Raw genomic sequence first — 72,089 nt, 5'->3', positions numbered from 1 at the left:
CCAGCTCTTGGCTTCATTGATCTTTTGTATTTTTTTTAGTCTTATGTCACTTATTTCCACTCTGATATTTACTGTTTCCTTCCTCCTACTTACTTGGGCTTTTAATTTTGTTCTCTTTCAAATCTTTAAGTTGTAGGGTTAGATAATTCATTAGAAGTTTTTCTTGTTTTTTGAGGTAGGCCTGTAGTGCTATGAATTTCCCTCTCAGGACTGCTTTCATTTTGTCCCATAGATTCTGGGTTGTTGTGCGTTCATTTTCATTTTTTTCCAAGAAGTTTTTTATTTCTTCCTTGATCTCTTTGGTAGCCCATTCATTGTTTAATAACATGTTATTTAGCCTCCATGTGTTTGAATGTTTTTTAGTGGTTTTATTGTAATTGATTTCTAATTGTATGCCATTGTGATCTGAGAAGATGCTTTATATGATTTCAACCTTCTTGAACTTGTAGAAACTGGCTTTGTGTCCTAACATGTGGTCTATCTTTGAGAATATCCTGTGTGCATTTGAGAATAATGTATATCCTGTATCTTTTGTGTGAAATGTTCTGTAAATGTCAATTAACTCCATCTGATTTAGTGTGTCATTTAGTATTGCTGTGTCCTTGTTGATTTTTTGTCTAGAAGATCTATCCAGTGATGTCAGTGGGGTGTTAAAGTCTCCTACTATAATTGTATTGCTGCCCATCTCTCTCTTAAAGTCCTCCAGAAGTTTTTTTATATATTTGGTGCTCCTATATTGGGTGCATATATGTTTATCAGAGTTATATCCTCTTGTTGGATCGATCCCTCTACTATTATGTAGTGACCATCATTGTCTCTTGTTATGGTCTTCATTTTGAAGTCTATTTTGTCAGATATGAGCATTGCTATCCCCACCCTTTTTCATTTCCATTTGTTTGGAAAATTTTTTTCCCATCTCTTCACTTTTAACCTGTGTCAGTCCTTTGTTCTGAGGTTGGTCCCTTGTAGACAGCACATATATGGGTCATGTTTTCTTATCCATTCAGCTACCCTATGTCTTCTGATTGGAGCATTTAAGCCTGTTACATTTATGGCTATTAGTGATAGATCCTTATTTATTGCCATTCTTTCTTTATGTCTGTATTCCTCTCTTCCTCTACATTTCTTCTTCTCTTTACAGCAGCCCCTTTAACATTTCTTGTAGTGCTGGTTTGATAGTACTGAACTCCTTTAACTGTTTTTTGTCTGTGAAGCTCTTTATTTCACCTTTAATTTTGAATGATAGTCTTACTGGATAGAGTAGTCTTGGGTTCAGTCCCTTATTTTTCATTACTTTGAATACTTCATGCCACTCCCTTCTGGCCTGAGGTGTTTCTATTAAGAAATCAGCTGTCAGTCTAATGGGTGCTCCTTTGTAGGTAACTTTCTGTCTCTTGCTGCTCTTACAATTTTTTATCTTTAATGTTTGACCTTTTTATTATGATATGTCTAGGTGTGGGTCTTTTGGGGTTCATTTTGATTGGGACTCTCTGTGTTTCCTGAACTTGACTTTTTCCTTCACCAGGTTAGGGAAGTTTTCTGTCATTAGTTATCCAAACACATTCTTTAATCCTCTCTTGAATTCTTCTCTTTCTGTATCCCTATGATGCGGATATTGTTACATTTCATGTTGTCCCAAAGGTCCCTTAAACTGTCTTCCTGTTTTTTAATTTTTTTCCTAATTGCGTCTCTGATTGGGTGTTTTTTCCTACCCTGTCTTCTAATTCACTGATTCAGTCCTCAGCTTCTTCTAATCTACTGTTGTTGATTCCTTCCAGTGTATTCTTGATTTCAGCTATGTCATTCATCATTTCCAATTGATTCTTAAATTGCTTGAGCATCCTTATAACCATTATTTTGAACTCTATATCTGATAACTTGCTTCCCTCTGTTTCATCTAGTTCTTTCTCTGGAGATTTCTCCTTTTCTTTCATTTGGGTGTTGTTTCTTTGTCTCCATATTTTATTGTGCTGGTTTTCCCAGGGTACCAGGTCAAGGCTGCAAGGCATGAACAGGGCCTCGTTTCCAGTAGCCCCAGGGCCCCAGGTCCATCATCCAGCTCCTGATGGAAGGCCTATGTGTTTGGGAGGTGTTGGGTCATGATGGCAAGGCTAGGTGCAATAGGTCAAGGCTGTAGGCCACCTAGGCAGGCAGGCTGGTCACTCTGTGTTGAGTCAGGAAGGCCAGCAGGCAGGCCTGGCCCATCTTGTTGAGGAGGACAGGCAGGCAGGGAGGCGGTGTGCAGGGCATCAAGGTGGCACAGCAGGTAGGCAGGCCAGCATACAAGCTGTGAGTGCCCCTTCAAGGGGGTGGACCCAGCTGGCAGGCAGGCAGGCCTCACACCACATCAAGGAGGCACAGCAGGGAGGAAGGCAGGCACGTCGGTGGGCTGTGCACCCTTGTCACAGAGGCAGGCAGATGGCCATGTGTTCCTGTTAAGGAGGTAGGCAGGCAGGTAGGCAGGCTGGCTGGCTGGCTGTAGGCACCCGGTCAGGGAGACTCAGCTGGCAGGGAAGCAGGCAGGCTAGCCATGGGACCCTGTCACTGAGGCAGGCACACAGGCAGGCAGGCAGGTCAGCAGTGAGACCCCCTCAAGCTGGCAGTCAAATCCTCTGTGGGCGCCATTGGCAGGGAAGCCACAGGCCAGCCCTGTGCCCTGTGCCCTGTCAGGCCGGCCCGCAGCACCACCCCTCAAGGCGGCAGGCAGGTCGGCGGGCTGCGGGCGCTGCGTCGGGAATGCGCCGCGGGCAGGGAGGCGGGCAGGCTGGCTGCGAGCGCGGGATCCCCGAGGCGGTGTGCCCCTCCCGGCCTCGGGGTGCTGGGTCAGGCTGCTCCCCGCAGCCTCCTCCCAAGGAGGACCCCGGGGATCCTCCAAAATGGCATGCTCTCCACTCTCAGAGAGAAGTGCCAGGCTGAGCGGCGCTGCAGCAGCGGCACCTCCTCTGCCACGAGCTCCCGCACCCCAGGGAGCTCGGGCGCTGACTGACAGATGCCCCGCACCCACACCCACACCCACACTCCCCCACACGCACTCACCCGCACCCACACCCACGCTCCCCCCACACCCACACCCACACCCACGCTCCCCCCACACCCACACCCACGCTCCCCCCACACCGGCACCCACACCCACGCTCCCCCCACACCCACACCCACGCTCCCCCCCACACCCACACCCACGCTCCCCCCCACCCACACCCACACCCACGCTCCCCCCCCACACCCACACCCACGCTCCCCCCCACCCACACCCACACCCACGCTCCCCCCCACACCCACACCCACGCTCCCCCCACACCCACACCCACATCCACACCCACACCCACGCTCCCCCCCACACCCACACCCACACCCACGCTCCCCCCCACACCCACACCCACATCCACACCCACACCCACGCCCCCCCCACACCCACACCCACACCCACGCTCCCCCCACACCCACACCCACGCTCCCCCCCACACCCACACCCACATCCACACCCACACCCACGCCCCCCCCACACCCACACCCACACCCACGCTCCCCCCACACCCACACCCACACCCACGCTCCCCCCCACACCCACACCCACACCCACGCTCCCCCCCACACCCACGCTCCCCCCCACACCCACACCCACACCCACGCTCCCCCCCACACCCACACCCACACCCACGCTCCCCCCACACCCACACCCACACCCACGCTCCCCCCCACACCCACACCCACATCCACACCCACACCCACGCTCCCCCCCACACCCACACCCACACCCACGCTCCCCCACACGCACTCACCCGCACCCACACCCACGCTCCCCCCACACCCACACCCACGCTCCCCCCACACCCACACCCACACCCACGCTCCCCCCACACCCACACCCACACCCACACCCACACCCACGCTCCCCCCACACCCACACCCACACCCACACCCACGCTCCCCCCCACCCACACCCACACCCACACCCACCCACTCTGTGTCCGTCGGGTCCTGTCGGCCGCCATCTTGAAAACGGATAAATATTTTTTTAATGAATGTTATTGGTGATTCTGCCTAGATGGGTATGTAATCATATTAACTCTTTTTTCTTTTTATAGTGAAATATCATCTATACAAAGTGCGTATAATGCATATATACAATTTACAGAATAAGTGGGTAACCACGTACTACCAGAAGGATGCCACCAATATCTTGTGAGGCGCTAAAGAGACTTTACGCCAAGTCCAAGTACTGGATCATTTTGCAGCATGAGCCAGGGCTCCCTTTGACGCGCAAAGCGGAAAAGCTAACTCAAACTGGCTTAAACAGTAAGAAAATGTATCATGTAAAGTCTCATAAAAAATATAATCCAGAGGCAGTGGGAGCTGTAGGCAATGGTTGATCCAGTGGTCAGAGCATGTCACCAAGGCCTTGTTTCGACCCTTCCCTCCATTCTGCCCTCCTTGGTACCAGCCTCATCCTGAGGCTGACCCCCCAGTGGCGGCGAGGTGACCGCTGCCCGGACCGGGCCGTGCGCTCTGTCTTCAGGTCCAGAGAAAGAGCATCATGAGCTGGAGATGCAGAGAGCACTCTGATTGGACCTGCTTGGATGCATTGCTCACCTCTGGGCCAATCACAGGCCTAGGCAGGGGAATGCAATGTTCTAATTGGCTCAGCTGAGCTCAAGTATTGCAATCTTGGAGTCCTAAGGAGAAACACATGGATCCTCAAATAGAAATCAGGGACCATTGGAAAGGCAGGGAAACAGGCTGGGATGGCATTCACAGCTGTCACCAGAGCTTCTGACACCTGTAGCTGATTTCATCTAGTTATAGACTCATTCTAACAAGCATGATGTCTACTCTCCCAGCAAGTGGCAGATAGATTGACAAAAACAGCCAATGACACCAAGTAGATAGGAGATTCCAAAAAACATTATTATTTAGCCTCAAGGCCAACATCACCAAGTTACTCCTCAGAATATCAAGAATGTTATGATGACTCTGAGTAGTAAGACATCTCAGTTGTACCCAGTGAACCATGTTTAAGAAGAAAAAGGAATGTCTGAAGGATTTTGAAGAGATTCTATTAAAACAGGAACAATTACAACAATTACACTCAGAGATAAGTTTCAGTTCTTCCAAATGATGTCAACTAAATGAGCGGCTGTTAGCTATAATTATCAAAATTATAGTGAAATGAGAAGCCATCTCTTCCATAGTTTCAGGGAATTTCTATCAATTCCAGACCTATTATCAAAAAGAAAATTATAAAAATCTAATGATCAAAATAAATTTTTTTCATAAAAAAAGGCCTCAAAAGTTAAAAGGGGGAACTTAGATCTCAGGTTACTATATTTCTCCCACTTCTACTAGAAAGTATGTTGGCGCCAGATATATATCCATTACTTATTGGGAACCTGAATATTTTTTTAAAATGTTTTTTATTGATTTGAGAGAGAGAGGAAGGGAGAGAGATAGAGAAACATCGATGAGAAAGAAACATAGATCGGCTGCCTCCTGTATGCCCCCTACTGAGGATCAAGCCCACAACCCAGGCATGTGCCCTGACCAGGAATCAGATTGGCAACCACTCGGTGCATGGGACAATGCTCAACCAACTGAGCCACACCGGCCAGGGCAGGGAACCTGAATATATTTTTAGCTTGAATATTCCTGACAGCATTTTGAGCAAGGGGGTAGTGGGTGCCATAACCCACAGCTCTGCACATGGAGAATTAAAGACACAAACTAGCGAAATAACTCACTTCTGAGGAGCACTGAATCCACTCAACAGAACTTCCAGTATTGGCCCATATCTAAATTATGTTGGGCTGTTGATTTTGTTCTAAGGTACTAATCAAGAAGCAAGACCTGTGTCTAAGAGACAGGGCTTTATCTGAGAACTCTATATTGGAGACTTTATTCCAATTTTAAACTCACTTTTACATCCCACAGTCCATAATTTTTAAAAATTGTTTCTTTCTTCAATTAGGACAGCCTTGAAAGTAAAAGTAGGAGGCAATTCCCAAAGTGATGCAATCTGTGGGCCACGTAAGAAAGGCCTTTATTCTAAATCCTTTCTCTACCACTATAATGAAATTCCACCAATAGAGATTCCTGGGGGAGGAACAAGATAATAAATTGTATATATTCCTGAGAGACATAAGACCCCGGGCAGGCAAGGACCTGGCCAATGAGAAACAAGTCAAGCAGCTGTGAAAATTGAAGGGAGGGTGGGATAGGGGAACTGAAATACAAAGAGGAGAGTTAGACCAGTTTATTAATTTTACCTAATCCAGCCTTACTTATAATTGTCCTTAATTCCCCTTTTAAAGACAGTCACGTTCTGAGGTACTGGGGTTAGGGCTTCAACATATGAATTTTGGGGGCACACAACTTAACCCACAATTGACAACTGACTTTAAAGAGTCCCCTCAAAGGCCCTTGACTCCTCTCCTCAGCACAGACCCTAAAGCTGTTTTGAATGAACCACAACAGGTTTTTATGAAGCAGGATTTTCTAGTCTGAAACTCTCCTGGAAAACAGTAGGCAGAACACAGTTCAGGACACAGTGCAAGCCCTCAGACAGCTAACCCATGGGTCTGTTTATTTTGTCAGAATTACAACTGGGTTGTGTGTGGGGTACCCTGAGTTGCCCGCAGGGAGGCTTAGTCTGGATTGGGCCTCTGGGGATGGGTACACACACTATGATTTATTTCCCAAGAAGCTGAAGACCCAGTCAAAGAGCTGCTCCAGCCACAGGTGCCAACCAGCGCAGCTGACTACAAATTAAAGCATTTCAGAGTTAAAGGAAAAAAACTGCATCGTTGTGGAAATAAGAACAAAAGTCCTTGTTTCCTCTGCTGCTTGACTCCTGGCAAAGCTGGCAGCACTCGTCAGGATCTCTGATTGAGGTAATCACTCAGGCTCCATTTCAGGTTTCATCACCAGGGTTGCACACATTTCCGAAAGAATGGCCTTTAGTCAGGATTTGCCTCCAGTTATTTAGGACTCTTCTCCCCTAGACTGTGGTTATTCATGGCCTACAGTCTGAGGCCCACTGTGAAGAGCAACTCCAGGTCTTTCAACCCTTCCTTTCTCACTATGTGCCAGGTGCTAAGGGGAATGAACAAGTGGCCCTGGGCCTAGAGATCAAAGATTTGATCCACTGGGGTGCTTAGTAAGACAGGCATAGAAAAACCCACGGCACCGGACAGAATGATCAAGGTGAAGACTTTGATTCTGGAAAAAAAGCCTTTCATCCCTCAACAACCCCCTCCCCGCATCCCACCCACCGTCCTTGCCACTGGGCTGGTTTCAGAGTCCAGAAAGCACAAGGAAAATCCTCTCTACATAATCATATCCACCCAGTGGCAACAGCAAATGGCAGTGTCCCCTCCACTATTTAAGGTCCGGAGAACTCAGGACTGGACAGTGCTACATGCCTTCCTTGGCCCAGGGCCTCACAAAACATTTTCCAGACAGCCTCAAGTAATTCACAGACACTGACTTAACCAACCCAAGAAAGAAAACCTGCCCTGCTCTTATCCTTCCCCAAGAAAGAAAGGAATAAAATCCCTCCTCTGGAAACCCTTAAAAATAGGTTAGAGACTCATATGTACTTGGACTGGAGAAATGTCTCCTGAGGCTGTGCTGTTTTCTTATCTGGAACCCTGCTGAGTGGTCTGAACATCACTGGTCATCTCAACAGGGATCCCTGGATGGACTGTGCTCACCCTGGACACTGTGGCCTTTCCCCTCCTCGGTACCCTCAAGGGTAGGATTTAGCTCTGACAAGAATATGGACCATGTGCTTAGCCTGCAGCCACCCATTTGTTACAGGGCATCCTCTGAGGATGTTCTGCTCTGAGATGCTAATACTCTGGTCCACTACCCAAGTTCCTATGGGCCCTTTTACGGGGTAACACACGTCAATGACTCAGAATCTCCTATAGTGTCCTTTGCTCTTGGTTCCATCCAACTTGCTGAAACACTGTCTGCGTTCAACCCTGCTGCCCTTTGAGCAATCAGTGTATTGCTCCCCTGCCTTTCCCCTCCAAGATTCTGTCTCTACTTCTTGGCCCCTTGGTCTCTTCCTTGCCCCTTCAGTTTGGTTTCTATTTACTCCAAATAAGCTTAATCGTTAAAATGGTAAGTGCCGGCCCGGCCGGGAGTGGCTAAGCAGTTGAGCGTCAACCTAGGATCCAGGAGATGGAGGTTCAGTTCTCGGTCAGGGCATGTACCTGGGTTGCAGGCTCGATCCCCAGTCAGGGGCATGCAGGAGGCAGCCGATCAATGACAACTCTCTCATCATTGATATTTCTATCTCTCTCTCTTCCTCTCCCTTCCTCTCTGAAATCAATAAAGATATATTTAAATAAATAAATAAATATAGATAAATAGATAGATAGATAGATAGATAGATAGATAGATAGATAGATAGATAGATAAATAAATAAAATGGTAAGTGCCTCCCATGTGCCAGGTGTTGAGGGGAATGAACAAGTGGCCCTGGGTCTAGAGATCAAAGATTTGATCCGCTGGGGTGCTTAGGAAGACAGGCATAGAAACACCCATGGCACCAGACAGTATGATCAAGCATGGGAGAGAGAGGTGGGGTGGGGGCGTGGGGAGAGAGAGGAGGATATAGGGATGTTTGGGCGACACTCAGGAAATATCCATGAAGGACGCAGCATTTAAGCTGAGCTTCAAAGACCAGCTAGATCTTTTAACAGGTCCACAGGGACAGCCGGGAAAGTATTTATTCCAGCCACAGAAGAAGCGAGTGAGGGATCCAAGTAAAGAGGGAATTTGGGGTTCAGTCAGAGGAATGCAGAGCTCGAGAGGCTGGGCCAAATTTTGGGAGCTGTTCACTGCCTAAGCTGGACTCTGCTGTGAGCAGTACTTATCAGGTGGCAGTAACATCTCACAAACCTGGGCTTCATTCCAATTTGTCTGCTTACTAGTAACAAGGGAATTCAGTCATTATTACAACTGCAATAGATCCCCAAGTTCTTTTATGCCAAGCCTCTTGGTCTTGTTCCCCTCATGGAAAAAAGAGGGAGAGAAAACTCAGCGGCCTCATAATGAGTAATTCACATTGGAATCTTAATATGAGCAGGATCAGAAGTTGTCATTCTGAGTCTCCCACAAAGAAAGTCTGAGCCTGTGCCCAGTAAACAAACTTTGTGAGGACCGTGGGTCTTCCCCATCTCTCTGAAATTCAGGGCTGCTCCAGCAGGACTTGAGGAGGGCTTGGACCCTCCTACCTCTGCCCCTCAGCATCTGTTCCCTCCCAGTTTGACTTTGAAGAGAACTGGGTCATCACTTCACAATCTTGAACCAGCTGCCAAGAAGGCTCTTTCCCCGAGGGCAGTATTGGCTGCTCCTGGAAGGCAAGCCCTGGTGAAATGGAAGGCCTCCGAGATAGCAAACAAGGCCGATGGGGGATAGCGATCAGAGCCCAGAAGGGTGGGCAGCCACAGGCTGGTGCTGAAATGTCACACTGCCTTGGCACACGTGGATCCTCCTGTTTCAGTTACTAGATACTTTTCACTTAAAGATATCCAGCCATTGCCACCGTATGGGTATCTCTTTGCTGGGCAAGTGCACGAAAGCTGTGTATTTAAAAAAAATATTTAAATATCCTCCCCCACCCCATATCCAATGTTTATGGCTTTTTTCAACTAATTGGCTGAAAACTATATTTTTCCCAAAATCATAGTGTGTTATTCTATTACTGTTTTGCTTTAATAATACACTGCTGAGGGGGCGGGGGGAGGGGGGTGGTGAATGAAATGATTGAAGGGGATCAAAGGTGTGAACTTCTAGTTATAAATAAGTCCTGAGGATGTAATGTACAGCATGGTGACTATAGTTAACAATATTGTATTGCATATTTGAAAGTTGCTAAGAGGGTAGATCTTCAAGGTTCTTATCACAGGAAAAAAATTGTAACTATGTGTGGTGATAGATGTTAACTAGGCTTATTATGGGGGTCATTTCACAATATATACAAATATCAAATCATTATGTTATATATCTGAAAATAAGATAACATTTTATGTTAATTATATCTCAATTTTTTAAAAAAAATAAACTACTTTTAGAGCAACTCTACCTATTAGGCAGTGTCCCTGAATTTTTGAAGGTCTTTTATTGAAGAAAGCCACACATTAGGGATCAGGAACCAGGTTCTTCCCCAGGTGCTTTTGGAGCCTCAGTTTCTCCTTCTGAAAATAAAATAGATAATGTCATCTAGTTAATGAATCAGTATCTGAAAAATATTTTAAGACCAAGACATGAAAAATACTATAAGTCTAGAGCTACAGATATAGCTCATTTTAAGCAATAGGATTATTCCTGTGTGTAACCTGGATATTCTTAATGCATCCAAGGAATTCACAATTTAAAGGTATCTTTTAGTGAATGCATTTATGAAGTAAAAAATTATTTAGCCCTCTTAGATTTGAAACATTTGGAATTTCTTAACACAATTTTTTAACACAATGAAAGTTATAATGGCTCTTTGTCATGTCGTCCATGTGTTAAATTAGAGGACTCCTTCTTGCTCATGTATCATATTTAGCTCTAGAGCTAGATCTTAATTGCTTAAACTATCCAACCAGGCCCGTTCCTCTTCAAAGCTCATAAACACTTCTTCCCAGGAGAGGAAGGGGAAGGGAAAGTCAATGAAAATTAAATGAGTTAATTTTGCTATTTTCAGTAAACTTTGGAAATGGGCTGATGAAAGACAAAGTTCAAAACTATTATGGAGCTGTTTGTGTATCAGTTATCCCTGCTCTCTTCACACAGTGGCTGGCACATGGACATATTTAAATACCGTGTTAAGAACAATTATTCTCCCACCATAAACACGGTTCACAAGGGTGGTCCATGTGTTCTGCCTAGGGGAGCCAGAGGAGAGCCGACTGTTCCTCAGTCTGCTCTGCCCCTTACCTACATCACCTCAACTCCTTTTGTGTCACCCCTGGCAGTCTAGCTAAGGGCTTCTAAGAAACTCAAAGGAAGATGTGAAAATGTGCAAAATAATGATGCTGTAGAGCGTGAATCCTGTAGTATTATGATCTCCTTGTAATTTCTGGGGTTTTGCTTGAATGTAGGGCTTTTGTCTGATTTGAAGATCATGCTTTATGTATGCTAGCTTTACTCATGGAATGATTTTGTTTTACACTTATTTGATATATGGAAGCACAGAATCTTTTCATAAGTATATAATAGCACTTTGTATTGGGCAGTTAGTAATTCTTTATGAAACACTTCAGGAAAATGTTTTAATGCTTTGCATCAAAATCTTAATGGATTTTAATGTTCTCAACCTTTAACTGGGAAATGAAGCTTCTATTTTTATTATCCCCATAACCCCTCCATCATATCTCCTCAGCTGACTCTGCTCAGATGAGTATTTAATAAAATGAGATTTCTACTTTTCTAATGAGATTTCCACCTATCTAATGTTTATTGCTTTTCCTTAAATGCTCACAAAGGTCGTATTTTTCCCCAGTAATAATTTAATAGCCTTGGAAATAGTCAACAGGAAGAGCACAAATCCCTTAATTGGCTTTATATGGAGGAAATGTTGTGCTTGATATACAGACTCATGAAAGGCAGCTCTGGTGAAAAACAGAAAGCAGCAGACTTTGTTATTACTCTGCCACTTACTACATGAGTTTTAGCAGGACACTGAACCCTTTCAGCCTCAGTTTCCTCATCTATACAATGGGAATGGTCCCTTCCTTCCAGGAATGTTGTGAGAATTAAATGTGTGTGAATGAGTTTTGTAAACTATGGAATGATATACAGATATAAGGCATTATTATTAATTATAACCCTGAAATGTGACAAAAAAGGTCTTAAGGTCTTTTAAAGAGCTTAAGAAAGAAGTTCAGAAGTCTGAGAGAAGATTAGGAACTTAAAAAGAAGACAAAGGGTGAGGGCCAAACACTTTGTGTGGTGAATATATGTAGCTGGTCCCATGAGTACCGTAACACATATGAAGAACAGGCACCTGATGCCACAGGTCGATGTCTTGTTTGTGAATATTACACAATTTAAGCATCTCCATGGCACCCTGAGGTCATTGTTTTATTTAATATCAAAATGGAATGACTTGGAACATTCTAAGATGGCAGCAGATTAAGAAGAAGCTACACTGCCCGGCCGGGCGTGGCTCAGCGGTTGAGCGTCACCCTAGGATTCAGGCGATCAGGGTTCAATTCCCGGTCAGGGCACATGCCCTGTTGTGGGCTCGATCCCCAGTCGGGGGCATGCAGGAGGCAGCCAATCAATGACTCTCTCATCATTGATGTTTCTATCTCTCTCTCTCCCTCTCCCTTCCTCTCTCTGAAATCAATAAAGATATTTTTAAAAGAAGAAGAAGAAGAAGAAGAAGAAGAAGAAGAAGAAGAAGAAGAAGAAGAAGAAGAAGCAGCTACACTGACGCTCTCCCAGGATGAAACTGGAATTACAACTAAAAATATAGAAAAACTGTCCTGAATAATCAACTGAAGATTAGCTGGAGAGAATTCTTATAACCAAGGACTTAAAAAGTGGAGACTGCATAGAGACTGATAGGAAGTGTGGAGGGATGAGAGGGCTGGCTGAGCTCCCACAGGCAGCAGCTGAAGGTCCAGAGGGATATCTCAGCTATGGGGAGTTCCCACTGAGAACTCTGTGTCTAAACGGCAAGTTAGGCTCCACAGTGCAGAGCACCAGAACTGAGAAAGGTGCTCACATAACATCTGGTGAAAAAAGCAGCAGGGATTTCTGTCTGCCAGGGAGAGATGACTGAAAATACAGGTACCCTCTTAAAGGAACAACACACAAAGTTTAGTGTGCAGCCGCTAAGCTTGGGTTCTGATGAAAGGAGGGCAGAGTGGACTACAGCTGTGTGAGAATAATCCAGAGATGCTGGATCTGGGGGTAGAGCTCAGAGAGCACCACTCTAAATTCCTGTGCTGAGTCATTCCCCCATACTGCAGAGGACATCTTTCTCAGGGAGACCTTTATCATCCAGGCAGCTTTTGCCTGGGGGTGGAAGCAGTAGCCCCACATGTTGAAAACCTCTCTCCCTACCCTGTGGAGTTTAGCTTTGCTGTGGTCTACAGCCTGAAGCTCATTAAGAGAATTTAAATAACAATCAGCCTCTGGGTGCTTTGAGTCTTTGCCTGATCTGCTTCTCGACCCAGGGCTTGGAAATGCAGACCTTAGTGTGCATTTCAGTCCTGTCCAAATGCACACAGCCTCAGAAGTGGGAGCCACAGGCTGTGGATTGCTGATAGCTCCAAACAGGGTATTTGGGACCAGTCACAAACAACACCTGACATTGGCCTGCACCAGCAATCATCCAAAAAGAGTCCTAGTAGGACTACCTGATACATAGAAACAAACCCAAACAGGCAGCCAAAATGGGGAGACAAAAAAACAAGCCCCAAACGAAAGAACAAGAGAATTCCCCAGAAGAAGAGATAAATGAAATGAAGAAAAGCAACCTATCAGATATAGAGTTCAGCATATTAATTGTAAAGATGCTCAACAGCATGAAGAAAGATATAGAAACTATGAAGGAAATTAAAAATGAAATAGAAATAAAAATACATTGGAAAGAATAAACAGCAAATTAGGGGAAGCTGAGGATCAGATCACTGAATTAGAAAACAGGGTAGAAAAAAATCACTCAATCAGGAAACCAAAAAGAAAAAAAACAATTAAAAAAACAGGAAGACAACTTAAGAAATATGTGGGACAGCCCGGCAGGGAAGGGCTCAGCTGTTGAGTGTCGACTTAGGATCCAAGCAATTGGGGTTCGATTCCTGGTCAAGGCATATGCCCAGGTTGTGGGCTAGGCAGCCAATCAATGAGTCTCTCATCATTGATATTTCTATCTCTCTCTCCCTCTCCTTTCCTCTCTCTGAAATCAATAAAGATATATTCAAATATATATATATATGTGTGTGTGTGTGTGTGTGTGTGTGTGTGTCTGGGACAACATAAAATGTAACAATATTCTCATCATAGGAGTATAATAAGGTGAAGAAAGCAAGCCAGGGTTAGAGAACCTGTTTAAAGAAATAATGGGAGAAAATTTCCCTAACCTGGTGAAGAAAAAAGTCACACAAGTCCAAGCAAGAACCCAAAGAGGCCCACAGCCAGACACATCATAATTAAAAAGCCAAAAATTAAACACAAAGGCAGAATCTTAAAGGCAGGAAGAGAAAAGCAATTTGTTACCTACAAAGGAGCTCCCATAAGGCTGTCAGCTGATTTCTCATCAGAAATTCTACGGGCCAGAAGGGAATGGTATGAAGTATTCAAGGAAATGAAAAGCAAGGATCTGAAACCAAGACTACTCTATCCAGCAAGGCTATCATCCAAAATAGCTGATGAAATAAAGAGCTTCCCAGACACACACACAGAAAAGGCTAAAGGAGCTTATCACCACCCAACCAGCATTGCAAGAAATGTCAAGGAACTGCTGAAATAAGTAGAAGTAGAAAGAGAGAGAAACATAGGCATAAAGAATTAAAATGGCAATAGAGGAGGAAACAACAAGATGGCAGAGTAGGTAACTTCGTTACCCCCCGCCTCCCACAACCACATCAAAATTACAACTAAAATACAGAACAACCACCACTCCAAACTCCTGAAATCTAGCTGAACAGAAGTCCTACAATGAGGGAACTGAAGCAGCAATGAGACCAGTAGGAGGGGCAAAGACCCAGGCAGATCTGGGCTGAATTACGGAGACAGGGCCACAGTCCTACACTCAAGTGCTGCGGTTTAAAACCAGGAGGCCTGGCCGGGCGTGGCTCAGCGGTTGAGCATCGACCTCGGATCCAGGAGATCGGGGTTCGATTCCCAGTTAGGGCACGTGCCTGGGTTGTGGGCTAGGCAGCCAATCAGTGACTCTGTCATCATTGATGTTTCTCTCTCTCTCCCCCTCCTTTCCTCGCTCTGAAATCAATAAAGATGTGTTTAAAAAAAAAAAAAAACACACAGGAGAAATATCTGGGTGGTGGAAGTTTCCCAGAGGAGTGAGGGGTCTCGGCCCCAAGACAGGCCCCCCATATCAGGGTTCAAGGGCTGGGAAGAGATGTTTCCACAACTTCGGGCTGTGAAAACCAGCAGGGATTGTGGCTGAGTGATTCCGAGGCTGAAGGAGTCCCAGGCAGATCCTCTTATGGGTCGGCATACAGACTTACTCAGGCTCATTCCCTCTAAGCTCCAGGACTGGGCAGCAGCTTGAAAGGAAACTGGGACATTCAGGGAGGAACTAACTTGCCTGAAATTGGGGCAAGAGCTGGAGGGGCAGCTTTCTCCCAGGCAGAAGAGCTGGCAGAGGCCATTGCTCCTTTGGTGAGCCTTCCCCCAACAGAGCTGGCAGGCAGGCGCCATATTTGAATCTCCAGCAACCTGACTCATACCTTTTGCTCTGGTGATTCTCAGAGACCCTGCCCCTCCCTATTTGCAAGCTCACCCAAGCCATTTCCAGTGGCTTTTCCATGCAAGTGGCCTCTCTAGCCTCATGCTTAGGACTCTCTTAAAATCTCTTAAACTAGCAGGAGTTGGCCTCAGCATGCCCCATATGTCTCAATAAGTGGCCCCAGGCCTAGCACTAGCAGCAGCCTGCATTGGTTCACAGCTTGGCCTCTCCTTCTCCTGGACACCTCCAAGACCAGCACAAGTAGCAGCCATCTACAGTTTGCTGTGTAGCTCGTGCTAGATGGCCCTGGGCAAGGCAAAGGCAGAGGCTGACTTCACACCTCCAGGAGGCCCCAGAGAGAGTGCACCCAGTGGATAGCCTCAACCACACTGGATTACACCCCTACCACATGCACGAGTGACACAGTCAAGGGGTGCACTTGGTGAACACCCAGGCTCCACTGAAGTAAATCCTGCTCCATAGGGGTGTCTCCAGCACAGCAGCTCTTCAGTTGTAGCTGCAGCTGGTCCTCACAGCCCATTGGCCTGGGGTCAATTCCTCCCAGTGACACCAACAGCAACCAAGGCTCAAATATACCAAGACAGTGGACACAGCCCACAGAGGGGAGCACCTAGAAGGCCCAGCTAAGGTGACTGGGGAGGTTGAGCCACTGGACCCTACAGGAGACCTACTACACAAAAGCCACTCTACCAATTCCAGGATACATAGCAGCTCTGCCTAATACATAGAAACAAACACCTGGAAGAAGCCAAAATGTGGAGGCAAAGAAACATGTCACAAAGGAAAGAACAGAAGAAATCTCCAGAAAAGGAACTAAGTGAAATAGAGTCAAGCAAGCTACTAGATACAGAGTTCAGAATAACGGTTATAAGGATGCTCAAGGATCTTAGTAAGACTCTTGAAACTAGTGAGATCATCAATACATAATAAAGTACCAACCAGAAATGAAGGCTACATGAACTGAAATGAAAAATAATTTACAGGGAATCAAAAGTAGAGTAGAGGACGCCGAGAATCAAATCAGCCATTTGGAATATGAGGAAGCAAAAAACACCCAACCAGAAGAGCAAAATGAAAAAAGAATCCAGAAATATGAAGATAGTATAAGGAGCCTCTAGGACAACTTCAAGCAACCCAACATTCATATAATGGTGATACCAGAAGGAGAAGAAAGAGAGCAAGAAAATGAAAACCTATTTGAAAAAATAATGACAGAAAAGTTCCCCTATCTGGTGAAAAAAATATACTTACAAGTTCAGGAAGCACAGAGAGTCCCAAAGAAGAGGAACTCAAGGAGGCCCACACCAAGACATATCATAATTAAAATGCCAAAGGTTAAAGACAAAGAGAGAATCTTAAAAGCAGCAAGAGAAAAGCACTTAGTTACCTACAAGGGGGCACCCATACAACGGTCAGCTGATTTCTCAACAGAAACTTTGCAGGCCAGAAGGGAGTGACAAGAAATATTCAAAGTGATGAAAAACAAGAACCTACAACCAAGATTATTCTACCCAGCAAAACTATCATTTAGAACTGAAGGTAAGATAAAGAGCTTCACAGATAAGAAAAAGCTAAAGGAGATCATCACCATCAAACCAGTACTACATGAAATGTTGAAGGGGCTTTTTTAAGAAGAAGCTAATGAACAAAAATATCTAACAAACTAAATAGATCCAGAGACACTGGAGCATTCATCAGAGGGTCACATTTCAGAGGGAAGAGGGAAGAGAGGTTGAGAGTGGAAGAGATTAACTAAAGAAGTTATATGCATATATGCATAACCCATGGGCACAGAAAATAATGAAGTGAAGGCCTGGGGAGGGGATGGGAGAGAAGTGGAGGGGGTTAATGGGGGGGAAAAATAGTACCCCTGTAGTACTTTCAACAATAAAAATAAGTTTTTAAAATTGGCAATAGATAAGTACCTATCAGTAATAACCTTAAATATAAATGGATTAAATGCTCCAATCAGAAGGCATAGGGTAGCTGAATGGGTAAGAAAACATGGTCCAAATATATGTAGTCTGTAAAAGACCCACCTCAGAACAAAAGACTCACATAGTCTGAGAGTAAAATTTTTTTTCATGAAAAGAATTTTTCATGCAAGTGGAAATGAGGAGAGAAAAAAAAAGCTGGGGTAGCATTACTCATATATGACAAAATGGACTTCAAAATGAAGTCCATAACCAGAGACAAGAAGGGTGACTACCTAATACTCAAGGGATCCATCCAATAAGAGGATACAACCCTGGTAAACCTATATGTGCCCATATAGGAGCATCAAATATAGGAGCATCAAATATATAAAAATCTTCTGGAGGACTTTAAGGGAGAGATCGACAGCAATACAGTCATAGTAGGCGATTTTAACACCCCACTGACTTCACTGGACAGATCTTCCAGACAAAAAAATCAACAAGGAAACAGTGACTCTAAATGACACGCTAGATCCGATGGATTTAACTGACATTTACAGAACATTTCACCCCAAATCTAACATTCTTCTCAAGTATGCATGGGTATTCTCAAAGATAGACCACATGTTAGGACACAAAACAAGTCTCTTCAAGTTCAAGAAGATTGAAATCATATAAAGGATCTTATCAGACATTTATACCATGAACTACTATGCAGCTGTAAAAAAAAAAAAAAAAGGATCTTTTACCCTTTGAGACAGCATGGTGGGACCTGGAGAGTATTTTACTAAGCGAATAAGCCAGTCAGAGGAAGACAAGTATCACATGATCTCACTCATATGTAGAATATAAAGAACAAAATAAACAGATGAACAAAATAGATCCAGAGACATAGAAGCATGGAACAGACTGACAAATGTCAGAGGGAAGGCAGTGGTTGGGGTGTGGGTGGGGAGAGATTATTCTAAGAACTTATATGGATATATGCATAACCCATGGATACAGACAATAATGTGGTGAAGGCCTGGGGGGTGCAGGGTGGAGGGGATCAATAGGGAAAAAAGGGGGACATCTGTAATACTTTCAACAATAAAGATAAATTATTTAAATAAAAATGTAATGACTTAAGTAGTCTTAATAGCAGAATCTAAAACACTCTTACTTCTCCAATATATTCAAGAGCACAGGGGTTTGCTTTCTTATCTACACTGTAACTGATTTCTCTGCTGTCCTGTTTCCAAACCATCACTCCTAGCTCTACTTCAGCTCTCCCTGCTTTCTTTCCTGAAATCATGGGATATGACCTTCTCCATTCCCCCAAGAGCTGCTGGTGTTACAATTTTGGGAGTTGAAGAGGGTGTTGCCATACCGGACATCATTGCTCCCTTCAAGTCCCATTGTTTCCCACACAAAGAATGTTTATACCCATGTCCCTCCATAGTGCATGGACTTTTATCATGTTTCTGGCTAGCCCTCCATGATCCCACCCCTCTAGACCCTTCCACTTCCTTCTTGAGGATCCCAATTCCCTTCTTGAGATGTCAGGGAATAATTGTTTCTTTTTCATGCTGAATATAGACTTTTTAAAAAAAGTCTATACTTCTCCCATCTCAAGCATTCTAAGAGAGCCTTGCCTTTCACAACCATATAGAGGTGATGAATGAGTGAATAAATTTAATGAATGAGATGCCTGGCAGACTAAATCAAGAGTTCCAGCCAGAACCAGAATAGGCACTCAGCTTGTTAGATAAATGAATGCCCAGAGGTGGAGATTTTTCAGGTCATCTCCACAGAAGTAAAGTTTGAAGTCAGGATGATGAATGCCTTTGCCCACAGAGAGCAGCGTGATTCTGCTGAAGACTCAACTTTGGAAAATGTACTTATATTTAATGGATGGTCCAAACTGCCAGATGACTGAAAACTAGTACGAGAACAAGGAGAATACAGCTTCCAAATGATATGGGAACAGACCCTGGAGGGGTTCGGAATGAGTCATCACAAGATGTGCCTTAGTTGTATGCAGATTATTTTGAGCTAAAGGCAACCAAGACCTCACTGGTTCAAGAGAAACTTCTGCTCCCTTCCCCCACCCTTAACTATCTAGAAGAATTTAAATTAGGAGCCTAGTCCATGATAAGAGTTATCACCAGAAATGACTTTTTACATATGGCAGGGCAAACTAGTAATTACTAAACATGTGTTCTCCCTATAATTATGTCTGAAGCTCCAAGGTGCATTACCTCATCTCCAGTTCAGAATGTCTTATATGCTTCAATTTCCCTTTCTGTGTCTAAACCTCTCATGTATGTGGGGTCTAACCCTCTCTGTCTCATGTCTATTTGATTATTAGACCAGAGGAAAGAACCGTGAGGGTAGCGAAGAGTTTCTTCTTCCCTCACAACCCCAAACAGCAGGAGTTTAGGGAATGAATGAAAGGTGAAATGGTGAAGGCAATAAATAACCTGCTACATTCTTAGGTGAATCATTTTCAAAGTCAGTAAACATTTTAAGAAAAAGAACTTTATTCCTATGACTTTTTTATTCAGGATTCTCAGCTGGTTGGTGTGTAAACATGAAATGATTTTATTGCTGGCAGCATCTGCCTCCAGCTGTTTCTGTTGAATTCCCATTTCCCACAGAGTAGCAGTACATCAGTGATCAGCTTGGCCAGATTTAATAATTTTCCTAACATTTTTGGTTATTAGACCAGTCTCATTTTTTTAAAAATATATCTTTATTGATTTCAGAGAGAGGAAAGGAGAGAGAGAGAGAGAGAGAGAGAGAAACACCAGTGATGAGAGAGTCATTGACCCGCTGCCTCCTGCACGCCCCAGACTGGGGATCGAGCTCACAACCCAGGGTATATGCCCTGACCGGGAATCGAACCCCGATCGCCTGGATCCTAGGTCGACGCTCAACCGCTGAGCCACGCCCCGCCGGGCCAGTCTCATTTTTGTATTTAAGATTCAGTTCTAATTATTAAAAAAGAAAAATAACAAGTGCTAGTAAGGACGTGGAGAGACGAGACCTCTCATACTCTGCTGGTGGGAATGTAAAATGATGCAGCCACTGTGGAAAACAGTATGGTGGTTCCTCAAAAAGTTAAACAGAATCACCATATGATTCAGCAGTTCCTCTTATGGGCAAATACACCCAAATCACTGAAAGCAGGGACTCAGTTGTGTACCCATGTTCACTGCAGCATTACTCACAACAACCAAAAGATAGAAGCCACCTAAGTGTCCATTGTCAAAAGAATGGATAAACAAAATGAAAATGTGACCTATATATACAATGGAATAATATTCAGCCTTAAAAAGGAAGGAAATTCTAATACATGTTGATAACATGGATGAACCTTGAGGACATTATGCTAAGTGAGAGAAGCCAGACACAAAAGGACAAATATTAGATGATTCAATTTATGCGAAGTATGCAGAATAGGAAAATTCATAGAGAGAGAAAGCAGAACGGTGCCTACCAAGGGCTAGTCAGAGAGGAAATGGGAGTTATGCCATGGGTCACAACAGAATTGTATAAAAAAATTGCCAGCTCTCAAACTTAGTAATATAGTGTCATGAAATCTTTTAACTGAAGTGGGTTCACAAGAATTCAGCATAGCAAAAAGGTAACACAAACTACACGTTATGTACTCCACTCACTGTACTCACCTTTCCTTCCAAATGTGCTACCTTCTGTGTCTGTAACAAAATGAGACTTGGTCTCACTGTGTCCTGCTCTTACCTGACGCTCACGTAAGGCTAGTTTCAGCCCATATTCAAATCTCCTGAAAGCAAAGTTCACTCTAAAAGCACTCAGGAGGAATGAAGGTGTTAGTGATGAGAAGATGGAGAGAGTTAAGATAATGGCATAGGAAACTTCCTAAGGCTGTTCTTTAAAAGTCTCTGTCTCCCTCAGCAGCTACCTTATCCCATTACCCCAGAAACTGTAGGTTTTCCCCCAGGCCATTTCCAAAACACTGTCAGCTTTGCATACTTTATCTGTAAACCAAAAACTAGCCAGAGGTCAGCAGAAGCAAAACAAATCATCTTCAGCCAAATTTTAACCACCAATTATTCCTCAGGCTTATCTCTGGTGGAATGTAGTCCATTTTACTATTTTCATTTACAGAATCACTCATATTCTACCTGTGGATTAACAGATTATTAGTGATTAACCAGTTTATAATCTGATTCTTGTCTGTATCCCTCCAACTCCTCCTGAACTACAGATTCCGTGTAGACAGGGAGCTTATGTATGCCATCCACAGTTGTATTTCCTAGACCTTACCCATAGTAACACCTGGCACCTAAGAGACCACAGACAGTTTCTGGATAAAGAATGAATGGGCACTATACTTCCTCTTTTCCTGTTTGGACCTCAGTCACTTGGCAGGTCCTAAAGCTTGCATGAGCAGCACTTGTTTGCCACGGACCTTTTGGAGTCTTGCTTCTTTTTCAGAACTCTTATCACTAAGTTTTAGGGATAACTTATTTACCATTTTCTTCCATATTTGTTTCTTCTACATATGTTTCTCCTTCAAATACTGACCTGGAATATAGACAAGGTAGCACATCATCTGGTTGCTTTCAGGAAGTATGGCAAATTTCTTTATTGTTTTTTAAAAGTTATTCTCTAAATTCATCACCAAAAAACCTCCAGATCATAATATACTCATCTGTAGAAGGAGAATAATTATTTCCATTTTTAAAATCAAGAAATTCCACCAGCAAGTCATTCTTGAACTGCATCAGTTTCCTCTTCCATCCATCATCTATCAAATATCTATTGTGTGTTTGATATAAACTAGATTCTCTGCTATGCACATTGGCATTTATTGTCTCATATAAAAACTAATATGTATTAGTCTATGTTCATTAATAAAAGTATTACCAGCATTTTTTTTAGCTAAGACCAGCCCTCAGAAGACATTTAATAAAAAGCTGAGTGAAGCCCTGGCATGTGTGGCTCAGTTGGTTGAGCATCATCCTCATCACCAAAAGGTTGCTGGTTCAGCAACCAATCGATGTTTCTCTCTCTCTCCCTCTCCCTTCCTCTCTCTCCCTCAAATCAATAAAAACATTAAAAAAAAAAAAGTTGAGTGAGTAAAAGCAAAATTTGATAAATTTCACGGGTTTTAAAGTAGTAACAATAGCACATACAAAGACCTTCCAAGTGTTTCTTCCATCCTCCCCTCCCCCACACTATCGAAGTATTTTCATGAACAATTATCTTTAAATTCACCCTCTAAACTATGTCTTGTGGGTTGTTGTTTTGTTTTTGTTTTTTACTTCACTTCATGTCCTGTCTCTCTTTTAGTCCTTCTGTGTATGTTCAGTTAGCACAAAGGGGCCTAGACAGAGGCGCAGAGGGGACTGGATGCCAGCCTGCGCTCAGGCAGTCACCGCGGGCCCTGGCTAGGCCTGCCCCAGCCCAGAGGAAGGGCCAGCTGTTAGTAACTGCTGCAAAGATCTGGGGTGCGCCAGCAGGGGCTGGCCTCATCTCCCCTGCTGTCTCTTGGTTGAAACACCAGCCTCGTTTTCTTCCCTGTTCACTCGCTGCCCCCTTTTTTGCCGTTTTCTTTTGCCCTCTTCCTTCCTAATCTCATCATCCTTCAATTTCTTCCTTCTTCTCCACCTGTAAGAAAAGATATTGTATATAATTAAAATTTTACACAAAAAATGTAGAAATTAAAATTTTAAATTAAAAAAGAACTAAGCCGAAATATGTTTATACAGTAAAAGCTTAACCAAGCAAAAAGTACAAAAATTAAAAAAAAATTCTGGGAAGCACTTATCAAAGTGTCTTTTTTCTTTATCTGAGTTCCTGAAAGACAGGGCTGCCCATGTTACCTCTCATCCAGGGCGTTTAACATTATTTAACCTTTACGTAGCCAACGCATGATAAATGCATTGGTATTTAACTCAATAGGGAACAAAACTTAAAGGGGGGGGGGAGAACATAAACAGAAAGCTTAGGCCATTATTCATCAAGGATTGTGGACAGAATTGATTCTCTCCTGGATATGGTCCAGAAAGAGGGGGATAATAATACTTGCTTAATTAAAACTAGCACGTTGGGTAAAGTGCTTTGCCAACATTAATTAAAGATGCAGGGAGTTAGACGAGGCCAATGTGTTATTAGAGAAAAAGTTTTCTTCCCTTTAATCAGGTATCTCTTTCTGGGGAGGGCACAGAAATGATGTAAGGACTCAGGAATTGGGGCTCAGCCCTGAGAGCTGCCAGTGACTCAGCCATTCTGTGCAACCAGCCACTTCCTTCCTGAGTTCTCTGTGAAACAGGGATAAACACAAAGAGCATTTGGGAATACAGGTGATTATAACATCTGCCATTTGGGTGTATAACAAATCCTACAATTAATAAAACCTAGCTCTTGCTTTCTCCCTCCCTAGAGAGTTGTGCCACCCCATGGAAACACCGGTAACATTAACTCCCACCGCCTTACAAAGCCTTCCACAACCGGCTATTACCTCAGTCGATATTTCCAGTGATAGAGTCAAGGAGAAAATAGCACCAAGCAATGGGGTCAAAAAAACCTTGGACGAGTTTTTTCACTTCTCTGAGGCTGTTTTCCTCAGATTCCTCCTCTGTAAAGTGAGGAGAAGAAATCAGGGGTTTGTTCTGAGGATTAAATGAAATAATGTGAGTATGCTAAGTGCCTTGTCCGAAGGTAATAAGTATTCGATACATAATGGTTATTATCGTTCAGCAACCAAAAAAATAATATCTCAAAGCTGACAGGGCTGGGGGGGGGATGTCCCATTTCTTCAAAACTTCAGACTCAAGCCCCTGTTGCTTTTCTCCGTCTATGTAACTCGGAGATGACGGGTGGGGGTTCACTCAGGCGGTCTCCAACTCAAACCTCACTCGGAGACAGAGGACCCCTGCGAGAGGCGGCCCGGGCAGCTCCTGCGAGGGGCCTGTCCCTTTAAACAGCCAGGGCGCAGGCTCCGCGTCTGCCCCTCGGGACCCCGGCTGCTGGGCGCCCGCAGGGCGGTGCGGCGCGCGGGAGCGAGCGAGCGCTGGAGGCTGGGGAGACGGCGCGGAGGGGCGCGCGCGGCCGGGCGGTGCGCTGCGCGCGAGCGCGGGGCGGGGGAGCTGGCGAGTGCGCGCACGGCAGCGTGGGAGCGCGCACCCCAGGGAAGCGCGCGGTGGGGGCGCGAGCGCGCGGGCGGGCGGTCCGGGGCTGTTGGCGAGACCCGCGCGAGCCGACCGGCTGTCCCGCGTCGCCAGGGCTCCCGGCGGCCGTCTGGGTGGACGCGGCGGCCCCCGAGGACAGGGCTCCTGCCAGGTGAGCGGGCACCTTTCTGTCGCCGGCAGGGTTACAGCGGCGGGGTTACGTCCTGGCAGCCGGTCGCCTCCGTTGGCACGTCGGTGAGCCGGGCGGCATTTGGAGTGTGACCAGGGAGGTTCAGTCGGGTGGGTTTCAGCTAGAGAAGGGTGACCCCCTTTTCTTGTGACTCGCTGCCTGCGCTTCTCACTCTTCCCGGCGGTGCCGTCCTGCGTGGACCTCTTCTTGCGCGCTCTTCCTCTCCTCCACACCGCTTGTCCCGTGTCTTGGAAGTTGGGGAAGACTGGCTCAGTCCGAGGACCGTGGTCAACCCGGTGGCCTCGCTCAAGGGAAGCCTGGTCCCTCTTTGGGGATTTCAGGGGTTCGGGTGCTCTCTGGTCGTGGGCGGTGCGGAGGACGCGGCGTTTTCCTGCTCCGAGGTTGTCCTGTTGCGGGGCGGTGATGGTGGTGCGTGATACGTGTTTCGCTTTGGGCGCAGAGCGGTCCCGGGGTCCCTAACACCCCTCCTCTGCCCCAGCCGCCCTTCCTGGCGCCCTGTGAGGGCGTCGTCGCCCACTTGCCGCCGTGGCCGTCGAACTCCCCTGGGCGCTTTGTCCCTTATCAGGAGGAGAGGAGGGTGGGAGCCTAGTTGGCAGGAGGTGGCTAAAGCCACCTGCTAAACTTAGGTCCACTCAAAATGGACAGCTTTTCGTCCCCACCCCTGCTCCACAGCCCCTGACCCCCAACAGGTAAGTGAATCACGCAGGCACGTGTAGGATCTGCCAATGAGCTGGGGCGGGAGGGATTAAAGAGAGAGGAAAATGTGGTCCGTTTGATGCAATGTAACAAAAGGCAATAAACTAAACTCCAGTATTTCTCCAAGGCTCTGAAACTCTCCCAGTATTGTTTCACGGGGTCTAAATTTAAGCATCTAGCCTTTTTTTTTTCTTTTTTCTTTTCAACCGCAGGAACTAACCTCAGAAAACTTTTAACTCTTTGCTAGGGTTAAAAACAGTTGGTGCAGAGCAAAAAACTTAAAACGAGTTAAGGAAAATGACGTGTATGTGTGTCCCCTAAACAGAGTGAAACGTTCAGGTCTATTTCTGGAGACGGTAAGAAGAAGGCTCCTTCTAGCTACAACTCTCATGGAGAACTTAAAAAAAAGAAAAGGCTAGATGCTTTTAACCTGTATTTCTGAAAAATATAGAAATACTAAACTAGGTATAAATGTAAACTTGAGGAAAATGCTCTTAGGAGAAACCTTTATTAAAGATACTCTTCTCCTTTATTTTTTTTTAAGCTCTACATAGTGCTCTAGCATACACTACAACGTTTGCCCTCAAAGTTCCATGTCTGAATGTTAAATTGTTTTTCTAGGTGGAGGAGGTATTTTCCTTCATGAGGTCAATGTGGAAATACAAACAAATGCCCTATTTACTTGGGATTGGGTGGGAAGGGTGGAAGTTGTCTAAAATCTCTCTTGCCAAACTTGACAACGTATGTATGGAATCTTGTGTATTTTCTTGCCCAGACCAGTAATAGCCATTTTATAGTTCTTGGTAATACCACTTTAAATGAGCTTTCCTCTGAAAATTTTGGATGCTGATCATTTAAAAGTAACACATTTTTCTCCCTAACTAGAGATCAGAAAGCCAAAGTGAGAATGCTAGTTTAGAGAAGGCTGGAAAGAGGGGAGATGCTTTTAAGAAAATTTCAGTGTGTTTGACTTCATGGTGGCCTCTTTGTGGCAGGGGGGATTTGCCTGTTTGGGTGCAGTCCCTGCTGTTCATTAACTCATTCAGTCACATTTGTAGACTGTTTGAGCACCTATAGTGTGTTTAGCACTGAGCTAGTCATTGAGCATACAAACATATCTAGATAACAGCCATATGGCCCAAACTGATTAAAACCAGATCAAGTAAGCATTCCTCAGGAGCTGAAGATACACCTGGCCCTGGTTCCAAAGTTCTCAGACACCTAAGGAGCCTATAGTTGTCACCCTGTGACACCCTGTGTTGATTCTAAAGATCATCTCAAATAACTACAAGAGGTGGAGTGGAAGCCTTGAAGCCTGAAGGGAGAGAGGTGAAAGGCTTGAGTGGAGCAGAGAACAGGAGATCCTCTGGAACAAAAAGTTCAAGTGCATCTTATCTACTGGTTGTGGGACAGCTGCCAGTGGCACGGAGGCCATTTGGAGGTAGGTGCCAGGGAATCCTAGGAGCATCCCAGAACTTGAGCTCTTTCCTTTGCTGGTGAATGAAGGGCAGCATTTCATTTCAGTTTCCATGCTCTTGTGATGGTGGAGGTGGCTTCCTAGCTGTGCTCTAAGGAGGATGGGCTCTGTAACTCTCCCTTTGATATCCTGCAGCATTCCCTTCTTAGATCTTTGAGGGAGTCCAGGGGCCCTTGTAGAAAAGCCTCTGTTCACACTAACACAGTGAGGTCAAATGTAGTGGAGTCACTGATAACAGCTTCTGTAGAGAACTATAGTGAAGCTGCACCTCTCAATAATGCCCTGTCCTTCCTCAGGACTCGCAGCATTAATCTTGAAACCTATTTTAAGAAAGTAGGTGCTGGGTTTATAGTCCATGCAGTCAGGTAAAGGAATATGTCGGGCAGAACACTCTGCCTTGCCTTATTGGAGCGGGATGTGATAGCTCTTTATGAACGTGTATCTTCAGACTGAATATTTCAAAGACTCTAGCACCATAAAGCCTTTATTTTTTCTCTCTTTTTTTTATTGTAGTAAAATACATATAATATTAAATTTATCATGTTAGAATGTATAAATCAGTGGCATTAAGTACATTCACATTATATATGTTTATTTCTTTTCTGTAGAGGTCTACAGATATTCTTTAAATGAACTTTGTTAATTGCATTATTCCTCACTAACTTTGTGTCTTAACTTGTCAGTAACTGAGCTATATTGAAAGATCCCACTATAATGGGAGATTTGACAATATCTGGTACTCTGAGATTACCAGTGCATACAACTATATTTTAATATCTAACAATATGCATTTGTAAGTTTATATTGTTAGATATACAAAGTCTAATAGGAAATGAACTTTTGTTATTACATAGTTACTTTTATCACTACTGAGGATTTTTGCCTCACGTAATATAGCCAGAAGTGATCTTTTCAATGCTGCTGTTAATATTTGTTTAATGTATCTTTTCCCACCCTTTTAATTTTTTTTTAAATATCTTTACTGAGGTATAATTAACATTCAATAAATGACACATATTTAAAGTGTAATAAAAAGTATATTCACAGTGTTGTGCAGCCATCACTGCTATCTAGTTCCAAAACTGTTTCATCGCCCCTAAAGGAAAACCAGTATCTATTAAGGGGTCATTCCCTCATTTCCCCCCTACTCCAGCCCCTACTCCAGCCCCTGGCAACCACTAATCAGCTTTCTGTCTTCATGAATTTGTTTGTTCTGGATATTTCACATAAATGGAATCATACAATATGTGGCCTTTTGTGTCTGGTTTGTTGCATTTAACAATACTTTCAAGATTCATCCTTATCGTAGCATGTATCAGTACCTCATTTTTTATGACTGAATGATATCCCATTGATGGGTGTACCACAATCTGTTTTTCCATTCATCAGTTCATACACATTTGGGTTGTTTCCTCTTTTGGCTATTGTGAATAATTCTGCTGTGACCATTTGTTTGAACACTTGTTTTCAGTTCTTTTGGGTCTATAACTAAGAGCGAATTCCTCAATAATATAGTAATTTGATGTTTAACCTATTAAGGAGTCACCAAACTGTTTTCCATGGTGGCTGCACCATTTTACATTCCCACCAGCAATGTAGGCAGAGTCCAGTTTCTCCACGTCTTTGCCAACACTTGTGACTTTTCAAAGGGTGTTGTGTGTGTTTTTTTTAATTGCCATCCTGGTGGACATACAGTGGTATCTCATTTTGGTTTTAATTTGCATTTCCCTAATGACCAGTAATGTTGAGCATCTTTTCATGTGCTTGTCGGCCACTTACAGATCTTCTTTGGAGAAATATCTGTTCAGCCACTTTATTCTCTTTTGTATTAGCTTAAGTTATTTTTATAGGGCTCGGTTTGTATATTATCTTCCTTCTCAAATATTCACTCTGTTGTTTTGCTTTTTTTTCCCTATTTTCCCTTTCAGGCTTCTGTGTTCCTTCTAGGAGACTAGTCATCTGATTAGTACTTTGAAATATTTAATATTCTGCTTATTTTAGTTGTTGATCCAAAGGCCTGGAGTGTTCATCTATTCATTCAGTGATATTTGAAGACTGTTAGGACACAAAATTAGTTCTCCTATGCTTCTATGTGCATTTTTTATTGTGTTGTTTTTAAATGTCTTTATTGATTTCAGAGAGAGGAAGGGAGAAGGAGAGAGAGAGATAGAAACACCAATGATGAGAGAGTCATTGACTGGCTGCCTACTGCGAGCCCACAACCTGGGCATGTGCCCCAACTGGGAATCGAACCTCGATCTCCTGGATCATAGGTCAGTACTCAACTGCTGAGCCACACCAGCTAGACCTATGCTTCTGTTTTTTATGTTTGCAGCTTATAATTTATCTTTTTAAAGTAACAGGTCAGTAGGGCCTTGCTTTGGGAAAAAGAGCAGTACTAAACCGTAAGTGAGGGGATCCACCTCAGGTGTCATCACCAAATAGCTTTGTGATCCTAAGGAACTTTCTGGAACTTGGTTTCTCCGTCAGTAAAATTTGGGGCAGGACTAAGTGGTGTCTTAACCCCTCTCAGACCTTGAAACTGGAGATTATGAATTAATGATTCACCACAGCTTTCCTTTACAAATCTAATTCTGTGAGTGTATTTGAAATAGTTTATTTTGCACAACCTACTTAAAGGAATTCTCTTGTGTGGAAAAAAATGCCTGTGCTCTTTTATACTAGACTAAACTGGTAAGTTTGGTTGATTTCTGCCTTCCAAAATGGTGCATATGATATTTTCTGTAAAGATTCAGAAGATTTGAAGAGCTTTCATGAACATTTAAGTTCCTACCATACGAGGCACGACTGAGAATATAGAAATGAATAAGGCGTGTTCCGTGACCCTGAGAAACTATGATCCAGTAAAGGAGAGAAAATAGATGTCAAATGTGAGTTGATAGCAGAGGCCTGCAAATCTTTTGGGAGCAGAGGACAGAGATACTTTCTTTCGTGGGTGTCGGAACATCTGCTGGAGAATGTAACATTGGAGCTGGGCGGGCCACAAGGGGAGGATAGTGGAAAATTAGAAGGGCAGTATTGTGGCCTTGATGATCAGAAGGAGTTCAGCCTTGACTTTGGGGCCTTACCACTGTAGGTGTATGTGCAGGGTTGTGATGGCAGATCCGTGTTCTGGCTTTACTGTGCAGTAGACATTTGTATACTGAAGGAACGACTTGAAGTTGAGCAGGATGTTCAGGGTTGAGGAAGGAGGATGGAAAGATGAAGACAGAGATACGATGGCGCAAACAAGGGAAGGGCACCAAAAACGCCAAATGTCAAATAGAAGTTTTGGTGCAAAAAAGTTTTAGAAAGCCTTATTCTAGAGTGGCGAGCTAAGGACCTAGATCCAGCTCTTTCTGACTTGCCAAATCAACTTGCAGGCTTTGGACCTCACTTTCCTTATATGCTAACTTGTCCTGCACACACGCTAGATAACCAGTGAATGTGCTGACTGAGCATCCTGCTAATGCAGGCAGCTTCACTTTATAAATCATATGTATTTAAAATGTATGTGAGGAAAATGTGTTGTATATTAGACATTTTTTTTCTGTTGATCCCTATTGTGATTTTAGAGGTATCTTCTGAGGAAAAACATTTTAGCATCAATATGTAATAAAACCATACTTAAACCAAAATTTCATTTCAAGAAATACTTCACTCTTTTACATTATTAATTATCAGTTCAATTCCAAAAACATTACGTTAACTATATAAAATTACTGATATTCGACTATTTTTGAACTATACTAATGAAAACTTCATGTGATTCAATCTAATAATTGCAGGCCCTTAAGCTTTTGTATTGTGAAGGAAACCAACAAAACGGAAAGGCAACTTACTAAATGGGAGAAGATACTAGCAAATGATACATCTGATAAAAGATTAATATCCAAAGTATATAAAGAACTCCTACATCTCAACATCAAAAAACCAAGCAATCCGATTTAAAAATGGGCAGAGGGCCTGAATAGACACTTTTCCAAAGAAGACATACCGGCGCATATAAAGATGCTCAACATCACTAATCATCAGGGAAATACAAATCAAAACCACAATGAGATATCACCTCATAGCTGTCAGAATGGCTATTATCAAAAAGTCAACAAAGAACAAGTATTGGCGAGGATATGGAGAAAAGGAAACCCTTGGACGCTGTTGGTGGGATTGTAAATTGGTGCAGCCACTGTGGAAAAACAGCGGCAGTTCCTCAAAATATTAAAAATAGAACTACTTATACCCAGCAGTTCCACTTCTGGGTATTTATCCAAAGAAATCCATAACACTAATTTGAAAAATATATGCATCCCTATATTCACTGCAGCGTTGTTTACAATAGCCAAGGTATGGAAGCAACTGTAAGAGTCCCTTGATAGATTAATGAATAAAGAAGATGTAGTTCATATATACAATGGAATATTACTCAACCATTAAGTAGAATGAAATTTTTCAATTTGTGACAACATGAATGGACCAAAAGCGTATTATGCTAAGGTGAAATAAGACTTAAAAAGACAAATACCATATAATTTTATTTTTATGTGAAACAAACAAGAAGAAACAAACTCCTAGATACAGAGAAAAAACTGATGGTTGCCAGATTTGGCAGGGGGTGGGGATCAGAATGGGCAAAAGGAGTGAAGGGGATTAAGTACAAACTGCAAGTTATAAAGTTAGTCATGGGGATGTAAACTATAGCATAGGGAATATAGTCAATAATATAATTATGTATGGTGTCTGATGGGTACTAGATTTATTGTGGTGATCACTTTTGTAAGATATATAAATCTCTAATCACTGTGTTGTATATCTAAAGCTAATCTAATATGGTATGCCAACTATAATTTAACATGATTTTTAAAAATAGTCAACTTGAAAATTTACATAAAAATACAGTGTTTTTAAATATAGTATTTCTCAGCTAATTCTCATTTCATCAGGATGTTAGTTTTGTTTTGGTTTTCCAAGGTGGTGAGGTTTACCAGGAGGCCTTTGTCATGACTTAAGTAATTATCAGATTCTACTGTTGAGCTGCTTAAAGGTGCTCTGTTTTCTCCCAGAGAGGTTAACAGGCAGTCCTTGAATTTTTTTATGTTAGTATCATCTTAACTGTTAGTTGGAGTCATCCAGTTTTTCAACAAACATTTGGTTGTACCCATTTCTTGAAAAAGTGCTGAAAATCTCTTATCTCTTCCTCTGTATTAAAACTGGGATATGAGTTTGTACCCAAAGGCCTGGATTTGAAATGAGTGATTTGAGCAGTTTGTTACTAGAAGAGTCTGGGGAGAAGGGAGCCTCTGCATACACATCCACAGGTTAATTATTCTTATTCCCTTTCCCAGAACAGGGCTAGCAAAGACATTTTGGAGGATAGGGTTAATGTTTGATGCAGTGGATTGACCCAGCATAAGGTCTTGTGTGATCTGTGCATTCCCCTGGCTTGGATTTAAATCTGTTCAATTTGAGATAAGATACGTAAGTCAGATAGGTGCTTCCAGTTTAACCAGGGGTTATAAATTCCAGTGCTAACTGAAAATGCTCTAAGTCAGCTCTGTTTTTATTATGAAGATGAATGAAAAATTTAGCTAAGAATTTGGAGCTTCTTAGAAAAAACAACATTATGAAACAATAAGGTATAATTATTACTTCCAAGTAAGAAGTACTGCATTTTATCTCACCAGAGTAGCACTCAGTGGGTGTTCTGAATAAACAGAGAAAGCACTTAAACTTGTTTAACAAAAGAAGAACTGAAACTGGGATTTTCTTCTTTTTTTTTAATTTGCTAAAGAATCCAGAAATACAATTGGCATATAGAATGTCAATTTTTTTTTAAATGAGCTAAGAATAAAATTTTGAAGATCTATCTTTGCAAACACTTGCAAGGTTTTCCCCTTGATAGTATTTGTCTGTGTGCTTGCTCCTGGGTCATAATGTTTTGTCACCATGAACTAATCTGAAATCTAGCCAGGTTGTTTTCAAGTACCGTTTTACTTTAGGAAAATCTAATTTCCATATCTTCTGTTCAATGATAGATAGCAAACGTAGTAGCAGACTTCTTCCCTCAGGGCCTGTGGACCAGCCTGCCTAGGCAAGGCCTCTATCCTGAACTTGTTTGCTTGTGTAGGTGAATCAGTACTTTCATGTGGTGTATAGCCCTGAGGAAAATACTGCCTCCTATTAATAGTTGAAACTATTCACAATTGAGACAGTCTGAAATCAACCTTGTTTTTCTACATTGTTCAGAAAGAGCTCTAAAAAAAAAAAAAAAATGAAAGTATGGTAATTGCTCTGGAGAAGTAAAATTACTAGCCTTTAAAATGTTTAATTGTATTTAATACCCTTGAGTGCCAATTAGAGCTTAAGGTCCTAAATTCTTACTGAAGACATTTCAGAAGAGAAAAAAACCCAATCAGAGAAAAGGCAGCATGAAACATGCTAAACCACAGAGCACATCAACATTTGAAAACTCCAGAATACAACTAACTCTGTACTCCCAGCCCTCCCAGCACCAGCCAGCCTCAAGCTGAGGTGGATCTCCCTTTGATTTGCAGTGCAGGAAGACAGTCCTACTTTGCTAGTTTGCCAAGTGAATATTTTTGGAAGCAGTCTTTTCTTTCCAAGGTTCTTGTTTTCTTAACATTGAGAAAGAGCCCAAACTAAAGAAAAGATACTACATGTTTATTTTACTCCAGCCTGTTTGTATGGAGATCCATTTTTGAAGTTAATTTTGGTCATGGGTTGCATCTGCAGATGTACATGTGCATGGATTCATATTGATATTTATTACATGTTAACATTTGGAAGCATTACTGGTTTAGTGGGTCTGGTGTATTTATTGATGCCAATTTTTCACATATTATTTGTGAAGCTAAGTGAAGCATCCCCTCTATGGCTGTATTTAAAGTTGCCCCCTTTCTGCTTCCCACTTGCCCTTGAGTAAAGGCTATAGGTCAAATGAGAGTAATTTCTCCTAAATTTGAAGGATTTGGCCTCTATATGCAGTAGAGGGGCGTGCAGGAGGATGGTCACCACAATATGAACATGTTTGAAACACTCCTTAGTGTATAAGCTTTTCTTTTAGATCAAAGGTCTGTTTTAAGTACTGTAATTTTTTTCAAAAAATAAGATGGTTTTAGAATTTTAAAATACAGCCCGGCCGGGCGTGGCTCAGCAGTTGAGCATCGACCTAGGATCCAGGCAATCAGGGTTCAATTCCCGGTCAGGGCACATGCTTGGGTTGTGGGCTTGATCTCCAGTCAGGGGCATGCAGGAGGCAGCCGATCAATGACTCATCATTGATGTTTCTATCTCTGTCTCTCCCTCTCTTTTCCTCTCTCTCTGAAATCAATAAAGATATATTTAAAAAAAAATTTTTTTTAAATACAAATTTTGTTTAAGTGATGGATATTAAGTCTATATTTTGCGACTACATTAAAAGAGAGAGAAAACTTTGCCTACAAGGAGCTTATAGTCTAATTGAGGAAAGAAGAATTAGTTACATAAAAAACCTGATGTGATCAGTTGTATCTGCATGACAGAGTGGCGTTACATAGTTAACAGATGGTGGGATATAAACAGTAAGGATGGAGGGTGGAAGGTGCAGAGGTCAGTGAAGAGTAGCACTGTGAAGGAAGGTTTGGCAGGGTCTGGTGGAGTTTATGAACCAGTCTTTGAAGACTGAGAGGAGAGGGACAGGGGAGGCAATCAAAATGTGGCTCACAGCTGAGCAGAACATTTAGGGTTTATATTGTGGAAAACCCTAAATGTTTATAAATAAAGGGTTTATATTGCGGAAAAGAAGGTTGAAGAGATAAGGTTAGGGCAGATTCTAAAGAGACACTTAAAGCCCTCTGTTCTTACAGATAGGTTCCCTGGCAGCATAGATTAGGAAAATGAAAAGTGCCAGCTCTGACAGGCCTGTGGTACCAAAAATAATCCAGGATTTTAAAAAGATGATTTAAGTACTACTTGAAATTCACTGGTGAATGTTGGACTGAGTATTTGTTTTATTTTTAGCAAAGTTTTGGACAGTAGAAAATAGGAGAAAATGAACTATAGGACCAACAATTACTTGTATCTCTCTATTAGGTCAGCTAGTAGAGTACACACAGCTGTATGCGCATCTTCGGAACAGTGAGGGATGGGAGGTTCAGAGACAGTACTTAATGTGTAAAACTGGAGCTACAACTGAGTGGTGCTCAGAATTATCAGATGTACTGTGGTAACTAGAGTAAAGTCATTTTTATGGAGCTTGTCTGTAAATTGTTTTTAGGGGAGAAATTAAATGGTTAATTTAGTCGAGGATGTTTTAAAGCCCTAATCAAAGGTGAATAATATAAAAGAAAGAATTTCAGTACTCAGTTTCCTTTTAACTTATGAATTGGGTTAATAAAACAATATAAAAGAGTCTTAGCATTCATAGCTTCATCACCTAGTTAACTTCTTGTTATAAAACTCATTTTTGTTAACACATGTTATAGGAATTAACACAGAACCAGGTAGAAACTATAAAAGTAGGACTCCCATCTTCTTTGCTCAAGTAAATCAGAGCAAAGTGCCTATCACATCAATACATGTTGAAATGAACAAATGTTGTCGAGAGCTACTAACATTAAGGCCAACAATGGCTATTTTGTTTTCACTGACTGTTTCATCAAAGAGTGTGTACATTCCACTAAAGATGGTCATCCTCTTTATTTTCACCCACTGCTTAACCATATGAAAAAGCCCATTTATGACTCAGAAACAGTTCCCACTATAAAACTTCATTTTTAATGTTCTTGAAGGTCAAGAAAACCTATTTTTTTTTTTTTTTTATAATGGCTTGGTTGTTAAATCATCAGAGGATTTCTCACAGTATAGAGTTAAAGATAATTTCTGTCCTAAGGTTGTTTTTCTAGATTTGGGAACAAATCTTCATAAAATTCCTGTGAATGGAAGTAGGAGAGAATGAGATGATCAAAGAGCAAGGCTTAGGTGGAGCATTGATCCTGCCCTCGTGCAGAGCCTGACGTGGGAAGGAGAGGGGGGAGATTTTTAAGAAGCTCACTTCTGTGCCTTTCCTCGCTAAGCTGTGCGTCTGCTGCTGGTACCTTAGCACTGTCCTAAACAGTGGATTACTAGATAGGGATGAGAGTCTGTAAACCTGTATCATGGGGCCCATGGGGTTCAGAATCCTAGGACCCCCACCTGGATCTTCTCTTTTGTGAAAAGTTTAGCTTGGCAATGAGTTGGAGCAGTTCTCTTTTAAACTGTATTACAGACATGATAAGCAAAATTAGTTCCACATCACTTGGCTGAGGTAGATAAGTTTCCTATTTATGTTCAAAACTAGCATAGACAGTAATCACCCCTGTGATTTTGTTTAGCCTCCTGTTGGCAATCTAAGGATATGATTTCCTTCCCTCCACCTACTAGGTACCAAGCCTAATAGTTGAATGTGAGGAAACCTAATATAGTTATAGTTCCAGCCTAGATTCTTTTGTAAATTGGATCAGGTCAACCTTTCCCTGGTAAATTTTCAGCTCACTTGTGATCCAAGAAAAATTCATCTTCAGAGTTTCTTTCTCCTTCCTATTAAAACCATGCCATCGTCAGTACTTCCCTCCGAAATTACCCCTAGTTTCCAGATTGTCTTCTCTTCTTCCTCATTAAATCAGAACTCATCTGTTCTGTATCATCGTCTTAGATACTGGGCCTTTCGAAGGTTCCCGAGTGATAAAATGATCTGATAAGTCATTATTCTTCAAACCCAAATCATCCTTTTCCGGTTTTCCAGCAGTAGGAGTCGGTTGCATGACAAGCAAGAGGCCTTCAGTGAATGACAGTGATACTACATATAGTACAATCAAGTGGTGCCCCCCACTCACCTACTCATCCCTGCCATTGGCATATGTTCCTGGATGTAAAATACAGTGTTGTGTCTGGCTTCAATTTATATAAATGGAGTTGTGCTAAGAATACTATTGTAACTTTTCATTCAACACATTTTAAGATGTATGCATGCCATTGTCCATTTGATTGCTCCAGACTAATGCACGGTATTCCACAGTAAAAGCATTTCCCAGGTTTCTACTTGTTCTTAGAGTTCATAGTGGGTTATGAACCTAGATTGCTACCAGCACTACTATACTGCAAGCAACACTATGATAAGCATCCTCGCACGTGTTCCTCGCCTTTCCTGAGAGAGATTTCCTCTGGAGTATACTGAGCAGTGGGATTTTGGGCTCACAGAACATACTTAATTTCACTAAATAGTGCCAGATTAGTCTACAGAATGGTTGTATTAGTTTAACACTCCCAAAAATAGTACATGTGGGTTCCAGTTTCCCCACATCCTTGCTGATGTTTGTTGTTTTTAATTGCCTAATTTTTGCCAATACAGTAGGTGTAAGTAATGTCTTATGTTAGTTTTAACTTGGACTTCTTTTGTTTACTAATAAGCCTGCACCTCTCTCATATACTTCTTAGTCACTTGGGTTTCCTCTCTTGTAAACTTTCTAATCATAGTCCTTGTTCTTTTTTTTTTTCCCCTGATGGATGAGTTTCCTGTCTTTTATGTTGATTTTAAAGAGGTTTTTTTTTCATATATTTCCTAGCCTTTTCCTAGCCATAGTAAACACCTTCTACCAACCTGCCACTTTTCTGTTAACATTGTCTGTGGCTTCCTTAATTTTTATATAGGTAGATTCATTGAAATTTTCACCTTATGATTTTCTTGTTGTTAATCCTTTTTTCCATTGATTTTTTTAGAAAGAGTGGAAGGGAGGGGGAGAGACAGAGAGAGAGAAACATCGATGTGAGAGAGACACATGGATTGGTTGCCTGCCACACATGCCCCAATCGGGGCCTCGGGATCAAGCCTACAACTGAGGTACATGCCCTTGACCAGAATCAAACCATGACCCTTCAGTCCGTGTGCTGAATCTCTAACCACTGAGGCAAACCTGCTAGTGCATGATTTGTATTTTTGAGTTCTAACAAATAGAAAAATCAATGGAGCAGAACAGGAAATTTCAGGAATAGAATCTAAGACATATAAATATTTAGTATAAAATAACATACAGTATTTCAAGACAGTGGAAAGATTAATTTTTCAATACTTGTCATTTGAGTAATTAGGAACCCTTTTTGGCTTAGGGATGGGGGAGTAGGTCTCTGCACTAAGATAAATTCAAGTTGTATCAGATATTTAAATATGAAAAGTGAAACCACAAAAATGCTCTATCCACAATGGACCTCCCATGGAATTCTATATTTTCAGTTCCTGGGAACTAGGCCTAGGGAACCTGCCTTTGTTTATTCCTTTTATCTGTTTGGAGTGCCCATCGGTTTGTTTAATTAGCAGTCTCCTTAAACCTAACACATCTCGTAAGGCTTAGCCTAGTTGTCACCTTTCTGTGAAGTCTCTGAACCCTCTCAGGAAGTATTGCACACCTTCCTCTGTGCTCCCATTGTCCCTGTGATGGCACTGCATACAGTTTACCCATTCATCTTCCATTAGAGTTGGAGCCATGGGGCAGAATTACTTACCTAGAATCTACTCATTGTGAAGCAGGAAAACAGTAAACATTAAAAGAATATGGTTAGTCTAGAAAGGAAGCTAGAGCTCAAGTTGAAGCAAGTACTGATTGGTTGCGTGAAACTGATTCTGAAGCCTATGGGGAGTGGGTGAAAGTTGATTGCTTTTAGGAGAGTGGTGACATCAAAGTGGTATTTCAAGATTAATCTAGCAGAGAAGAATAAAGGAAAAGTACAGAGAAGAGTGAAAACATGAGAACAACTAGATGGCTATCACCGTAATGTAGGCATGTGGTAAAACAGAACTGGACTGGTGGGACTAGAGAAGAAGTGGATACAACTGGCATTGCACAGGAAGAAGCAACAGGGCTTGGTAGCTGGTTGATTGTGAATGGCGGGGAAGAGGGAGGAGCCCAAGATGGCTTTGTGTGTGACGAAGCTGACAGCCACTGTGCCTGTGGACAGGTCTTAGACTGGCATAATTCATCCTTGGGGTTTGGTGAAACCAGAATTTTCAGGTGAATAATGGAAAGACTTAGTTACTTGGGCTGCTCTGTAGACCTGATTGTGACTATTTGGAACTTAGATGGAGTGAGGTGATGGTGGAAGGAGGGCTTTACACATACCATCCAGGTCATTCCAGGTCTTTCTGGAACCTCCAGGGGAAGATGAGGAAGAGGAGCTCTCTTGGCTCTAGTGCATGCACTTTAGAGGGTTCACCAGTCAGACTAACTTCATCCCCACCTGATCCTCCAGCACCTTCAGTTTAGACAGCTGCTGCCTCCTGACCAGCCATGCTTGGCAGATGTAGATTTAACTAAGACTGTAGATCCCTTGTAACCTTCTCCTTGTTCTCTTTGCTCAATGGATAAACCAGACTTTCCAAACAAAAATAGATGTTACTGGTAAATAAAGAAAAATAAACACAGGAAGTATAAGAGAATAAACAGAAAAACACATGAGGCTCACATTTCTGCTCCTGTTGTGTTAGGCTTGTCATGACTTCTTAGTGATGCTTGTTCTGTTTTCCTGGTAGAAGTCAGTTTCTTTATCTATGGGTCTATCTTAGTCTTACCCTGGTCTCACTTTTTAGAGTGTGCACTGTTTGCAACCCAAAAAGTTATCCCTTGCTTGGACAACGAAACTAAATATTTAAAGTGGTAATGACCATCATAGACTCACAGCTGTGGTCACTGCTATCTGACCCATCTGCTTCTTGTCCCCTCCCCTTGTTCTCATCACATTCCCTTTCCAGGGTGGAGCAGATAAGAAAGCTGCTTCCTTGCCTTTCCGCTTCAGAAAACTCTGCTCTCTCCATAGTGGCTCCAACTGCACAGACCCGTAGCCAAACTCCAAACCCTTTCCCACCCATTAGGCGGTTCTGCTGGGTTCCTTCGTGGTGTAGGTGAATGGGTGTTCACTTCCCTTTCATCTCACCGTTGTGTGGGGGAAACACTTACTGCTCCTCAACCCCCTACCTTCCTTGAAGCAGTGATTTACTTAGTTCAGGAATGAATTAGAACTTAGTCAGTGGGCAGGAATCTACACACCAAAAGGAATCCAAGCATTGGCCTGTCCTCTCTGCATTTCCTGTTCCACCTTTCTTGGGCCCCAGCTGCTCACAGGTTGCAGGAAGATAGCTGTGACATCCACATCTGCCTTAGCCTTGCTTTTTCACCAGCCACTGTCATCAGCACACTTACATGTCCACTGTGTGTGTATATACTAAATTCACATTAGGCATTTAACTTACTAGACTGAATACTGTGGAGAATTTCACCAAGGATACCTTAACTTCTGAGTTGCATATTATTGGCTGTGTAGATGGCTTATATAAAGTCTGTATATTGCTTAGGCTCTCTTATTATTAAACAAATTTTAACCTTATAACATTTTCTTAAGTCTTTTTTCACCATTGGGAATAGTGGCAACTTACAGAAAATATATATGCTCATAATCTTCTGTTCCCTAGCCTTGTCTTAAATTGCCATGCGACTTATGCTGATAAAACTGAAAAATGGGGTAAGGAATAACTTCTTCTTTAATCTGTTCTAATGTCTTCAGATTTCTCTGAGAAGATTTCACAGTAGTCTTAAATGACAAGGTCCCCCTAAAGGTGTACAGTAAAAAATGGGCTTTCTCTACAATTAGTCACATTTTTATTAAAAATGAATACAGGACAGAGGAGAACAAGATGGCAGTGTAGGTAACAGCTCCTCCCGCAACCACATCAAAATTACAACTAAAATGCAGAACCACCATCACTCAGAGCCTCCTGAAATCTGGCTGAACAGAAGCCCTACAACCAGGGAACTGAAGGAGCATCGAGAGTGGTAGGAAGGGTGGGGACGTGGCTGCAGGCCCACACCCAGTGCCACGAAACCCAGAAGGGAATCTCGGTGGTGGGGGACCAGCGGGGACTGTCTCTGAGGGTTGCGGAGGCTGCGGGAGCCCCAGCAGCTCCTCTTAAAGGGCCCGCGCACGGACTCACTCAGATGCACTCCCTCTGAGCCCCAGCATGGGGCAGCATCTTGAAAGGAACTTGGGGAGGAACTAACCTGCCTGAAATCTGGGCGAGAGGTAGAGGGGCAGCTTTCTCCCAGGCCTAAGAGCTGGCAGAGGCCATTGCTCCTTTGGTGAGTCTGCCCCGCACACAGCTGGCAGGCAGGCACCATATTTGAATCTCCAGCACCTGACACACCTTTGGCCCCGCCCTGGTGATTCCCGGAGGCCCTGCCCCTCCCTACCTTCAAGCTCATCCAGGCCGTTTCCAAGGGCTTTTCTGTGCAAGTGGCCTCTCCAGCCTCATGCTTAGGACATTCCTAAAATCTCTCAAACAAGCAGCGGTGTGCCCCATATGGCTTGATAAGTGGCCCCAGGCCTGGCACTAGTGGCAGCCTGCATTGGCTCATAGCTTGGCCTCTCCTGGACATCTCCAAGCCCAGCACAAGTAGCAGCCATCTGCAGTTTGCTGAGTAGCTCATGCTGGGTGGCCCTGGGCAAGGCACTGGCACAGGCTGACTTTGCACCTCCTGGGAGGTCCGAGAGACAGTGCACCTGGTGGTCAAACTCAACTACGCTGCATTACAACCCTACCACATCCACAAGTGACACACTCAAGGGGCGCACTTGGTGAACACCAAAGGCCACTGAAGTAAATCCTGCTCCATAGGGGTGTCCCCAGCACAGCAGCTCTTTGGCTGTAGTTGCAGCTGGTCCTCACAGCTGATTGGTCTGGGGGTCAATTGCTCCCAGTGACGCCAACAGCATCCAAGGCTCAACTACAACAGGACAGTGCACACAGCCCATACAGGGGACCACCTAGAAGGCCCAGCTCAGTTGACTGGGGAGGCTGAGCCACTGAACCCTACAGGACACCTACTACACAAAGCCACTCTACAAATTCCAGGAGACATAGCAGCTCTACCTATGAACAGAAACAAACACCATGAAGCAGCCAAAATGTGGAGGCAAAGAAACATGTCACAAAGGAAAGAACAGAAGAAATCTCTAGAAAAGGAACTAAATGAAATAGATCCAAGCAAGCTAACAGATACAGAGTTCAGAATAATGATTGTAAGGATGCTCAAGGATATTAGTAAGAGTATGACGAAAATAATTGAGAAAATCAATGACATAAGAAAGGACCAATTTGAAATGAAAACTACATGAACTGAAACGATGAATAATTTATAGGGAATCAACAGTAGAGTGGAGGACACTGAGAATCAAATCAGCAATTTGGAACATGAAGAAACAAAAAACACCCAACCAGAAGAGCAAAAAGAAAAAAGAATCCAGAAATATGAAGATAGCATAAGGAGCCTCTGGGACAACTTCAAGAGGCCCAACATTCGTATTATTGGGGTGCCATAAGGAGAGGAAAGAGAGCAAGAAATTCAAAACCTGTTTGAAAAAATAATTACAGAAAAGTTACCCTACCTTGGGAAAGAAATAGACTTACAAGTCCAGGAAGCACAGAGGGTCCCAAACAAGAGGAACCCAAAGAGGCCCACAACAAGACACATCATAATTAAAATGCCAAAGGAAAGACAGAGAGAATCTTAAAAGCAGCAAGAGAAAAGCAGTTAATTACCTACAAGGGAGCACCCATACGACTGTCAGCTGATTTCTCAACAGAAACTTTGCAGGTCAGAAGGGAATGGCAAGAAATATTTAAAGTGATGAAAAACATGGAACTGCAATCAAGATTACTCTACCCAGGAAAGCTATCATTTAGAATTGAAGGTCAGATAAAGAGCTTCTCAGACAAGGAAAAGCTAAAGGAGTTCATCACCACCAAACCAGCACTACAAGAAATGTTGAAGGGTCTTCTTTAACAAAAAGCTAATGAACAAAAGAACCTGATGAACTAAATAAATCCAGAGACAGTGACGCATGTAACAGATGATCATATTTCAGAGGGAAGAGAGAAGAGGGGTGGAGGGTGGGAAGAGATTAACCAAAGAAGTTGTATGCATATATGCATAACCCATGGACACAGACAATGACGCAGTGAAGGCCTGGAGAAGGGGTGGGAGCGAGGTGGAGGGGGTCAATTGGGGGGGGGGGAATGGGACACCTGTAATACCTTCAACAATAAAGATAAATTAAAAAAAAGAATACATATATGAGCACACATACATTCGCACACACACCAAATTGTACCTATGGTTATTTTAGCTCACTTGCCCCTCAGTATCCTTAAAGAGGGTAGTAAGGCAACCTGGCAGTAGTTTCAGTTTAGAAAGGATATGAGCATCTATCAAGTCACTTACCAAATATCAGGTCACAGGTAATCAACAGGAGGCTTATTTTCTATTAGTCTTTCTTGGCCTTCTGTAAGATTTTGTTGAACTCAGTTGTCTGTTCAGAGGCCGAAGTAAAGTACTAAAAGAGTCAGAGGACTATTCGATAAATAGTGTTGGGAAAATTGGACAGATATATGCAAAAAAATGAAACTAGACCACCTTCTTATACCATATACAAGAATGAACTCAAAATGCATTAAAGACTTAAATGTTAGACTTGAAACCATAAAAATCCTAGGAGAAAACATAGACAGTAAAATCTTGGACATTTCTCATAGCAATATTTTTTCTGATATACCTCCTTGAGCAAGGGAAACAAAAGGAAGAAATAAACAAATGGAACTACATCAAATAAAAAAGTTGCTGCACAGCAAAGGAAACCATCAACAAAATGAAAAGAGAACACACTGAATGGGAGAACGTATTTTCTGATATATCTGTTAAGCACTTAATATCCAAAATTTATAAGGAACTTATAAAGCTCAACACCCCCCCCCCCAAAATAATCCAATTAAGAAGTGGGCAAGTGACCCGAATAGACACTTCTCCAAAGAGGACATACAGATGACCAATAGACATATGAAAGGATGCTCAAAGCCACTAATCATCAGGGAAATGCAAGCTAAAACCACAATGAGATATCACCTCACACCTGTCAGAATGGCTACTATCAACAAATCAACAAGTGTTGGTGAGGGTGTGGAGAAAAGAGAACCCTTGTGCACTGGTTGGAATGCAAATTGGTGCAGCCACTGTGGAAAACAGTTTGGAGTTTCCTCAGAAAATTAAAAATGGAACTGCCTATGACCCGGGGATTCTACTTCTGGGACTATATTCGAAGAAACCTGAAACTCTAATTGGAAAGAATATATGCACCCATATGTTCATTGCAGAGTTATTTACAATAGCTAAGATCTGGAAGCAGCCCAAGTGCCCATCAGTAGATGAGTGGATAAAAAAGCTGTGGTGCATTTACACCATGGAATACTACTTGGCCATAAAAAAGGAGGATATCTTACCTTTTGTGACAGCGTGGATGAACCTGGACAATATGCTAAGTGAAATAAGCCAGTCAGAGAAAAACAAGTACCATATGATTTCACTTGTATGTAGAATCTAATGTACAAAATAAACAAAGTGGAGATAGACTCATGGATACAGACAACAGACACCTGTGGTGGGGGGGTGGGCAGGGATTGGGAGCTGGGTGAGAAGAGTGAAAGGACTAAGCAAAGAAAAAGACTGGCCCTGGCCAGTGTGGCTCAGTTGGTTGGAGCATCATGTCGTCCCATACACCAAAATGTGGTGGATTCAGTTCCTGGTCGGGTAACAAACCCAGGTTGCAGTTTGATCCCCAGGGGCAGATGCAGGAGGCAGCCAACCGATCTATGTTTCTCACATTGATGTTTCTCTTTCTCCCCCTTCCGCTCTCTAAAATCAATTTTAAAAAAAAAAAAAAAAAAAACACAAAAACAAACTTTCAATGTGATTGTGCTTTATTTTTTTAAAAAAAGAAAGAAAGACTCATGGATACAGATAACAGTATGGCAATTGCCAAAGGGAAGGGGGGGAGAGGTGGAAGAAGGTAAAGTGGGGGATAAATGGTGACGGAAGGAGACTTTCCTTTTGGTGGTAAACACACAATACAATACACAGATGATGTATTGTAGAATTGTATACCTGAAACCTGTAAAATTTTATTAACCAATTTCACCCCAATAAATTCAATTAAAAAAAGATTCAGTGGACTGTATGAAATTGAGGGGCTTATAGGGGACAGTTTTAATGTATTTTTTTCCTGAAAGTAAAAACATGAACTTCCTGATAGTATTAAATTATGGGACCTTAATATTTTATGTAGAAAATGCAGTAGGATCAGAGCTTCCAAAGACTCTAGAATCTCAGGGATGTCAAACAAATTTGCATTAGTAATTTATTAGCTCTTGTCACTTCAACTAAACTCTGAACTGTCATGAAACTGGGAAAGGAGCCATGATTTTGTGGTGTCTGAAGCCGGAAAGACTAGAATTCATAAACCACACAGGGAGAATCTGAGTCTGAGCGTGAAAGAGCATGAAAGTACAGACCCTAAGTGCAAAGGAAGGTGCCAGACCATTATTCTATCGATACATCTGCACCAAAGTAATTTTAGTTTATCTTTCTCTCCTTAAAAATAATTCTGCCCAGCCAGCATGGCTCAGCGGTCAAGCATGGACCTATGATCCAGGAGGTTGCGGTTCGATTGCAGGTTAGGGCATATGCCTGGGTTGCGCACTCGATCCCCAGCAGGGGGCGTGCAGGAGGCAGCTGATCAATGACTCCCTCTCATTGTTGATGTTTCTCTCTCTGTCTCCCTCTCCCTTCCTCTCTCTCTGAAATCAATAAAAATATATTAATAATAATAATTCTTGCATCTTGATAGTGGAGAAGGATATAAAGGAGAAATGGAAATGAGGATCACCAAACTAGTTGACTGAAAGGTTCCTAATTGTCTTAATAGTTGAGGTCCTGCCCGGCAGGATGTGGCTCAGCGGTTGAGCATCGACCTAGGATCCAGGGGATTGGGATTTGATTTCCAGTCAGGGCACATGCCTGGGTTGTGGGCTCGATCAATGACTCTCTCATCATTGATGTTTCTATCTCTCTCTCTTTCTCCTTTCCTCTCTCTGAAATCAATAAAGATATATTTAAAAAAAAAAAAAAAGTCGAGGTCCTGTGTCTGGAATACTTTTACTCATGCTGAGCCTTTCATTTGGGGGATAAGGCATTTACTCTCTAAGCTCATTAACCCTTGTTGCTTGTGCTTAATTTCTCTAGAAGTAATCCACGACTTCAGAATGGAAAACTGGCCCCTTCCCCTCTTCCTGTGATCAAGCCATTGGCCATCGTTTCTGTGGGGATGCCTATAAACCACCAGAAATCAGACTCTTTGGAAATGGACTCTGATTTGTCACCCAGCTGCAGGTTCAGTGACCTGAGCAGAGGGGGCAGTTTGGAGAGTCGAAGTAGCAGTTCTCGCTCCAGAAGTCTCACTTTGGTGAGTGATGGTTTCCTTTAATGCTTTGATGTGCTTCAGTTGGCTGGCTTTGCCCCAACTCCCTCCCCTTCAAGGAAGATATTAACAAATTCTTTTGGGTTAATTAACTTGATGTTTTGAAATACTTGCTTTGTGAAATGGCATTTAATTTTTAATCATCTTAAGTTTTGCACAAATACAGAGCATTATCCACAGTAGTGAAGGGAATCTCACTGTAGCTGGTAACAGTGGCTGCTTAGACCCAGGGAGGTCCCTAACTGAAGGCAGCAACAAACTTAGGCAGGACCTGATGCCTTTTAGTTCAAAAGACCTGAAGGAAGAGAAACTCCCCACAGGGTATAAACAAATATACTTTAAAACAGATTTTTGACTCCTTTACAAATATATATGCTTTTGTATCCCTTTCTCCCAGGATCTAGATCCTTACATATCATCAGCAAGCTTTGGGAACTTTCATAAAAACAGTCTTTAGTTTTAGTTAAGAGATAACCTTTCTGTACTCCCCACCCTTCGCGATATTCATCTTTCAAGGTTGAAACCTTTATATTCACAGAGGGAAGGACAGAAGAGAATTAACTCCGGACTTCTAGTGGGAGCCAGTTTTCCTTCAAACACTCCAAGCCCTAAAATTAACCTCAATTATGCTGAATATAAAAAATATATATATATATACACACACACACACATATATATATACATATATATATTATATATATATATATAGTATAGAGGGCACTTAATAGTAAGATGGAATTTAATGGATTCCTACTTGCTTATTTTCTTTTTTTTTTAATCATCATGATAGTAGGTAATACATATTGTTTGGTTGGTTCACTGAAAGAAAAATATATTACAGATTACTCTGAAAATCTGAGAACCTACAAATCCTTAAGAATGGAGAGTTTGGTCCCTGCCAACATGGCTCAGTGGTTGAGCATTGACCCGTGAACCAGGAGATTCCGTTCGATTCCCAGTCAGGGCACATGCCTGGGTTGTGGGCTCGATTCTCAGTAGGGGGTGTGCAGGAGGCTGCTGATTGATGTTCCACTCTCACATCAATGTTTCTCTCTCTCTCCCTCTCCCTTCCTGTCTCTCCAAAATATCAATAAAAATATTTTTTTTAAAAGAATATGTAGGAAAGACATACAGATTAATACTCCAGTAACTGGTGGAGTATATTCTTTAAAGCATAGTTAGGAAGCAGTCCTGTTCTGATATAGAAGGGTATGACTGAGTTTGATGTGGTTAACTAAAGTATAATAGTCTAAAAGACTATCTTGTATGTGTGGTAATGGAATAAAATTGAGAATGGTCATCAGATGACTTTGGTATCTAAGGAAATGGGTGTAGTGCATTAGGAGTCAGAGTATTTGAATTATTTTAATTTTTTTGCCTTTCACATTCATGTTCATGTGTCCTGGCCTCTTTTGACAGAGAACTGAAATAATACCTGCCCTCTGTCTTCTACTAGGAGAGAATGTGATCCCAAGTATGTCCAGTGCTTTGGACGTAGGGAAGGAATGTTGCTACTTTTGTATCTCCGTTCTAATCTTATAGGGTCCATCCTTCATATTAACCAATTAATGCCTACTTTTACTAAATCCTATGTGGTAGCTCAAACTCACATGCTCCAAATAGGACCTGATTGATCTCTACAAGCATATCCATTGAGGTGTGACATTAACTGACTATTCTATATGACTTACTGTGTCTTTCGTGTGTGTGATTTATACATCTGCTCAAATGTTAAAGCACTGTTCTAGGTGTTAAGGACACAACAGTGGAACCTTCATTCTGGTGACTGTGATCCATTATGACAGTTCAGGTTGTTGCAGATTGGCTCCCTAGCAGCAGATTCTGAAATGGAGTTTAGGAGGTTAGAGCGCAGGAGGCTTATTAGGACTGTTCTTGGGATCAACATCTGGAAGGAGAGGAGGCAGGACTCAGTGGAGAGAGAAGTTGAGCTGTGAGGTAGACCCAACGAAGGCCTTAATTGTTGCTTGGAAAGCTCTAGGGTTGGGATAGCCCTGCAGTTGTCCCCATTAGGTCAAGAGTGGAGCCTTTATACCCACTCAGTGATCAGCCATTGGATGCAGGACCCCTCTTGAAAGAGGCATGACCTTGACAAGACAGTTTCTTTCAGTTTAAGACAATTCCCAAAGAGGACTGATAGCTGAGGGCCACTTTCCAGCAGCATTCCCATCAGATAGGAGAACAGTTCCTTCGTTTCCAATGGGTGATCTGAGCAGTGTGTCACACTGACTGCCACGACGGTTTAGCAGAAAATGAAAAGAGGTCTCTTAGAAGGATTGAAGCTGCCAGAGTGCCTGCAATCTATCTTAACTGGAAGAAGCAAGTCTGGAAAATGAATCAGGTAGCTTACAGGATTCTGCCATATAAAACACAACTCTTCATAGGATGTACATGCAGGCAAATGGGATCTTAAGGTCTGTCATCTGGCAAATGTGGCAAATATGCATCATGATGACTCTGTCAAAATGTCATACAAAGGAGTACATCTTCAGTGACAAAAGCTCTTGTTTGAAAGGAGGTCTGACATTTTAGCTCCAAAGTCACAAAGAGAAATTGCTTATTATGAAACTTTTTATCATGGATGCATTTTTTGGTAATATAAGATATTAGAAATATTATTAGGTCCATAGATGGAAAAAACTATCAGTCTCTTACATTTATAAATATTAGGAGGTCAGGGTGAGTGAAGTGAGAACAGCCTTATGCCGTTCGACTCCTGGGGTGGAAGGATTTTTTGAGCCTTCAGTGTTGGCCTGCACAGGTTTTATAGTGGAGTTTAGTAGGGATCAGAGGACATGCCCCAAGATACTTATAATTTTTCTTAAATCCAAAAAATATCCTTATGCAGTTTTAAAGTTGCTTTTTTCTTTAGTAACCAATCAGCATCCTGAAAATAAGCTCAGAACTGTATTAAACACAAGGGTATTAAAGGCATGCCTGGGTTCAAATTCAAATTTGCCTCCCTTTGTAACCTGAGAAAAGTTATTTAATCAGTCTTAGTTATTCCCTTCATTAGTTATAAAAGGGGGGTGAATGGGATAATTCTTTCTCAAGGGTTATATATACATGTATATTGTAAAGATTAAATGTCTAGCATTTAATCAGTGCTTATAATATCAGCTTCTCTCTTGTGAGTGCCCTATAGCTTCAGGTAGAGCATAATTCCACTTCATTACCTGGTTTGGATTCACTTTTTCCCTGTTATATCTCTGTCTCTTATTCAGTAGTCTTCTGGATTTTTTCCTTTGACCAGAAAAGATGAGATAGTAAAAAGAAAACATCCCCCCCCCCCAATATCTCACAAATTTCTTAATTCTGCCAATCTTACTATGGGCATCACTTTGAATTTAAATTAAAGAATGCCTATCCTCTACAGTTCTTTTCTATCTGGTAAAATCTTAAAGTAATACTGTGTTGTGTTTGATTCATCTGTGTGTTCATCATTTTGTAGGACAGTGGAAACAGCATTACAGATTCTACTTTTATGAAGCATATAATTAAATAATATTCTTATGATATGTATTTGATTGCATAATTCTGCCTCATACCCCACTTGACTACCTGTGTCTCACTGTCTGATGGAAGACACATCCCAATGCTTTTCCAGTTCCTTCTACTTAGACCTGTTGACTGTTTTCAAGTATTTTCCTTTATGGAAAGTCATTGAGCTAACTTTAGTTGTCATCGGTTATTATACCACAGTTGTGTATTTGCTTTAGATAGAACAGGGTCACTGAGGAAATTTGACATTTAATTTTAAATGGCAACCAAAGTTTTCCAAACAACTGTGGAACATTTGACTTTTACAAAGCACTCTCTTAGCATCTGAACCAGTGAACTATCTACACTGGTACAAAATTTATAAACTTAAAAAAATTTTCTTACCCTCATACTCTACTTTTTGGGGAGTCTAAATTTGGAGAGGAGCTGTATGATTTTATTTTAAATCACTGGGTCTTTTTATGACTTGTCTCTTTAGAGTGAGAATCAACCATAATAGTTTCTCCACTTGCTGTCCTTTAATTCTTGACCCCGTAAAAGATTAGTAACAGTGTTTTTAGGCTGCTAAATTGTATGGAATTAAGTACACCTCTTGGAGGGCTCTTTAAGTAAAAGATAACCTAGTTCCAACTACAAGTTAAGCAAAAGTTATTTTTAAAAGAAGATAAAAGACTAATGCCTGATGTTACATGAGAGTATCCTAAAGTTTTTAAATACTAGTTGAAATGTTATCTACGATATAACAGATCTTTGCTTGTTAGGAACTTTTCTCCTGAGCCAAAGCAAATTAAAAATTAAAATAGCTGCTTAAGTAGAATTGTCGTGGCTATCCATATAGGGAAGTGTGTGAAGCCTTTGTCACTCCAGAAGCTAGTTGTGTTTGTATATGTATTTTGCTTTTCTTTTTTTTTCTTTTTTTTTTTTAATAAATTTTTATTGATTTCAGAGAGAGGAAGGGACAGGGAGAGAGAGAGATAGAAACATCAATGATGAGAGAGTCATTGATCAAACCCGCAACTGGGCATGTGCCCTGACCGGGAACCGAACCCCGATCGCCTGGATCCTAGGTCGACGCTCAACCGCTGAGCCACACCTGGCCGGGCTATTTTGCTTTTCTTATAAGGAATTCTTTCTCTGAACCTTTTCTAAGGAAAGGTATAGTTAGAACAAGAACAAATTGGCTAAATCCTGAAATACTTGACTTAGAAGATACCTTTTGAATGTGTTTTTTTCCTTTGAAATTTCAGTTTTCATACAATACAAGGCAGTATGTCTTTGCAAAGTTGGTAGTGTGGTTCTAGAACCTACTACCTCAAGAGATGATACAGATCCAAAATAAGAGGTTCAAGAAAGATTCAGAGACCATAATGATAGCTCTTTAAGGTGACAAAGGAAGCTTTGCATGTAAGGTTACCTATGTTTTTAACCTCTTAAGGCCAGTATCTCAAACACTTATCTCATAAACACCCTGGCGTCACTGCCAGGGACAGAATGCTGCCTCCTGCCAGTGTTCTTTTTTTTCTTTTTTTTTTTTTTTTTTTGTACCCCCTGTGTTCGTAGCAGCATTATTTACAACAGCCAAGATCTGGAAACAGCCCAAGTGCCCACCAGTAGATGAGTGGATAAAAAGATGTGGTGCGTCATACATAGTGGAATGCTGCCAGTGTCCTTAGGCTCATATTCTGAATGTGGTCTTAAATGAAGTTTGCTCTGCCCTGCAGGCACCTGGAGTCTCCTTTAGAAAAGAATATGCTTTGTCTGGTTGAAGAGTTGGGAAGCTCTTACTGTGCTTAGTTCTTAAGAAATTAAGTAATATATGCGCTTCCCAAACCCCCAAGCATATTTCCTGTTCATTTTTATCTCTGACTTGGGCAAAAACAATGACCCAAATTCATTATTGAGTTTTTGGAGATTTAATATTCAATGAACTGTCTTGAAATCCTCCTTCTCACTCAGCTGACAAATGTTATAGCCCGAAAGTCACATAATGAGTCTGTGATCCAAAAGCAGTTGTCAGCTCCTGAATAATCCCTTCCTTCTCTAGAGCCTTTGATGTCTTTTGGCCACACCCCGTAAGCATGGAATATGAAGGTGAAGCCAGCAGTGGTGAACACTCTCTTCATGGTCAGGTTGGACTGGCGTCTAAGGAGTACACTAGAAACCCGACACTCTCGTTGCTAGATGATCCCAAAGGGAGAAAACAGAACAGGCATAGACAGGAGGTGCATACTGGTCAGTAGCGACCCTGTCTTTCAGTTCTGCCTCCTTACCCAGATTCAACCAAAAACTTGCTAGTCACAACAGCCATTTTAAGATAGAGCTTAAATAGCTTTTATTAAAGTTCAGTACACATTTAGTAAATGCTTACTACATACAAGAACTGCTAGATGATGGAATAAAACCCAGGTTTAATCTGTTCGGGAACTCACAATTCAGTGGCAAGGTAGCCGTGGGAAACTCTAGGACAGTGTGACCCAAGCCTCTGCGGGCTCTGGTGCAGGTGTGATGCCACGCACTATGGCAGCTCCACCTCAGCCAAGACCTCTCTGTGATATTGTCAGTTTAAAGTTTAAGGCAGCCACGGAGCCCAACTGTAATCCTGCAAAGCCATTATTCTTAGATCTATAATCAAAAACTGTACACATATCTCATTCCTTACTGGTTGGTTTGTGTCTCTTTCCGGCCAGAAGTACAGGTTTAAGTTAGCCACAGTAAAAAATTACAACAATGACTAGTTAGAAAGAACCCTAATTAAACCCTATCCTGAAACTCTGGGTAATGCCACATGCACTCAGGGTCTTTCTTATGAGGTTGCCAAAGTAAGCAGAGCATTTAAAGCTGTGAGAGGAACTGCAGAGAGGCTGTCTTGTACTTTCTTCATTGAGCCCCTATTCTCTTTCAGCTGCAGGGTGTTCTTTCATCAGCATAGATTATTCAGTCACTAAAGCCTTGCTCAAGTGTCAGGGAGATTATTTTGGGGTCTGTAGGAAGAAATTGTTAATCAAACTTCAAAACAAATGCCCAAGGCTGCCTGCCTAGGAGACTACTGGTTAAGAGATCTTGGTTCATCTCAAGAAATATTTTTAGCCATCATAATCGTTTTTATGATTTGTTTGTTTAGAACAGAGATGAGTTCTGCTGCTTTCTCCCTCACAAGGAGCTGCCACAATTGTCTTAGTCTGCAGTAAAACCAAATTTCTTTGTTTAAAAGAAAAATGAAAGAAGCCTAAGCACTTAAGTTTTTTTAGGTAAAGGTTAGTTTAGTATGAGTATTTTAAAAATGAACACTCCTGTCCCAAATGTATACTCCCACAGGTGTATGTAGGACTGGAGTTTTCTAACAGTTGGTAACATTCATTGTAAAGGTTTGTCATCCACCTTATCTGGATGTTCCTCAATGTGCCAGTGGGACAGGGACATTATCTCCTGTCTGTGCAGGGTGCACAGCCACCAGCGGGAGCAGGACTTCGCTCTCATCAAGCTGTGGATGGCATGCATATGGTTCCTTTAGTAGGTTTAGCATTTTGAATTTTCTACTTTGAACATAGTAGATATTATTTCTTACAACATACATATTAGGCAAAATGTATGCACTTTTCCCCTTAAATACTTGTAGCCATTACCTGAAGTCAACGTGGCAGGCAGAATGGGTAAAATATGGTTTCCAATGTAATTCTTTCAGCATCTGGAGATTTGTAGCCTTAAAGGACTTCCTTTTACTCCACAGCCCAAAATGGTGCATTAAAAACACCATTTATAGAAAGGGAATTTTTAAAAAATTTATCTTTATTGTTGCAAGTATTACAGATGTCCCCTTTTTACCCCATTGACCTCTTCCACCCCGAATCCGTGCTACCCCCTCCCCCCAGGCCTTCTCCACACTGTTGTCTGTGTTCATGGGTTTTGATATAAGCATATAAGTTCTTTGGTTACTCTCTCCCCACCCACTCCCCCACCCCCGCCTTCCCTCTGAGATTCGTCAGTCTGTTCCATGCTTCTGTGCCTCTGGATGTATTTTGTTCATCAGTTTATTTTGTTCATTATATATAGAAAGGGAATTTAAAAAAAAATTTCTCCAGTCAGCCTGCTTCCTTCCATGCTATAGATATCCCTCTACAATCTTCATATCTTCTGACCTAACAACCCATGCTGTACAGAGTTTCCCAAGTCGTCATTTCTTCAGCTCATATGGCCAGGCTATTTTGAAAAATGTGCCTGTATTCTTGTGTTAATCATCCCCCAAAGAAATATGTATATGCTTTAAACTAAAGAAAAGCCACTCACATTTTGGAGACTACAGGCCCTGTCATGGACCTGGAAGTTAGATGCTTTGGGTAGGAGGGCATGTGAGTGTACCTCTGGATCACAGCAGGTAAAGCAGTACTCTATACCAGATGGAGCAGCTCTTAGTCATCTTTGCTTCCACCATATTGTTTGCGGTTTTATCGAAGTTCATGAGCACAGTATAGAGTCAGATAGTTTTATAAGGTTTATGAAAAGCATCAGTCTTGCATGAGTCCCTCTGCCATCTCCCACTCACCCTAAGCAACAACTTTTAATTCATACCTGTTTTCTTTGTTATTTACCTTCATTTTCCCCCATTATTAAAATTTGACTGTATATCCTTTAAGTATTTTTTGTATGTGTGTATGAGTTAAATATGCATCCTTTTTTAAAAAATTTATATTTATTGTTGAAAGTATTACAGGTATACCATTTTTCCCCCCATTCACCCCCTCCACCTTCATCCCACCCCCTCCCCAGACCTTCACCCCATTATTGTCTCTCCATGGGTCATGCATATATGCATGTAACTTCTTTGGTTAATCTCTTCCCACCACCCAACACCCTTCTCTCTTCCCTCTGAGATATGACCGTCTGTTGCATGCTTCAGTGTCTCTGGGTCTGTTTTGTCTGTCAGATTCTTTTGTTCATTAGCTGCTTCTTAAAGAAGACCCTTCAACATTTCACGTAATACTGGTTTGGTGGTGGTGAACTCTTTTAGGTTTTTCTTATCTGTGAAGCTCTTTATCTCACCTTCAGTTTTAAATGATAGCTTTGCTGGGTAGAGTAATCTTGGTTGTAGGTTCTTGTTTTTCATCACTTTGAATATTTCTTGTCACTCCCTTCTGGCCTGCAAAGTTTCTGTTGAGAAATCAGCTGACAGTCGTATGGGTGCTCCCTTGTAGGTAACTAACTGCTTTTCTCTTGCTGCTTTAGATTCTCTCTTTGTCTTTAACCTTTGGCATTTTAATTATGATATGTCTTGGTGTGGGCCTCCTTGAGTTCCTCTTCTTTGGGACTCTCCGTGCTTCCTGAACTTGTAAGTATATTTTTTTCACCAGATAGGGGAACTTTTCTGTTACTATTTTTTCAAATAGGTTTTCATTTTCTTGCTCTCTTTCTTCTCCTTCTGGAACCACCATAATATCAACGTTGGGCTGTTTGAAGTTGTCCCAGAGACTCCTTACACTGTCTTCATATTTCTGGGTTCTTTTTTTTTTTTTTTTGCTCTTCTGGTTGGGTGTTTTTTGTTTCCTTATATTACAAGTTGCTGATTTGATTCTCGGCATCCTGTACTCTACTGTTGATTCCCTGTAAATTATTCTTCATTTCAGTTCATGTAGCCTTCATTTCTGATTGGTACTTTATTATGTCATTGATGATCTCACTAGTTTCCTCAAGAGTCTTACTAAGATCCTTGAGCATCCTTATAACCATTATTTTGAACTCTGTATCTAGTAGCTTGCTTGGCTCTATTTCATTTCCTTCCTTTTCAGGATATTTCTTCTGTTCTTTCCTTTGTGACATATTTCTTTGCCCCCACATTTTGGCTGCTTCATGGTGTTTGTTTCTCTGTATTAGGTAGAGCTGCTGTGTCTCTTGGAATTTGTAGAGTGGCTTTGTGTAGTAGGTGTCCTGTCGGGTCCAGTGGCCCAGCCTCCCCAGTCACCTAAGCTGGGCCTTCTAGGTGGTCCCCTGTATGGGCTGTGTGCGCTGTCCTGTTGTAGTTGAGCTTTGGTTGCTGTTGGCGTCACTGAGAGGATTTGGCCCCCAGGCCAATGGGCTGTGAGGACCAGCTGCAGCTACAACTGAAGAACTGCCGTGCTGGGGACACCCCTATGGAGCAGGATTTACTTCAGTGGCCTTTGGTGTTCACCAAGTGCACCCCTTGACTGTGTCACTCGTGCATGTGGTAGGGGTGTAATCCAGTGTGATTGAGGCTGACCACCAGGTGCACTGCCTCTGGGGCCTCCTGGATGTGCAAAATCAGCCTCTGCCTTTGCCTTGCCCAGGACCACCCAGCGTGAGCTACACAGCAAACTCTAGTTGGCTGCTACTTGTTCTGGGCTTGGCCATGAGAGGCCAAGGTATGAACCAATGCAGGCTGCTGCTAATGCCAGGCCTGGGGCTACTTATCAAGCCCTATGGGGCACACTGAGGCCAGCTCCTGCTTGTTTAAGTGATTTCAGGAAAGTCCTAAGCATGAGGCTAGAGAGGCCACTTGCATGGAAAAGCCACTGGAAATGGCTTGGGTGAGCTTGCAAATAGGGAGGGGCAAGGTCTCCAGGAATCACCAGGGTGTGGCAAAAGGTGTGAGTCAGGTTGCTGGAGATTCAAATATGGCACCTGCCTGCCAGCTCTGTGGGGGGAGGGCTCCCAAAGAAGCAATGGCCTCTGCCAGCTCTTCTGTCTGCGAGAAAGCTGCCCCTCCAGCTCTCTCCCTGTTTCCAGGCAAGTTAGTTCCTCCCTGAATGTCCCAGGTTCCTTTCAAGCTACTGCCCAGCACTGGAGCTCTGAGGGAACACATCTGAGTGAGCCAGCCCTTTAAAAGGAGCTGCCTGGGACTCCTGCAACCTCTGTGTCACTCAGCCACAATCCCCACTGGTTTTTACAGCCCAAAGTTGTGGGGACACATCTTCCTGGCACTGGAACCCTGGGCTGGGGAGCTTGATGTGGGGCTGGGACCCCTCGGTCCTCCGGGAAACCTCCACCACCTAAATATCCCTTCCAGTTTTAAACCATGGCACTGGGTGTGGGACCACAGTCGCCTCTCTGCGATTCAGCCCCTATCTGCCCGCGTCTCTACCCCTCCTACTGGTCTTGTTGCTTCTTCAGTTCCCTCATGGTAAGACTTCTGTTCAGCTAGGTTTCAGGTGGTTTTGAATGATGGTGGTTCTGTATTTTAGTTGTAAATTTGATGTGGTTGTGGGAGGTAGTGGGTACCGCTGTTACCTACGCCGCCATCTTGCTGTCTCCTAGTATGCATACATTTAAATTAAACCATCAAGACAACTCTGTTTTTCTGTATGCATTATTTTCACTAAACATTGTATTCCTTGAATTTGTAAAAGCCAGTTAATAAATATAACTATCAAAGTCAGTAGTTGTTGGCAGAAGACTACATATAAAAATTATAATATAACTATACAGGTAAAAAGCAAAATACATAGTAGCTTGTACATGTTATCTGTGTAAAATATGTATGCATGTGGACAAGGACTTGGGAACAATGAAACATGAAAATTCTTTTCTTGGGGAAAAGCATTATATTTTTTTGAAAACACCGTTTTAAATGGCTATATAATATTCCATCTGTGAATGTGCCATGATTTATTTAATTATAATGCCCTTATTATTGGACATTTTAGTTGTTTCTTGTTTTTCTTGTTTTCTTGCTACTATAAATATTAATATAATTAATGTATCTGTGTGTGTGCATGTGTGTGTGTATTGCTACAGGTAAACTGACTCATAGGTATATGCTTTCTCTCATAGCTTTATTTTTTTTCTGTGGTTAATAATTATTTCAGTTTTATTTGCTTTCTTCATGTTGTGTGTAGCCCTCTGGCCTGCTCTGAACTAGACTGGTCATTCACTGCATGGATGACATCCTGGGGACACCACCATTGCCCTGGGATTCCTCTTATTCTCCCCTTCTCTGGCTCCTGTATCTTTTCCTTGGTTTTCTCCTTTGTCTAGGGGAACAACCCAACTCCCCACTTCCCTAATAGCTTCCTGACAAAGGCAGATGTGGGAGATCCATTGTTTAGACCTGGCATTTCTTAAAAACATATTCATTTGAACCTAACCTAAATTTGGTTAGGTATAAAATTCTAGCTCTGAATTCATTCAGAATTTTTTAAAATTTTAAATCATTTTTTATTTATCAGTTACAGTTAACATACAATATTATATTAGTTTCAGGCATACACCCCAGTGATTAAACGTTACATAACTTACTAAGTGATCATCCTGATAAATGTTGTACCTGTCTGACACCATACATAGTTATTACAATATTATGCTGTACTCTACATCCCCATGACTATTTTGTAATTACCAATTTGTACTTCTTAATCCTTTCACCTTTTTTGCCCATCCTCCCAACCCCCCTCCCATCTGGAAACTATCAAAATGTTCTCTGTATCTGTGAGTCTGTTTCTGTTCTGCTTGTTCATTTATTTTGTTTTTTAGATTCAATTTTTGATAGATATGTATTTATTAACATTTTATTGTTCATATTTTTTAATCTTTTTTTCCCCCTCATAAAGAAAACCTTTTAACATTTCATGTAATACTGGTTTGGTGGCGATGAACCCCTTCAGCCTTTTCTTGTCTGGGAAGCTCTTTATTTCAATTTTAAATTATAGCCTTGCCCTTGCTGGGTTAAGTAGCCTTGGTTTTGGGTACTTGCTTTTCATCACTTTGCCACTTCCTTCTGGCCTGCGAAGTTTCTGTTGAGAAATCAGCTGACAGTCTTATGGGAGCTCACTTGTAGATAACTGCTTTTTTCTTACTGCTCTTAAGATTCTCTTTGTCATTAACCTTTTGCATTTTAATTATGATGTATCTTGATGTGGGCCTCTTGGTTTCATCTTGTTTGGGACTTTCTGTGCTTTCTGTACTTGTATGTCTATTTCTTTCACCAAGTTAGGGAAATTTTCTGTCATTATTTTTTCAAATAAGTTTTCAATATCTTGCTTTCTTCTCTTCTGGCACCCCCGTGATGAGAGTGTTAGTACACTTGAAGTTGTCCCTCAGAGGCTCCTTACGCTATCCTCATTTTTTTGGATTCTTTTTTTCTTTTTGCTGTTCTAATTGAGTGTTTTCTGCTTCCTTATCTTCCAAATTGTTGATTTTATCCTCTGTTTCATCTACTCTACTGTTGATTCCCTATAAATTATTCTTCATTTCAGTTACTGTATCCTTCATTTCTGACTGTTTCTTATTTATGGTTTCCATGTCCTTTTTTATGCTTTTGAAGTTCTCTCTAAGTTCATCTACTGTTTCCCTAAGTTCCTTGAGCTGCCTTATAACCAGTGTTTTGAACTCTGCATCTAGTAGATTGCTTGTCTCCATTTTGTTTAGTTCTTTTTCGGGAGTTTTACTCTGTTCTTTCATTTGGGCATGTTTCTTTGTCTCCTCATTTTGGCATCCTTTCTGCGTTTGTTTCTATGTGTTAGGTAGAGCTGCTACATCTCTCGAGCTTGGCAGAGTGGCCTAACATAGTAGGTGTCCTGTAGAATCCAGTGGCACAGCCTCCCTGTTCACCTGAGCTGGGTACTCCAAATGCACACCCCCATCCATGGACTGTGTACACCCTCCTGTTGTAGTTCAGCCTTGATTGTTGTTAGCTTGTCAATGGGAGGGATTTACCCCCAGGCTCATCTACGACAAGCACTGGCTGCGACTACTGACAACCGTGGAGGATCAGCTGTCCAGGGGCCACCTCACAGAGCAGGACTTACTTCAGCAGGACTCTGGTGCCTACTGAGTACCCCCTTGAGTGTTTTGCTTGCGGAGGTAGTTGGGTGGTGACACATCGACATGGTCTGCAGCTGTCCTCCAGGTGTGCTGGCTCTGGGGCCTCCCAGGAGGTACAAGCCACGGTCGTCTACCACCTGTGTTCTGCCCAGGGCCACTCAGCATGAGCTACAAAGCAATCTGCTGGTGGCTGTTACTTGTGCTGGGCTTAGAGGTTCCCAGGAGAGGTCAGCAAACCAAGGCGTGCTGCCACAAGTGCCATGCCTGGGGCCACTTAGAGAGAGGTACAAAGCACGCTGAGGCCAGACGCTGCTTATTTGAGAGATTTCAGGAAAGTCTTAAACATGAACCAAGATAAGCCATTTGTATGGAAAAGTCACTGAAAACAGCTTGGGTGGGCCCACAAGTTGGGTGGGACAGGATCTCAGGGAATCACCAGGGTGAAACAGTGATAGCCAGGTTGATGGAGTCTCGGATATTGTGCCCACCTGCCAACTCTGCAGGGAAAGGGCTCAGAAAAGGAACAATGACCTCTGCCAGCACCTCTGTCTGGGAGAAAGCTGCCCTTGCAGCTCTCACCCTGATGCCAGACACTTCAGTTCCTTCCCATATGTCCCGGGTGCCTTTCAAGCTGCTTGCCCCAGCACTGGAGCTCAGAGCAAGTGAGTCCAAGTAAGTCCATGCATGGGCCCTTTAAAAGGAACTCCTGGGGCCCTAGCCAGGTAGCTCAATTGGTTAGAGCATCATTCTGATATGCCAGGGTTGCAGGTTTGATTCCCAGTCAGCTCACATACAAGATTAACCAATGAATGCATAAATAAGAGAAACAACAAAATGATGTTTCTGTCTCTCTCTCTTTCCCCCTTATCCCCCCCTCTAAAAAAGCCAATAAATTAAAAAGAGTAAAACATTTTTAAAAAGAGGCACTCCTCAGACTCCAGCAGCCCTCCCTCTCACTTAGCCTCAATTCCTGCTGGTTTTTACAGCCAGAAGTTATGGGGAACTTCTCTTCCTGGCACTGGAACTCTGGGTTGGGGGCCTGGTGTAGGGCTGGGACCTCTCTCTCTTCAGCGGGTACCTCCCCAGCCAAGATATCTTTCCCTATTTTTATCAGTCACACATGGGTGTGGGACCAGCCCATTCCATGTCTCCACTCCTACCAGCCTCAGTATGGCATCTTTATAGCCTTAGTTGCAGGATTCTGTTCAGCTGGATTTCAGGCAGTTCTGAATGATGGTTGTTCAGTAGTTTAGTTGTAATTTTGATGTGATTGTGGGAGAATACGAGTACCAAGTTTACCTACACTGCCATCTTGACTGGAAACTCTGTGGATCATTCAGAATTTTGAAGGAATCACATTGTTGTCTTCTGGTTTCCAATATTGCTGCTAAGAAGTCTAGTGCTGTTTTGATCCCTGATCTCTGTTGTGTGGCCTCCTTTTTCCTGAGAAACTTTCCTGATCTCTGTTGTGTGACCTCGTTTTGATTTGTGTTGTGTGGCCTCTTTTTTCACTGAGAAGCTTTTAGGATCTTTGTTGGTCTTCAGTTTACTGATATGTCACAGTAATATGCTGTGACATAGTCTATGCTATTCTTGTTCATTAGGTTATTCTGATGGCCCCTTTTGATCCTTCTGTTCGGGGACATTTTCTTGTATTGTTTTATTTATTTATTTTGATAATTCCTTCCCCTCTGTTTTTTTCTGATTTCTTTTTCTGGAGCTCCCATTATTAAGATGTTGGCTCTCTCACACTTACCCTCTAGTTTTCTTTTCTATTTAAAAAGATTTTTATTTTATTTTTTAACTATTGTAGTACTTTTCCAGTATGGCCAATTTATAGGCTTTTATTTAGTTTTTCATTTCTGCTGTCATAATTTTAATTTCTAAGAGCTCTTTTTATGTTTTCTATTTTTTAATAGCTTCATATTTATGGATTCAGTATCTCATCTCTCTGAGAATACTAATGATCATCTTTATGAAATTTTCATCATCTGCATAGTTTGTTTCTTGTAAGTTGCTTTATTTTTTTGTTTTGTTTTGATATTGTCTCTCATGTTAGAGGTTTGTCACAGCTTCTTGATCATTAGCTGTATGCAAATATTTAGGAGTCGAATGTTAAGAACCTGATTAAAAATTCTCTACTGGGTTTTGTTGACTAATCTGTACTATAGAGCAATCTGGCTGAACTATTTCACTGGGGACCTGTGGTCTCAGCGTCTTTTGGCCCTTGGGTCATTCAGATCCCCAAAGAAGACTCTTGCAGTCTTCTATGCAGAGAGTATCAATTTGGCATCATTTACTCTCCATTTTCAGTACGGTCCTTCACCGTCAGCTCTGTTTCACTGAAGTTCTCCACTTCAAATCTCTCTTTTATCTTCTTTAAGAAAAAATGTCTTGCCCCGCTGGGCGTGGCTCAGCAGTTGAGCATCGACCTAGGATCCGGGCGATCAGGGTTCGGTTCCCGGTCAGGGCACATGCCCGGGTTGCGGGCTGCAGCCGATCAATGACTCTCTCATCATTGATGTTTCTATCTCTCTCTCTCCCTCTCCTTTCCTCTCTCTGAAATCAATAAAGATATATTTTTTTTAAAAATGTCTAGTTTTCTTCCTGGATAACCTAATTGCTTCTGAAAGAGCCTTTTAACCTGTTCTGCTCTTGACAACGTCATCTTTGTCATACTTCCAGAACTGCTCAGCACCCCCAGTAGCTGGGCTCCAGAGGGAAGCCCTCAAGTACTCAGCAGATTGAGTATTGGCTTTCCCAGGTGCTGACTAAAATTCATCTTTCTCAGTCAGTTACACCTTTCCTGCTGTATAACTTGGAAGTTTTATTGCTGTCAACTCTTTTCCTGTTATTTTTGTCTTTGTGATTTGTGCCTTTTTAAAGAAAATAAGTCTCGCTTGGCCGGGCGTGGCTCAGCGGTTGAGCATCGACGTAGGATCCAGACGATCAGGGTTCGATTCCCGATCAGGGCACATGCCCAGGTTGTGGGCTCGATCAATGACTCTCTCATCATTGATGTTTCTACCTCTCTCTCCCCCTCTCCTTTCCTCTGTCTGAAATCAATAAAGATATATTTTAAAAATAAATAAATAAATAAGTCTCATTATTGTTTTAGTGAGGTTTCTGGAGGGAGAAATAAATATGAGTTCAACATCTTCAACCAGAGATTTCCCACATTCCTATTATGGGAAAAGCAAGTGTGTCTGAAAACAGTAAGTGCAAACAGCATCCCCAAGGAGGCACTGAAGAAGACCTGCTTTCTTGTCATCAACTCTCTAGGAACCCCGGGACTAGAGTTAATAATGGGGTCTAAGATCCTTTATTTCTGTACCTTTCTGAAAGCCGCCTTTTTCATACAGGTGAAAGGGTGCGGGACATACAGGCACAGGTATGTCAGTGAGGTCACCTGAATGGCGGGCTCTCCCCAGGCAGGAAATTTTAGAGTGCTGTGAATCCTGCCTGGGCTCTCTCCTGATCCAGACTTGGTCTTGGTCTTCTCCAGTTAAACCACTGTTGTTTCTCTCTCCCATCCCCAACCCCACACCTGCTCTGCAGGATGACGAGAGCCTGAAGTACCTCACACATGAGGAAAAGGACGTCATCCTGTTTTTTGAAGAGACTATTGATTCCCTGGAGGACGACTTTGAAGAGCAAATCCTGTGTGATAGTGGGGTACACTGCCAGTCCCCACGGTCTCTGGGAGAGAGTACTTCCAGCCACTCGGAGCCAGAAGATGTCATTGACTTAGTGCAGCCAGTACCTGCAGCTGGGGAACCTGAGCGCCTTCCGGATGTCACGGAAACAGCAGGTGAGGAGTGAAGCACTGGCCCCCAGCCCCCGGCCTGCTTTGTTAGTGTTTTCTGCGACACACAGGCACTGCTTTCTGTGTCTACCAGTCTGGAGCTCTTGGGACTTACCAGATTTTTGTGGGTTAAAAGCATCATCTTGGTAGTTTGTCCAACTACATAGATGTTTTCTCAGTATATTAGGATGACAGCACATGAAGGGAAATTCCAGAAGGGCTAGAATGAAGGATAAAACTAATTGGGCGTAGAGATAAATTTTATATATGTAGTAAAAAGAAAGAAAATTCGAAGTGGCTTCTAGGTAACAATTCATTATAGAAAGTGCTTATATTTTAGCCCTTGAAGTTTAATCTGAATTTTTGTGCAAGATTATACCCCTACAGCTATAGCATGGTCGCCAAGGTGGGAATATTTGAACTGAAAAGTCAACTGGTTCAGGAACACAGGAAACGATCAGAAGAAAAATTCAGCTGAGCATCTTCTTTGTACATTTGCTTAACTCAGTATGGCATCAAAAGAGAGGTCCACCAAGTCCTGTGATAGAACCAGAGGAGCGGACAGGAGAAAATTTTCTTCCATTTTTCTTCCTAATTGGAAAAGATATTGGAAATAAATGTGGTCAAGGGGATAAGTATTGGTAATGATGAGGAAAAAATAGCAGGGAAAATAATTTTGCTATGCTAACTACAAAACACTGCCATTTGTCACGGGCCTCTAGAAATATGTTTTCCTTTTTATTTGTAAGCAGAATTTTTCTGCTTCGGTTATAGATTCCAAAGATGGAGCTTAGTTTGCAGCCATCTCTTCAAAGAAGAGACTTAATATGAATTCCCCATTTTTATCACACTTCTTTGAAGTACAGTTCCTAAAATTAATTTGAACCAGCTGTTCCTTTAAAAATGTCCAATCATATAATGGTGCCAAGGAAAACACATTTTTAAAGTAAGCCACCTTGCCCATCAATTCCCTAACGTGATTTTTTATAACAGTTTTAAGTGCCTACTCTGTGGCAGGCATTGTGTGAGATTCTGCAATACAAAGGTAAATAAGACACAGCCTACAGTTTTGCAGCAGGAGACAGGTGTGTAAATCTAGTGTTAGGTGATCTGCAATCAGTGTATGTTCAGAATATAGTAAAGGCTCCAAGCCTGGTATTTAAAACCCCACCTGGGACTGTTAGGAAACATTTCTGTTTCATAGAGGAAAGCGACGGAGTAGTTGGTGTGCCACACCACCTTCCAGCTTCCATTTCCCCTTTGTAAAAATCCCTGATAAGGCAGGTTACTACTTCCTCTTATTAATGCCTCAGGAGGATGGTTCCTCAGAAGCTTGCTTTCACGATATGCTTCCCAGGCACTGACCATTTCTGCCTGGGCAGTCTTTCACCATCACTAATTCATTCTTCTCAGCCTGTGATTATGAGAACCATGTACTCTAATCTTTTTCATTAGTCCAGGCAACAGGGACAGGGCTTCAGTTTACAGGAGGTAGTGTTGAAGATGGCATAATGTCCCTTAGAGACCCTTTTCAATTTAGTGGAAAGGAAATGTAATGTGTTTATTTTTACATAAGGTTACATAAGCTTATGAGGATTCTCCCTACTTCTCAGGGTCTGGACCTGTTGGGAAGGAAGATATTCCTGTCCTGGAATTTGAAACACAAGGTATGGAGACTTCTCCCCCGCCAGAGTCCACAGCTCCAGAGGCCCTTCCTCGGCCGCCTTCCCTGCCTGTCACCACAGCACCAGCCCACCCCAGGAAAGAGCTGCTCTCTCCTTCTCCTCCAGCAGAGCACCCAAAACTGCCCCGCTCAGTTCCTACTCCACTTGTTATCGCCCAGAAAATTTCTGAGAGGTTGGCAGGAAATGAAGCACTTTCACCCACCTCCCCCTCCAAGGAGGGCAGGCCTGGAGAATGGAGGACACTGACTTCTACGGCCCCTCAAAATGGAGACCACTTGTTGTGGCACAGACATACGGCACAGCCTGCACCCAAGATCCACCGCTTTCCAAGCAACATTAGTGTGACCAACAGCGCCGGGAAGGAGTTCAACAAGACCATCTCCAAGGCAGCGGTCAACGTGCAGGAGCGAAAAGCCCGGGTCCTAGCCAACATTAATGGTGTGTCTTTCCTCTCCATGGGAGAAATAGAAGATCGGGCCCAAAAGGGTGATCTCCCTGAGCAGAGGAGAAGCGTCTCTTCAGAGCAGGGGACAAGCGACCAGAGCAAGCCAGGCCCAGTCCATGAAGCTGTGTCCACGCGGGCAGGTGGGCAGACCAGCAGCCAGCAGTCCAGAGGCGTGCAGACAGAGCAGACCTCACCACTGGCCAATGGCTTCCAGAGCATCCACGATGTCCTAAAGAGTGAGCCCAGTGCCTTTTTCTCTACTGGGAAAACTGTCACCTTCCGTCCGGACACAGCTCTCACCAGTAAACTTGCACGCCAGAACGCCAGCAAGAGCTTGTACGAGCACCGGCAGCCGGACTGTGGCCAGGATGCTAGGAAGCGGTCAGGTTCGCTGCCCAGGGCTGTGGGCTTCAGACCTCAGGGCATCACCGTCCAGTTCGCTGGCCGAGGCTCCACTGAGGAAGCTCGCCGGGAGGCCCTGCGGAAGCTTGGCCTGCTGAAAGAGAACTCGTAATAGAGAACAAGTGGGGGCTGGAGGAGGAGGATGGCCAGGTTTGTTTAGCCTAGAATGGCTGTGTGTTGTAAAGAGCAATCACAACAGCACCAACAGCTGTGCCCTGCTGAGGACAAGTGATGACAGTTACCAGGACTTAGCAGTCCAGGCGGGGTGCATGAGAACAGTTAGGGCTGCCCCTCCTATCCCACTACTAAATTGGGATTTCCTTCTGTAAACAAGCGCTAGCACTATATATTCCTTTTTCCAAGAACTCAAAGAATAGCCTTGAAGACCTATAGGTTTCTGTGATTTGTAACTGCCATCTGTTTTGTGGACTCAGGAGGAGGGAGATTGATTTGCTGTTTTTGAGTCTCTAATCTAGCCTTCCATCCCAAGCGAATGGACATGAAGGCCAGTTTAGGTCTCTTACACTCAATTTTCTAAGATAGGGATTTCTTCTCCTTTTCTAAGAAAACGTTAAAACTGAGTGTTAAATTTTCATAGTGTCTTTCATTTGTGGTTTTTGGTTTTGAAGGGTAAAGGACAGTATGTTAGCCCTAAATATGCCTTTGTTTCTTGATATAATTTGGTTTGCCTAATTTTTTGGGTTTTTTTAATTAAAAATTAAAATGAAACCTCTTTAGAGTATGATGTACTATAATTTTGAGTTATGGGAGTGGAACAGAAAGGTTGAGTGTGGAAAAGGGTAATTTAAAGAAAGCAAGTCTCATCACACTGAAGGGTCTTTGTTGTTGGGGGATATGTGTATGAGCACCTATTGTGTATATACATGTACATAATATGTTTATAGAAACATATGTTAACATATATATAGGCATTGTGGGGGCACATACACATTCATTACTTATATATAAACTTCTTAAAACCCTATACTCTTGATAATACAGCCGTCTCATTGGGACGGATGTATCAGAAATTGTTACTTCCTGACATGGAAATCTTTCAAGGACATGTCTCCAGGATATTTTGGTGAACCCAAGTGCTTTTTCCTCCGCCATGTGTGTTCTGTTCCCAATTAAAGTAATATTCCAAGTAAGGTTCCAGATAAGATAGTTCTTAACATTCTTTAGTGAAGAACATTTTCAGAGATTTAATTTATCACCTAATTTTAACATAATTTTAATTTATGACCTAATTTTAGTTCTGCATCTTCCAAAGTAGCTACTAAACAGGAGGAAACAAAAGATTCTTCAGATCCCCTGTGTTCTGTGAGCAAGGTCTCAGGATTAATTTAAAAGGGAAAAAATAGCAAACTAGGTGACACAGCATAAAGAAAACTGGTTTGCTCCCAGACTGTGTCTTACATGCTGAGTTGTAGCCACAAACATTATTATCAAAACTATTTAAGGCTGGCATCTTAAAATTCTAAAAATAGACTGGGAAGGGCCACACTTGGATATCACACCCCTTTGTTCTTATGGCTCAGCCACTGTCACAGAATCTGGTTCTTTCCTGGTGAGTATTACTTAAATTCAAATGTACCATGAAGGACATTTTTCATAGTATTCAATTTGCCTTGTAAGTTACATAAAATGATTGTAATTTTTTTAACTTAGAACTACAGTATTTAGTGTCTTGGCCAGCCCTGTCTACCTGAAATAATCTCATGGATTCTTGATGGTCTTAATTTAAATAGGTTTTTAAAGTAGTTTTTATTTTACTCCTGTTTATATTGGATATGGTTAAAGGATTCTTGAGGGCTGTATTATCTTTTTACAAAGTGAGATGCCTTGCACAGTGTTTAAAATAGAGGGTCTTGATATGGCTGATTTCTTTTTATCTTATCCTATGACGTCATTGTGATTAAGTTAAAACCTTGACTATATGTGGTATATTTGCCTTCATAATGACAGTTTTGAAAAATAAATTGAGATTTATCTTACATATAAACAACTTTGGTTTTGCATTTTATACTTCTTTTCAATTATTTTCTTTCAGATGGTTATATCCTTTCCTTATATTTATTCATAATTTCTTCTACTACTTACTTCTACCTACTGGCCACATTTCTTGTGCCCAAACCCTAGAAATTAAAGCCATACATTTTGTATGAGGTTCAAATTACAGCTGCTAATGAAGTAACTTGTGTATGTATTGTGTTAACAAATCAACTAGTTGCTGAAGGGCATTAGTTTTCTTGCCATACTATGTGATAGGACACTCTTAAAGGGTCACCTTCAAAGGAATTTTAAGGACCATAATTCACAGCAAAATTGTAACGAAAAGGAAAGATGAATCTTAAGAGCCCAGGTTTTTTTTTAAGTGATATTTGTAAGTCAGTCTCCATTTTTATGAAACTCTCTATCGTGAAGTCAGGGGAAAAAATTCTTTTGCTTTTAGGAAGACGTGCAAATGGCCCAACTAGAGTCTCCTCTGCAGACTGTAATACTTTGCAGTTGCCAGGGTAACGGGGTCTGTTCAGTCTGTCTTCCCCCTTTTCCCCCTCCTATGTTTGGTTCCTGGTGTGTACACTTATGTTTACAAAACTCGCAGAAATGTTGATTTTTGCTGTTCTCACCCAGCCCACATTCTCCCCTTGTGAGGCTAGTTGAGGAGAACGGCGCAGGTCGTGGCCCTGGGGCTGCATATCTCTGGTTCTTCCCTCAGAATCCCAGGGGGCAGGGGAGCACTCCCCATGTGGGCCCCCCACTTGGAATGAGCTTTCATGAAGAGCTTTGCGGAGGTGATAAGCAAGGCCTTATGGAGCCCTTAGGACTGACCTTTTTATTTGTAAAAAATCAGAAATGTATTCTCTTCATTAAATTCCCACAGCGCTGGCTGTGTGAAATTTGACCTTTCAGAGGCTTTGGTGGTGGCGGTGATTGTACAAGGGATCTAAGAAATCAGTTCTTTATGTTTATTCAAGAGCAATGAAGAGAGAGAACTATGATAAATACGAAAACAATTTACTCTTATCAAGAACCGCGTACCTGCTATGCCATTTTCCTAATGGAGGCGGCGGAATGAGGCACTGTTTCTCTCTGAGTGTATTTATCACCCTGACAAGACAAGCCTAATAAACTTTCCTTCCCTAAATTGCTCCCTTGGGTCTTAAATGTTTGCACCAAATCCTTGTGTTCTCTGAAGGAGCAGGGCTTGCTGTTTTTCTTCCTGCCCCCACCTGTGGCCTGTGATCCCCGAGCTCCTGGGTGGCAGGGGGAAGGGGAGGCGTGTGGGGAATGCTCACCTGTGAAAGGCTCGTGTTTTCATTGAAAGGACAAGTCACCAAACAGGTTTTGTTTCTTCTCTTCACAACAAGGCTTTTTCCCTGCTTTAAAGTATGGGGAACAAGTTCCATATCCTTTCTAATCTTCTCGCTGGACAAGCCCTGCTTTCAGATATCTGAGAAAAGAGAAAGCTGAGCTCTGTGCTGCCCTGTCCTGGGAAAACTGGAGCTCTGTGACTGAACTGGAAACAGAGGACCTGGGCGCGGCCGCTGACCCCAGTCCCTCCCGGCTCCTGCCTTTCCTCCTGCCCTCCGCTGAGGGTGAAGGGGCTGCGGGGGTAAAACCCGCCTGTCTGCACAAGGGAAGGACGATAACCGAAGTGCACTCACTCCCTGCCCCACACTTTTTAGCTTAAAAACAACCAGACTTTGTGTCTCTTTATTCAAAGAAGATAACTTTCCTACGCATTCCAAATTCATAGGATTTAAGAAATGCCCATCACTGCTGTCGCCGGCAGGCTCACTCTCCCTCCTGGTTACTGTCCTGCTAGGGGGCCACCAATGACGCCAGGAGCGGGTAGAGCCTGCCCGTAGGGTGCCATCGCTTCAGCCCTGGCCACCGTGCTCGGTACAGATTTACTTCAGGCTTGCTTCTCATGTAAACGGCCTGAACTTTCTATTCAACAATGAGCTAAAAGGGGGAACGTGGTGGTTTCCAGAAAGGACCTGGAAAGCCTAAGTGACAAATGCAGTATTTCTCTGACGTGAGTGGGGGTCCAAAAATTGCCCTAAGGAGCAGGAGGTGGGAGCAGGGCCCACCCGCTCCGAGAGAATTGAGCAACCCTAGGACACCCTCCCAGTATGCTTTTCACCTACTGGCTCCTCGGCAGTCCCCTAGGTCTGTCTGCCATGGCCCCACACAGGCCCTTTGCTCTGGACACACTGGGATCTGGAGCGGAGCCGAGTCAGGAGGAATCCCCCAGCCTCACTGGTTGAATTTAGTGTAGGTTTTCTTGACTCCCGTGGCTTCTTCAAGACCCTTCAGGCCAGCTAGTTCCCCAGCAGAACGTGGCTGCTGAGTGAGGATCAGTAGAGCATTTCAAGGGGGAAACCCACCCGTTTGGAGGAGGGCCTTGGGGGTCTCCTTTCTGGGTGCTAGAGCTCCTAGCTTGGTGGCTTAGGTTCAGATTCAGTGATCTCCCCCACTCCACTTCCTCCTGCCCCCAGTAAAGTACAGCTGTGCTGGCCTGAAAGGGGTGGAAGCTGAGGTTAATGGAGCTCAGTCATTGATAAACAGGTCACCCTTCATAAACTTCAGGTATTTGTGTGTGAAGCAGAGCTGCCAAGGGGAGTAACCTAAGTTCTGGAAATACTTTTAAGGGGTGGGGCTGAATGAACAAGGAATCCATGTGTCAAGCGTAAAGGGCTCCAGAGAAAAAGGAGCTCTCTGCACGTGTGTGTGCTTGCATGTGTGTGTGCTTGCATGTGTGTGCGTGCTTGCACGTGCCTACACACTTCCTCCTTCAGAGACAGGTTGGTTTCCATCCTTGGCATTCTGATTTTTTGCTGTATACTCACCCTGACCATTGAGACCTGCAGCAGAAGCCTTATCCTTGTCACTAACGACACGTCCAGGTCTCTGTGGCCTTTATAGAATTAGGTAATTGTTCGTAGAACCCACACCCCTGACAAGTTACTGGGATGGCAACGCTACACGGTTCTCTTGGGCTTCCCCCTAGCTCTCCTGTTATACAATTTCCTGGTCCATGAAATAGGATCAAATTTGTCCTTTTACTTGGCCATTTACTTGGTGTCTAAGCATTTTGAATTTGAGGGAAAAAACTGTCAAGTAAAGATCATTTCGAAGAGAAGGAAGGCTCAGAGGGCCCCTGCCCTCCCGGCCGGGAACGCTGTGGCCGCTCCGAGGGCCCTGCCCTCCCGGCCGGGAACGCTGTGGCCGCTCCGAGGGCCCTGACGGCCCAGGTACCTTGTCTTCCTGGGGCCTGCTTTCCAAACTCAGAGCTCGGGTGGCCTTGATCGTGCTCTTCCAACCTCACAACCCAGGAGTTTGTGAAACCTAGTAAAGCCTTTTATTTTTCAGTCCAATCTTAAAGGCCAAATGAAGTGAATATAAGTGTTTATAATGTAAAACAGCTGTTTGAAACTTGTCTTCATTTGTGAAGCTTAGAAGGTGAAGCTCAATATGGCAACATTTATTCATTCGTTCGGCACATTGTTGCGTCATTTCCATCTGCTGTGAGTGGCGCTCACTCCTCATGACCGCCTACCCGGTGGGGCTGTAACCCCCACTTACCCATGAGAAAATGCAGCTTCTCTCCTCTTCACAAGGACCTCCTGGGGCTACTGGGTCCGGGTCCTGGCTGCAGGGGCTGCAAACTCTGTGCTTCCCGTGCCTTCTGAGCAGCTGGGCAAGGCTGATGCCTTCCACCTCTCCCTTCTGAGTGTGTGAGGCGGGTTACCCCTCCTCTGCGTCATCCAGACTGCCACCTGGTCTCTCTTCCACAGAGCCATTCTTGTCTCCCATGGAGCCATTCCTGTCCTGTCCTCACGCTCTGCCCCCCCCCCCCCCCCCCCCCCCCCGCTACAGCTCCTCCCTGTTTGTACTTAGGATTCAGCTGATAGGGACCGGGGACTTGTCTTTAAGGACAAGAAGGAAAAACAGGTGAAGACTGTCTTTGCAAAGTCAGACTTGGTGGGAAGTGCATTCCCGTGGGTGGCACAGAACTAGAAAGAGAAAGGAGCAGGTTGTGTCCCAGGCCTCAGAAGGGCCCTGCCAGCTGGGCTGGGGTTCCTTGAATCGGCTGCACATGACCTCTGCCTTGGGGGATCCAGTTCGGAGTTGTTTCTTTGGCTCCATCCCTCTTGTTTCCTCAGGCCTTGGTTCTGGAATCTGGTGTAGCCAAGCTGT

General features: G+C 42.8%; 1 protein-coding gene across 1 annotated transcript; it reads left to right on the top strand.

Moving 5' to 3' along the window:
* The first annotated feature begins 24,579 nt into the window (after positions 1 to 24,579).
* Positions 24,580 to 67,887, top strand: PROSER2 (proline and serine rich 2). Its single transcript, XM_087815383.1, has 4 exons — positions 24,580 to 24,660; positions 46,021 to 46,240; positions 63,101 to 63,353; positions 64,961 to 67,887. Exons 2-4 carry the CDS (start codon positions 46,103 to 46,105, stop codon positions 65,989 to 65,991), a joined length of 1,422 nt encoding a protein of 473 aa, XP_087671509.1. The 5' UTR covers positions 24,580 to 24,660; positions 46,021 to 46,102; the 3' UTR covers positions 65,992 to 67,887.
* The last annotated feature ends 4,202 nt before the right edge of the window (positions 67,888 to 72,089 follow it).

This window comes from Miniopterus natalensis, chromosome 1, assembly GCF_054644295.1.
Source record: "Miniopterus natalensis isolate mMinNat1 chromosome 1, mMinNat1.hap1, whole genome shotgun sequence".
In the NCBI taxonomy this organism is placed as follows: domain Eukaryota; kingdom Metazoa; phylum Chordata; class Mammalia; order Chiroptera; family Miniopteridae; genus Miniopterus; species Miniopterus natalensis.
The sequence above is the reverse complement of the archived record's forward strand: the minus strand, read 5'-3'. Positions and strand labels throughout refer to the sequence as shown.

Excerpts from the sequence above, each read along its gene's own strand:
- PROSER2 (XM_087815383.1), top strand. The coding sequence starts at position 46,103 with ATGCCTATAAACCACCAGAAATCAGACTCTTTGGAAATGGACTCTGAT. Across the intron at positions 46,241-63,100 it reads GCTCCAGAAGTCTCACTTTG|GATGACGAGAGCCTGAAGTA; the intron begins GTGAGTGATGGT and ends CCTGCTCTGCAG. Across the intron at positions 63,354-64,960 it reads GGATGTCACGGAAACAGCAG|GGTCTGGACCTGTTGGGAAG; the intron begins GTGAGGAGTGAA and ends CCTACTTCTCAG.